At 33.3% G+C, this 69,497-nt stretch overlaps 6 protein-coding genes, 3 long non-coding RNA genes and 1 pseudogene across 15 annotated transcripts; 5 read left to right on the top strand and 5 right to left on the bottom strand.

The window, feature by feature from the left end:
* Positions 1 to 8,600: 8,600 nt before the first annotated feature.
* On the top strand, positions 8,601 to 10,075 carry LOC148936057 (uncharacterized). The gene has a single exon (XM_089079437.1). It carries the CDS (start codon positions 8,713 to 8,715, stop codon positions 9,931 to 9,933), a length of 1,221 nt encoding a protein of 406 aa, XP_088935563.1. The 5' UTR covers positions 8,601 to 8,712; the 3' UTR covers positions 9,934 to 10,075.
* A 7,691-nt stretch (positions 10,076 to 17,766) lies between these two features.
* Positions 17,767 to 33,998, bottom strand: colt (carnitine/acylcarnitine carrier protein colt, mitochondrial). 2 transcript variants are annotated; one of them, XM_011642369.2, is made up of 5 exons: positions 33,859 to 33,998; positions 33,551 to 33,665; positions 33,045 to 33,359; positions 29,413 to 29,586; positions 17,767 to 18,193 (listed from the first exon to the last, which is right to left on the bottom strand). In XM_011642369.2, the coding sequence occupies exons 1-5, from the start codon at positions 33,952 to 33,954 to the stop codon at positions 18,141 to 18,143; spliced, it is 753 nt and encodes a 250-aa protein (XP_011640671.2). In that variant the 5' UTR covers positions 33,955 to 33,998; the 3' UTR covers positions 17,767 to 18,140. The 2 variants fall into 2 exon arrangements, with proteins under 2 accessions (XP_011640671.2, XP_011640669.1); XM_011642367.2 differs by lacking the exon at positions 17,767 to 18,193 and adding an exon at positions 28,821 to 29,290.
* LOC148936058 (uncharacterized) lies at positions 18,772 to 20,232 on the bottom strand. Its single transcript, XR_016139731.1, has 3 exons — positions 20,091 to 20,232; positions 19,892 to 20,005; positions 18,772 to 18,833 (listed from the first exon to the last, which is right to left on the bottom strand). It is a non-coding gene; the product is annotated as an uncharacterized LOC148936058 (long non-coding RNA).
* LOC105429413 (WASH complex subunit 1) lies at positions 20,154 to 24,673 on the top strand. 2 transcript variants are annotated; one of them, XM_011642371.3, is made up of 5 exons: positions 20,154 to 20,271; positions 20,603 to 20,810; positions 21,357 to 21,486; positions 21,561 to 22,119; positions 23,194 to 24,673. In XM_011642371.3, the coding sequence occupies exons 2-5, from the start codon at positions 20,789 to 20,791 to the stop codon at positions 23,968 to 23,970; spliced, it is 1,488 nt and encodes a 495-aa protein (XP_011640673.2). In that variant the 5' UTR covers positions 20,154 to 20,271; positions 20,603 to 20,788; the 3' UTR covers positions 23,971 to 24,673. The 2 variants fall into 2 exon arrangements, with proteins under 2 accessions (XP_011640673.2, XP_088934990.1); XM_089078864.1 differs by having other exon boundaries at positions 20,174 to 20,810.
* Positions 29,596 to 32,419, top strand: LOC105429411 (uncharacterized). The gene is made up of 6 exons (XM_011642366.3): positions 29,596 to 29,891; positions 30,145 to 30,276; positions 30,343 to 30,477; positions 30,553 to 31,376; positions 31,446 to 31,995; positions 32,164 to 32,419. The coding sequence occupies exons 1-6, from the start codon at positions 29,853 to 29,855 to the stop codon at positions 32,335 to 32,337; spliced, it is 1,854 nt and encodes a 617-aa protein (XP_011640668.2). The 5' UTR covers positions 29,596 to 29,852; the 3' UTR covers positions 32,338 to 32,419.
* Positions 33,999 to 34,073: 75 nt separating the features above from the next.
* LOC148936059 (uncharacterized) lies at positions 34,074 to 34,860 on the top strand. The gene is made up of 2 exons (XR_016139732.1): positions 34,074 to 34,213; positions 34,329 to 34,860. It is a non-coding gene; the product is annotated as an uncharacterized LOC148936059 (long non-coding RNA).
* A 3,746-nt stretch (positions 34,861 to 38,606) lies between these two features.
* LOC148936060 (uncharacterized) lies at positions 38,607 to 39,858 on the bottom strand. The gene is made up of 2 exons (XR_016139733.1): positions 39,745 to 39,858; positions 38,607 to 39,582 (listed from the first exon to the last, which is right to left on the bottom strand). It is a non-coding gene; the product is annotated as an uncharacterized LOC148936060 (long non-coding RNA).
* Positions 39,859 to 41,739: 1,881 nt separating this feature from the next.
* Pgant7 (N-acetylgalactosaminyltransferase 7) lies at positions 41,740 to 46,813 on the top strand. 4 transcript variants are annotated; one of them, XM_089080393.1, is made up of 11 exons: positions 41,740 to 41,974; positions 42,134 to 42,377; positions 42,497 to 42,702; positions 42,793 to 42,959; positions 43,037 to 43,244; positions 43,412 to 43,588; positions 43,675 to 43,918; positions 43,986 to 44,207; positions 44,292 to 44,390; positions 44,687 to 44,812; positions 44,883 to 46,813. In XM_089080393.1, exons 2-11 carry the CDS (start codon positions 42,222 to 42,224, stop codon positions 45,021 to 45,023), a joined length of 1,746 nt encoding a protein of 581 aa, XP_088936519.1. In that variant the 5' UTR covers positions 41,740 to 41,974; positions 42,134 to 42,221; the 3' UTR covers positions 45,024 to 46,813. The 4 variants fall into 4 exon arrangements, with proteins under 4 accessions (XP_088936519.1, XP_088936521.1, XP_088936520.1 ...); XM_089080395.1 differs by having other exon boundaries at positions 42,160 to 42,377; XM_089080394.1 differs by having other exon boundaries at positions 42,197 to 42,377.
* CCT4 (chaperonin containing TCP1 subunit 4) lies at positions 46,794 to 51,721 on the bottom strand. Its single transcript, XM_089080397.1, has 10 exons — positions 51,422 to 51,721; positions 50,722 to 50,774; positions 49,536 to 49,625; positions 49,214 to 49,465; positions 49,013 to 49,108; positions 48,764 to 48,925; positions 48,341 to 48,685; positions 47,951 to 48,202; positions 47,020 to 47,303; positions 46,794 to 46,947 (listed from the first exon to the last, which is right to left on the bottom strand). The coding sequence occupies exons 1-9, from the start codon at positions 51,543 to 51,545 to the stop codon at positions 47,058 to 47,060; spliced, it is 1,620 nt and encodes a 539-aa protein (XP_088936523.1). The 5' UTR covers positions 51,546 to 51,721; the 3' UTR covers positions 46,794 to 46,947; positions 47,020 to 47,057.
* A 350-nt stretch (positions 51,722 to 52,071) lies between these two features.
* On the bottom strand, positions 52,072 to 56,527 carry LOC148936061 (uncharacterized; annotated as a pseudogene). Its single transcript, XR_016139713.1, has 4 exons — positions 56,521 to 56,527; positions 54,853 to 55,934; positions 54,116 to 54,657; positions 52,072 to 53,061 (listed from the first exon to the last, which is right to left on the bottom strand). The product of XR_016139713.1 is annotated as an uncharacterized LOC148936061 (transcript).
* Positions 56,528 to 69,497: the final 12,970 nt, after the last annotated feature.

Below are 69,497 nucleotides of genomic sequence, written 5' to 3' on the forward strand. Positions count from 1 at the left end.
TATGCGAAATCTTGAAATGAGTTACCAATTATCAGAGCAATTCTTGGGGAATATGCGAGATCTTGAAATGAGTTACCAGTTATTAAATTAGTAGGATAGTTGTACTCAGTCTCATTCGAGAAGAAATTGCTTTCCTCATTACAGTATCTTTGTTTTCAATATATGAATTAATGAAAAATAATAATTCATCCATAACCTCTTGCTGCATTCGAGTATAATTTTTAAAAGAACTTGGATCTGCAAAGGACAAACAAAAAATATAAGTAAAACATATACAATAAAAACAAATGTCACAAAAAATTTTAATTTATACTGGAAGGTTTATACTTATCCAAATTCTGTAAATAACATTGTAAGAACACTGTCATGTATATCTCGGCGTTGCACCCACTGTCGACTCCACAAACGTCGGCGATGTTGATTCCGTAAATTTTCAATAACTAAAAATAATATAATTATATTTTTATGACGATGTGCAATAATTTGCTCCATGGCTGCATTCAACCACACTCAACAATTGAATGAGCGTTCAGTAATTAGCAGCATGAAAACACATCATGTGAAGCCAAACCAGTAGGATAGCCAACATCACTGCCAGTACCACTGCTAACACAGCAGCAAGCACACGAATTCAATGCGTCACCGCCGCCGCATCGCCGCAAATCAACACATGAGCGAGCACTAACCTAATATCAAAGTAAAATCGTACATAAACATAATCTCTCTCTCTCTATATATATATATATATATATATATATATATATATATATCTGTATATATATATATATAATAATAATATATATAATAATATATATATAATATATTTGTATATGTATATGTAAATGTATATATATATATACATATATATGTATATATATATATATGTATGTGTATATATATATATATATATATATGTATACATTTACATATACATATACAAATATATTATTTTAATTCAAGTTATTTCTTTAATTTGTGCTTATAGAATTATAAACGTGCGCGATTTGGAATCCATTTTCTCCTTCTTGTTGGGAATCCTTTTGTCTCTAGAATGTCGAGCAATCTAACCGATGCATCTAACCGATGCAAGGAGTCGCGCGGCAAATAATACAATAAAATGGGATGTTTTGATTGGTCAATTCGTGACGCGACGGATGATGCGACGCGTAATGCGCTCAGTGAGAATTCACCCATGTGTCTGTATCTAGCTTTAAGTTTCGATTTCGGATTAGTAACTTGAATTCCTCCAAGTGTCTCTATCTAGCTTTAAGTTCAATCTCGAGTAAATAAATTAGACTAATAGAAAGTCACTAGTGTTAGTTAGTTTTCGTTAAGCCTTGTGTAACGACAATTAAATCTCGAACATTAAACATTATTAGAATGTAATAGATTCTTGATTCTTTGACTATATCTCCCCTAAATATTCGAAAATTCTGTGTTCGCGAATGCGCGCTAAGATTTAGACTGCGTTCCACGCCGCGTTTCGTAGCAACGGAGTCACAACCCGCAGGCCAATCGCAGAACCCTGTCTTCTCACGCCGAGTTCAACCAACCCAGGTGGAGGATCTCGACAGGAAGCTGGGAAAAAACCAAAGTAAGGAATTCTCCTAAATTCTAAAGCCACGTTCTGATGTCGCCGCGATCCGCGATGTGACATAATTGGTTACAGTGGGATACGAATATATGTTTCGCACACCGATAAGATCCACGGATGACATGAATACGTGTCAGAGGAAAAAGCTCTCCGAAGAGGAGCTAGAGTTAGACAAAAACAGGACGATCGCGAGGCGCAGTTGAGAGAACAAGATTCCGTCTTACAACGCAAATGTTCAGAGCATGAGGCGCAAATACAGATGATTGCGCCGCGATTCGAAAGGCACGCGAAGAATTCAATAAGCAAAAGGAACAGCCGTCCGCTCTATTATTTCGGAACTCGACAAAATGTTCACCGCGATGAGAAACGAAATGATAAACGATTTCACCCGCGAGATTAACAAGTTGCGTCGCGAGTTCGATACCGGGAGGGGAGTAGCCCCAGTCTTCCTGCTGGACAGTCTCTTTTCTCTGAAACCTAAGCACAATCTCCTCTCCTTTTCGACTCCCCTGGCAACGCAGTGCCGGCCCCGCGTATCCTGCTCTACGAAGCCACAGATTGCGTTCCCAACTTCAATGGGTATAATATTTCCCTCTCCCAATTTGTGCGCCTGCCACTAGGCTTTTGACATCATACTCCCGCACTACGAAAAGTCACTAATAAAAATGCTAATTGCGAAATTGTGTGGGCATGCCTATACTGTCGTTCAGCATGAGTCATGTGAAACAATCACGCAACTAGGAGATCTTTTGAACTGCGTTTTCGGCTTACCTAGAACCAATGCCCAATATTGTGATTTAACTTCTGTATATCTTAAATATAATGAGAACATATCAGATTATATAAGTCGAGTTAAAGATCTACGAGTCGTTATATTGGACGATGAGCGACGGGCTCGAGGGACCACGCTATCACTTGCGAGATCGATGAACTAACGGCACGTTCATTTTGCGAGGATTTGTCATTAAAATTCTGCCTCCAACTTAAGTCCGAATACTATTATAATCCTTTCGAGGCGTTTACGGTCGTCATGACCTTGGCCAAACGCGACGAAGTAGACCGCACGAGAGGCAATCCGACTGGAAAAATAGATTTAGACATTAACAGACGACCACTCTCCGGTATAGCAGGACATAATAATAATAATACGAAGACTGAACGAGACGCACGAATGTACGATAGATACATGCCTCTGCGGCAGCAACATATCTTCCCGCAAGATTCTGCTTATAAATACGAACCACGCGCGGACCGCAGATATGACTATGGCGGAAAACCGCCCCAGAATCGCAACGACTGCAAATTCAAAGAAATGGTGCTGATACTGCAAGAATATAGGAAATGCCATGAAATAGAGGAATGTTGCAAGAGACAATACAACAATAATAGGAACAGGGAAGCAGAAAACATGCGAGATCCGCTACGCACCGTGGACGCAGCGCGCGCGGATCTTTCCCGACACACGCATCCGGTAAACCCGAAATAACGAGCCACGACAAGAAATCCGAATCGCAATCCTTGCAACCACCCCCACGCGCCGACGATAAGCATACGTGCTGACGGGCTTACACGCGAAACCGAATTTATTATCGAAACGGGCGCCGCAGCCAATTTAATTAAGGAACGTAATTTGCGCCCCGAGACCCCAGTCGATAGAAATAACGTAATTTACCTTAGCGACATTATGGAGGGACAAGTAAAAACTCTCGGGTTATCTACTATTTCGTACTATTTCTTATAGGACATCCTATATATGGACATCCTAATAATTTTTATGTAGAGCCTAATGGCTTTCTTGGAAAGAAGGGATCTTAGGTTCCAATTTCCTCAGGCATGCGACGATAATAAATCTTACAGCAATATCTCAAGTGACGAGGAATCCACATCCCATTCGCGCAGCGCGAATCGCTAATAATACCCGCGCGATTTCGCGCGACATTTTATGTCAAAATTTCAAATACGGAAGCCTCCGTTTGATATATCCCGCGAATCCATATTGGCGACGGTTTATATCTCGGTGAAGCGATCGTAACAAATCATAACGGTAAGGCTTACATATGCGTCGTAAACTCAGACACCGATAAAGAAATTCCAATACCTGTAATTGAATTTCTAGAAATCGAACAGATCTCCCGCGCTTGTCCTGGAAACGAAGCAAATTCGAATACCGAAAACGATCGCGATCGAATAGGTGCGGTGCAGATAGGCAGCAATGAGCGCGCACATGCTATTCAAAGGCTCCTCCTGAAGCATTTGAACGCCGCTAAAGCGGAACACGTTTCGAGCCTGATAAATAAATATGATGACCTTTTTCATCTACCCGGCGATAAGCTGGCTGTATGAACTGCGCATAGAATAGTAGATAACGTGTCAATCCATACTAAGCAATATCGATTCCCGCCGATCCATAGAGAGGAAATAACTAAACAGATCAACGAATTGCTAGCTAATGACGTCATTAGCCCTTCGGAATCTCCATACAATTCTCCTCTATGGATCGTGCCCAAGATGCTTGACTCCAAGGGCAATAAACGATGGAGGATAGATTACCGCTAAACAAGAAAACCATTGGAGACACGTAGCCCCTACCCAATATTACGGAAATATGGACCAGTTAGGGAGCGCTAAATACTTCAATGTGTTCGATTTAGCGTCCGGATTTCACTAGATTCCCATGCACGAAACGGACACACCGAAAACAACCTAACCTTCACCACACCATATGGCTATTACTAATTTAATCGCATGCCGTTCAGGCTCAAGAACATCCCTGCCACATTCCAGCGCCTTATGGAGTTTTATCTGTCCTACAAGGAGAAATAGAAGTCTTCGTTTACTTAGATATTGTCCTTTACTTTGAGAACATGCGATTAAGTTCGATAAATTAGCTGAGAGATTACGCAATGCGAACTTGCACTTACAACACGATAAGTGCGAATTCCTTCGTAAAGAAGTGAATTTGGGCCACGTCATCGGTGAGCCCGAAGTAAAACCTGATCCTGGAAAGATTGCGGCGGTAGAAAACTTTCCGAAGCACGGCGCAAAAGCTATAAAAGTTTTTAGGCCTAGCAGGCTATTATCGCAGGTTCATACCTAATTTTTCGAAAACGGCCCCTTAACAGCCTTATTAAAAAAAAAATACTCCTTTCGAATAGTCAAAAATACAAGAGCAGGCATTCGGCCAACTCAAACCACTTCTATGTTCGGAACCGATTCTCCAACATCCCAACTTCACTAAACCCTTTATAATAACTACAGATGCGTCAAAGTATGCAATCGGAGGCATACTTAGCCAAGATACAATCGATAAAGATCTTCCGGTTGCGTATACGTCACGATTATTGAATTCGGCAGAACAGAATTATTCGACCAATAAGAAGGAACTATTGGCAATTGTTCAATCATTTCAGGCCTTACTTATATGGTCAAAAATTCTAATTAATAACAGATCACAGACCTCTCGTATGGTTACACTCAGTTAAAAATCCAACGTCGCGCCTTGTAAGATAGCATCTTAAATTGGCCGAATATGAATATGAAATTACATATAAAGCTGGCGCAAGCAACGTCAACGCTGACGCATTGTCGAGAAATCCAGTGCCGTTAGAAACTTTCCCTATCACAAAAACGCAGGTAGATCCCGAACCCCAGTCCGAAAAGAAAGAAGGAAATTCCTCAATGTCCCGAGCATATCCCGCTCGCCTGAACTTTTGACGGATCCCCACATTTCACGAACGATAACACCCTGTAGAACTGAAGCCAGCAGCACATGATGCTTTTTTTCTTACTGGTTTGCTAGCTGAATTTGCTTGCTTGTGAACTCTTGTTTTTAATTGGTATATTCTTTTAGATCTAGAAAAATATACCAATCGAAGACAAGAGCTCAGCAAGCACACGAATCCAGCTGGCAAACTAGCAGAAAAAGAAGCATCGTGTGCCGCTGGCTTAAGAGAGGAATTCACATGAAAACGATCAAGATACTCACAACGACGACGATAATGGTAACGACGACAACGACAACAATAATGGTAATGACGACGATAGCAACTTAGAATCATTCGACCCGACTTACGTCGTACGACCTTACCAATGTCGTTAGAGAACCAGATAAATCGTCTTCAGACAAATTAGCGACAATTTTTTAACATGAAAAAATATTTTAGTAATATTTATGATGGAGAGAAACACTCTCTGCGATCAAGGGGATGTTAAGAGACGCAGAATTGTTATCCCAATTCGAATGTGCTCCTTTGGGCCGTGCTAGAGTAATTTATAGAACCCGAATCATTGCTCTGACTATCAAAGAGCGCGCATCAGAAAGCATCGAAAAGGTGGCCATGAAGGAAGCTCTCAGTTCACTAGTCAAAACATTCTCCAGAATCTATATAATGTATAGAATGCTTAGTAACTACTCCATAGAAATTTTGTCTGCCATAATGTAATTTCTATTCTTTCGGAGAGCGAAAAAACGAGAATACTCATAGAAAGTCATGCATCAGCGATAGGCGGACACAAAGGCGTAACAAAAACTTGCAACCGCATTAAATAGCGTTACGTCTGGTCAAACATGAAATCCGATGTTCAAACATTTATCTGAAACTGCCGCAACTGAAAAAACTAGTTAGGATTAAAACTAAGCAGCCTATGGTACTCACGGACATTCCAGATGCGACATTCGATAAAATATCAATGGGTCCGCTACCCGTCACGCGTATGCAAAACATGTATATATTAACAATTCAAGATCTTTTAACCAAATTTTCCTTAGCGATACCGCTCAAACAAACGACTGCTGCCGATATCGCCGAAGCGTTTACAAAATTTATGTGTACTTTTATGTGTATATTTATTTGGCGCACCGAAAGCGTTGCTCACCGACCAGGGCACGAATTTTGTAAACAACCTTATGCAAGTGGTAGCGCGAAAATTCCGAATTTCTCAATGTAAAACGACAGCATCATCTACAGTCGAACGGTTCCGTGGAGAGATTGCATCACGTACTCTGGGTACCTCGAACAGTTTGTCGACAAAAATCACGATTGGGATCACTACCTGAAACTCGCATGCTTCTCATACAATACGAGCGTCCACAAGGGCACTCAATACACTCCGTACGAACTAGTATTCGGGAAAATTGCGCGATTACCTTCAAGCGACCCTGATATCGAAACGAGTCAAAACGAGAGCTATGCAAATTACCTGGTCGACCTTTTTAACAGAATAAGAGATTCGCAAGAAATTGCCCGCGAAAATTTAATCAAGGCAAAGGAAAGATCGAAACGCTATTATGATAAGACTTAACCCGCAGAATTTTAAGATAAGCGATAAGGTACTTGTTGAAAGAACCGCGTAAGAATAAATTAGATCAATATGTTAGGCCGTATGAAATTTTAGAGTTAGTAGGTAAAAGCAATGTAAGATTAACGATAAGTACCGGTAAAACTAAGTTAGTACATAAGGATAAAATTAAGCAAGGGGGAGGAGGAACCCCCACTAGCGCCACCGTAGAAGTATAACACTAGCCTAAATTTTGAAAGACTGTTCAGTCCAACAAAGGACGCATTAGAGACAATATGTTTTCCGAGTGCTCGCGATGCTAGCAATGCCGATGATAGCGTACGAACTCATAGGATACGACTACAACGGCGAAAAGTTAAACATTACTACACTTTCGTTCTTAGATATCGGCACCTGTGATGTAGACATTGAACCCCGCCAAGAGGAAGTGTGCAGTTATTACAGTTATCTGACTACAATAAAATTAGTGTAGTGCAGTGTAAAGTGACAATCGATCGGACGATTTATTATTGTGGCACATTCGCATGTCTCCATAATCCACAACGGTTGGAAGAAGTACATACAGGAGTTGGGCGCTGACGTGTGCCGAAGGGTACACGAAACTGGCGATAACCATTTCTTCTACTATCATCGATCGGATCTCCCAAAATACCACTAACTGATGAAGCGTTACGCTCTCTGGACGCACTATCGCGGACGATCCATAGATATATAACAGACTCAGCATTAGCTATATATATCAGTTCTTGGCAGAACGATGCGAGAGACAAAATTGAAAGATATCTATTAGATTCGGAAAAAATTAACGGAGACCGACTGGATTTGAACTCGGGATCCCTCGTCTACCAATCCGACACTTAGTCTGCACGACCACGACGGCTCCTCTCTGTTAGTGTTTATATTCTCTTTCATGACCGCTTACGGTCGTCTAATTCTTACAAAATATAGGAGAAGTTCTCTCTTTCTCTTTGCACAAATAAGATGCGCGATGAACTATTGACAGATTATATGACAGTCGTGATGGACAGTTGTTCTTTATAGCTTTACTTTATTAAAATTTTCTTTCTTGTATTCAATAAACTTAAAAATATATTATTTCATTTTAAATACAAGTATATTGCTACGGATATCAGATAATTCTCGAGTAGGCCATTTTTATTTGTCAATAATGCGCGCGCAGTAAAGAACAGATATTCCCTGATATTTTGCTTCTCTCATCATTCTGCCAAACTCAATTGAGTATAGAAGAGTATATGGTATGCGGGGTCTATATTATATGTCTATAGGACGGTCGATGCAGCGGCGCCCCGTATACCGACGGGTACAGCTCTTGGGATAACGTCGTCGTTTAAACATCTATCAAGCTTACTCTTGGAACCTTTGAGGCATCGGTAAAGCGATCTACGAAAGAGATTATCCTGCCCTCTGGCACCCATTGCGCTACATCTGCCACTATGTGCTACAATACCGACGGATCGGAAACATAGTGGTCGGTAACTACGGTAGATAACTGCCATTTCGATCACTATGATATTCTTTACGAAGGTGCAGCTAATAAACTTTCGCCGAAGAATAACCAAAATTAACTCGTAATATACATAGCAACTACACGAGAAACGACGTTCGCACTAATTAAAACAGATGAAGTTAATCTCTGCGGCTACAAACTGCTCCGAACAAAATATCCCCAGTTGTTCATCTTAAAAACACAGCGAGGACGCATCTTCGCAACGCAGTCTTGTATTTCAGTTAACAATTTAGATGTCTTTTCTTACGTCAACTCTAAATTCATTTATATCGAGAAGCATGTCAAAACACAAATGAATTGTCTCTACCGTGATATAATAGAGCAGAAATGCGCACTAGAAAAACAGATCCTCCAAAATGCTCTCTCTCTCTCTCTCTCTCTCTCTCTCTCTCTCTCTCTCTCTCTCTCAACTGATAGTGAGAAAGCTCCGGTACCGGCAGGGAGAGATAGGACATCATCTATAGGATCTACAAGATCTACAGGAGTGTTCACAACACCGAGCAGTAGAAATAAAGGGTCAAGCATTGATATAAAAATAGACTGGATTATAAGAACTGTGAAAGAAATAAAAGATGAAGCGGTGCGTAAAAATGAAATTAAAATAATGATTAAAGAAGTAGTTCAAGAAGAATTAGGAAGTGTTAAACAAGAGATGGAAAACTTGAAGAAAATAATACAGGGAATAGAGTATGGATCGAAGGGAGGAACGCAAAGAAGCTACAGTGAAGCGGTTAAAGAAAAGAAGAAAGAGAGTCTTATAATTGTTAAACCGAAATTGCAACAGGAGAGTGAAGACACAAAAAAAGTGATAAAAGAGAAGGTAGATATAAAGAATATGACAATGGGAGTAACAAAATTAAAAAAAGGAAGCAAAGGAATAGTAATCATGGGATGTGAAACTGGAGAGGAGGTAAAAAAGTTGAAAGAGACAGTTCAAGCTAAACTGGGAGAGAATTACAAAGTGACGGAGTCTAAAGCGAAACCAAAGATAAAAATTATTAATATAAATTTAAAAGAGATGAACCTAGATGATAATGAGCTTATAAATACGATAAAGAAGCAGAATAAAATAGATAGAGTAAATATGCGAATTGTGAAGAGAATGATCAAAGTAAAGAATAACGATCAAAGAAGAGGAAATGAAGAAGGATCAATAATAATGGAAGTAGATGAAGAGACACACGAGATGATATTGCAGAAAACAAAACTAAATGTAGGATGGAAGAAGTGTCCTGCATTTAATCACATCAGTGTCAAAAGATGTTTTAAGTGCTGGGGATATTTTCATATTGCGGAAAATTGTAAGAGAGAAGAAACATGCTGCAAATGCGCGAGAAATCATAGCTCGCGTGTCTGTACAGCGACAGAGAAGAAATGTGTGAACTGTATGTTCAAAAATCGAACATACAATTTGAAGATAAATGATGACCATGAAGCTATCAGCCAAGAATGTCCGACTTTTAAGAGGGCGTTACAGGAAGAGAAGAGGAGAGCAGACTGGGAGGAGAAGTAGCAACTACAGAAGAAAGAAGAAATTATACTGTATACAAATGCGCAGAGTTTGATAGCGCATAAGGATGAAATTCAACATCAGATTATGAAGAAAATAAATCCTGCTAAATTCTTAGCATTATCGGAGACCAGATTGACCGAGGATATTAAAGACAGTGAAGTGAACGTTTCTGGTTATAATATGACTAGATGTAATGCTGAGAATAGAAATACAGGAGGCGTTGTTCTATATGTAAGGAATGATATTATTTACGAGACGGTGTTAGTACAAAAATTAGAATCGAATTGTTGGTGTGTCGCGGTAGAAGTGAAAGATAAATTATATAAAGGAGTGATAATGGTAATATATCACTCACCAAGCGCATCGCACGGGGATTTCATGAGATTTTTCGAGGATATAGTAGAGGAGTTAGTAATAAAGAATGAATGCATAGTAATAGGAGATTTTAATATAGATCTTATGACGGATTCGTTTTATGCGAAGAAATTGCAAACGGCAATGTTAAGCTTGGGTATGAAACAGTATTAACGAACCGACGAGAATCACGAAAGATAGTCAAACAATTATAGATCTAATCTTCGCTAATAGTAATAAAAGAGTGCAAGTAATTCATGAACTCAAAATTACAGACCACGCGTGGCTGGAAGTTGAGTTGAATGTGAATAAAATTGAAAGTAAATATAGAGAATTTAGCGCTAGGAATTACAAAGAGTTTGATGAAGGTGAATTGTTATGTTAGTAAAAAATAAATTACAGGAAAGTCAGGGATGGCAGTATGTATGTATGGGTGTGAGTGAGAGAGCAGAAAAATTTGTCAATAGTATAGTAAATGCGTTAGATGTAATGGCACCGAAGAGGAAATTTAGAATTCCGAAAGTATGGGAAGGGAAAAAATGGTTCTCAGATGTAATAAGAGAGGCTGCGGATAAAAGGGATGAGGCATTTAGGCAAGCAATGTACGCCGATACAGAACAAAGCTGGTTGCAATTTAAAGTTAATAGGAATGCAGTAGTAAAACTAATCAGGACGAAAAAGAAAGAATATTATGAAAATATGATAGATTTTAATAAGGAAAATCCTGCGACTATGTGGAAAACTTTAAAAGAAATTATTAGAGGCGAGCCAGTATGTGCAAAAGAAATAAAAGATATAGATTTTGAAATATTAGATAACATAGATTATAGTACAATAGGGTGCAATATAGCGGATAAATTTAACTTATATTATATACAGAGTATTAATAGTATAATAAAATCTATAATAGAGGATCAGTCTACAAGCGCAGGTAAAAGAATTATCTATGCTATAGAAAATATGGAAACTATGGAAAATTTTGAGGAAATCACGGTAGAACATCTAGAGAAAATTATTAAAGGACTGCCAAATAAGAAAGGCACGGAAGAGGGAATAACTAGTGATATATTAAAAGCAACGTTTTGCGTAATAAAAGAGGAATTTGTTGATATAATAAATAACTTCCTGAGAGATGGTTGCTGTCCAGAAAGTTGGAAAACGTCTACAATAATACCGATTCCAAAAGTAGATAAAGCCAAGAAGGCAAGTGAATTTAGGCCTATTAATGTGTTACCTATATTTGAGAAAGTGTTAGAATTGGTAGTAAAAGAGCAAATTGAAAGGTATTTGGAAAATAATAGTATTATAACTGAACATCAATCGGACTTTAGAAAACACTATTCATGTGAAACAGCGATTCAAACTATTGTTGACGAATGGAAACTGATAGTCAGTGAAAGGAGAATGGTGGGGGTAATTTTCATGGATCTGAAGCGAGCGTTTGAAACGATAGATAGGGAAAGATTATTAGGGAAATTATATCAATATGGAATCAGAGGAAAGGTCCTTGAATGGTTAAACTCATATCTAAAGAATAGAACACAGCAGGTGCGATTTAATAATAAATGGTCAAAATTAATGGCAACGGAATATGAAGTTCCACAGGGATCTGTATTGGGACCTTTATTATTTATACTTTATATAAACGATATAATCAAAGTCTGTCCAGAAGAATGTAAGATAAAAATGTTTGCGGATGACACTTTAATATATATGGAGGGAGAAAGTAGAGCAGAATTAGAAAGAAAAATGAATACGGTGTTTGTTATAATAGAAAAGTGGATGAATATAAATAAATTAAAAATGAATGCAGGGAAAACGAAATACATGATAGTTAGAAGTATAAGAAAAGAGCTAAGAGGTAATATTACGTTGAAATGCTTGGATGGAACTGAGATAGAGCGTGTGGAAACGATGAAGTATCTAGGTATAATTATTGACGATAGACTTCGATTCAACGACCACTGTGATTATATGCTAAAGAAAATAGGGAAAAAAACGAGTTTTCTCAATAGAATAGGTAGTTCCATATCGGCTTATACCAGATGCACGGTATATAAGACAATCATAGTTCCTCATTTTGAGTATTGTGCGACGTTGTTGATTGACATGGATGAAACGCAGTTAAGCAAATTGCAAAAAGCGCAAAACCGAGCTATGAGAGTCATACTGCAGTGTAATAAATATACCAAGGTAGAACATATGCTGCAAACGCTGCAGTTTATGTCCATAAGACAGAGGCTATATTATAATGTGTGTACGTTTATCTTTAAGGTTGTGAATAACATGCTACCAGAACAATTAAAAGATCAATTAGAGCTAGTGGGGAGTAAAAATGATAGACAAACGCGACAAACCGGAGATATTATAATAAGATTTCGTAGAACAAGGAGTGCACAAAAAAGTATGTTCTATGAAGGAGTAAAAATGTACAACGCGTTGCCAGCCACAATGAAAAGATGTGATAAACTAGAAATGTTTAAGCGAATGTTAAAAGAGCATATATTAAGTATAATTTAAGTGTGTATCATGTATTTGCAAAATAGCTGAAAAAGCTAAATAAAGTCTAATCAATCAATCAAAATCTCTCTCTCTCTCTCTCTCTCTCTCTCTCTCTCTAGCATTGCTCCCGACGACATGGTTTTTAGAATCATGAAGACACCTGAGGCCCTATTTTTGAAACATATCGCATACGGAAATCCTATAAGATATGTCACATAAATTATAGGATTTTATACGATATGTTTCAAGAATAGAGTTCCTAGATACACGGCAATCACCTCCGGAGAAATGATACATCTCATCAAATGCGTATCAACAGATTACAAGATTCACCAAAGACCGAGAAGTGCTACAAACTACCAAAGTGCTACGAACTACCGATAACTTAACCTGTTGCAACGCTTCGTACTTCCTTTTGCCACGTTCCCACATCCTATCGAGAAAAGGCACCGAGAGGAACTGCAATGAATTGTTTCCCACTATGTACAAAATACAAAATATGTGGTTCCAAGTTACGAATAGACCCATCGAAGCTCTAGTCCTTCCGACAACCGCTCACTCAGCCAAAGTGGAAATATATAAGTCCAGACTCACTAGCAACAAGCGGAATGTATACAACAGAAGATTTAAATCGCCTGAAGAACCACATCATGTTCCCTGTAAAGAAACCATCCACACTTAACCCTCGCCAGGGGAGCGATGAGCCAAGCAATTCCATGCGGAAGCGTACCAATGACAACCTTGCTAGACGAAGAAGCCCTCGAACGAATTGCAGAAAGCACAGGCCAACGGCTGTGGCAGGGATTTGTAACGTTCAGCTCTGCAAGTGCCGGAGTCCTTCCCATTTTCATAATAGGCTGACTAATCAAGCTAATCATTGATACAATTATCCATGGGTACGCCCTACACTCTATGTATGGTTGGAGCATCCATTTGTTCGCGATCATTTGAACGTCAGTAACGAACTTATTACTATACCTGGATCAGCACGAATAGAGAACGTGCCGAGCAGCGAGCATATCAAACCCAACAACGACGACCCAACTGCATCAGAGGATAAAACATGAGTCATCTCCCGATAAAATACGAGTCATCTCCAATGTTGAACCCTTCGACGGACAGGAAAATCAACAAAGAGTATACTTATAGAAACTTAAGATATTACTTAGATGAAAATACCGTTTAGATGAACCTTTCTTTTCTTTCACATAACATAGACTTAAGGTAATGATACATAGGTTAGTAATAATACATAGGTTAGCTACTAAAGGAAGATCCTATTCGTGAATTCAACATAATAATAATAATATAATTCAACATAATAAGTTTATTCTGTAAATAGCAAGTCCAACATTTTCTTTTGGGGGGGAGGTGTCCGCAGTTGGTACGGAAGAAATTTTTCCTTTTGATTTCTACTTATGTCAAGCAGCGCGCTCTACAATGTCACCAGGCGTCGAATCGAGGGTAGGCCACTTCGAGCCCCCATCAACGTCTCTTCGTGTGGGAACACCATCCCTCCCAGTTAATCTTAGAACTCGCGTCGAATCGAACGGACCTAAAACTCGATCCCCAGCCGTAATTCAAATTCTTTTCCTAAGTGTCTCTATCTAGTTTTAAGTTCAATCTCGAGTAAATAAATTAGATTAATAGAAAGTTCACTAGTGTTAGTTAGTTTTAATTAAACCCCGTGTAACGACAATTAAATCTCGAACATTAAACATTATTAGATTGTAATAGATTGTTGATTCTTTGACTATACCTCCCCTAAATATTCGAAAATTCCGCGTACGCGAATGCGCGCTAAGATTTAAACTGCGTTCCACGCCGCGCTTTGTAGCAACAGAGTCACAACCCGCGGGCCAATCACAGAACCTGTCTTCTCACGCCTAGCTCAACCAATCTGGGTAGAGGATCTCGACAGAAAGCTGAGAAAAAACCAAGGTAAAGAATTCTCCTAAATTCTAAAGCCACGTTCTAATATCGCTGCGATCCGCGACGTGACATCAGGTTAAAGAACACACACTATTTTCTAAGTATTGAATTACACTCTTGCGGATTAACCGGATTAATTTAATCGAAGATTGGTGGAAGAGGCTCTTAATGTTTAAGGCGCAATCTACTGGCAACATTGAGAATCAAATTATTCCAGCAAACAGTTTTAGGCTGATATTACATTTGTCGTACGACAAATTTTTCAAGCGTCTTGATTAATTGCAGGATAAAAAATTTTTAGAAACTCGAAAATTTCTCTATTCTGCAACCAATTAATATGTCTGAAAAATTTGTCATACGACGCATGTAATAGTACCTTTAGGGTGCTGTTTTATTTATATTTCAAAGCATATATTTATATAATACTTACTTTATTATACTTTAATTCACACTCTATGTACTTTTTCTTTGTCATGAATAGGTTACGAGACCGATTTTGGACTTTCTGCTATTGGCAATTTTGCTGGCCAAATTAACTGACCGGGTGACACCATTTGATCACGTTCCGATTGATCACTAACCACTCATAGCGCTTGAACAGTGGAAAAATTCTAGGCAGCGGCTCCTGTGAGTGGCTATCAGGACGTGGTCAAACGAGTGTCACCCTAACTAGAGATACTACAATCAGAAAGACTGGTCACGGAAAAGCCACTTTTGATTGATCCGTCATCTTTTAGCTATTTCCACTTATTTTCAAATACATTAACTACAAAATACATTAATCTTAAATTGTAATATTATAATTTAAAAACATAAGCATTTTAAAAGTAATAAAATGTGTATTTATTTTACATAATTATATTACCAATTTATTAATATATTTCTTTTAATTTTAAAAATTTAAGTTTATTACTACTTATTTATTTATTTAGCTTTTATTTTTTATTTATCTTTTTATTTATTTTTTTATTTATCTTTTTTTTGCTATTTATCTTTTTCACAACACAAGAACAAAAATTAATATAATACTATCATGTTACTATCCCTAATAGCACATGATATCACTCGAATATTCTACATTTGTACTAAAAGTACTATGGTCATACATACTATTGCCTAATATACCAGAAAACATTCATATGACATCTTGATGATATATCATTTCTCGTATATTCTTAAGCTCATCTTCAAAATATACCGAATATACCCGGGAACGTCCCAGATGCGCACAGTTTCATCGGACACACCACTCACAGCCGATGCTTAGGAATTTTCTAGTGAGCTACCTATCAAAAATTTTTTTATTTAATCGACCAATCGGCAATGTCCGATTGGACCTCACCCATATATCCTATCAGTACATAATCTCATGCGAATATTCTGTATTTATATTGAATGTACTGATCATACCGAAGATAAATACTAAAGTACCCTTACACAATGCGAGGGAATAGCGATAACGATAGAAATAACACAGGCAATAAGCATAGCGATAGGAACAGAAAATCCAACATACAGAAATGCATATGGCAATGCAGATTGGAACATGGAATAAGCAATAGCGATAAAATTTCCGACGAGTTGGAATTCTATGTCTATCGCCTTATAGCCTACCAATCACAGCATTCGGATTTTTCTGTTTAGATTATTGACTGCGTCCTGGGGGGAAGGGCGAGGGATCGATCATGTAACTTTTCCCCTAGGGCGGAAACGTGAAAAATGAAAAGTTTCATTCAACGTGAACTTACGATCATATACGATTTTGCGGGATCATGTAACTCTCTCAAACGTGAAAATGTGAAATTTTTCACGTGAACTTTTTCGCCATGTATCTGGGTTGTACATGGGTTGGAGTAAAAAGAAAATAAAAGATATTGTCAATTAGATTCTATTTTTTAACTTTATATGTCATTTGAGTCCATATCACTTTAGTAGAATAACGCAATTTGTATAGGATTATAACTTGGCGCCAATTATTGATATCAAATTTTTTTATACAAATGATATCATTTGAGTTAAGTTGGGAATGTAAAAACAAATTTTTTTTGTTTTTTAATTAAAGCTAGTATCACTTAGGTTAGAATAGGAAGACTTCAATGAAAATACAAAGATACTAGCACTTAGATTTTATTTTTTAGTTTAATTACAACTAGAATTGAGTTAGGTATGCCAATTTCGTAACATAATTTTTTTTAAAGAATTAAAACTACTACCACATTGGTTAGAGTAAAGAAATTCTTCAATGAAGAGATATGTACTACTTAGGCTGTATTTCCTTAAAGTAAAAGATAATATATCGTTGGTTAGACTCCATTTTTTAACTTGGTACAACAGTTTCTTCTTTTTTTTCAAGCACATCTCTATACTTGACATCCTTTTTTTACCTTTTTTTAAAAAGGTCATTTTTAAAATAATATCATTGCATTTTGTCGTGTTATATATCACTTGAGTTTAATAGAATAACGCAATTTTTATAGTAGGATATAGTAGGATTATATAACTTGATGTCACTTATTGATATCAAATCTTTTCTACAAATGATATCATTTGAGTTGAATTAGTAATGTGGAAACAAATTATTTTGTTTTTTAATTAAAGCTATATATCACTTGAGTTTAATAGAATAACGCAATTTTTATAGTAGGATATAGGATTGTGGCAGTCACCGCCACTCTGGCCCAGCGACGTGCGCGCCGGCGCGCGCCGCCGCGCTGCCACGCGCCGACACCGTGGGCCCGCGCACGGGAGTGACTCACACGCTCGCCACGAGATGGCCAGCCGTTCGATCATCTACTCGTGCGCGGAAAGCAACATCACCACTATATAAGAGCGGCCAGCACCATCGATCGACACTACCCCTCAAGATTATATAACTTGATGTCACTTATTGATGTCATTTATCAAATCTTTTCTACAAATGATATCATTTGAGTTGAATTAGCAATGTGGAAACAAATTATTTTGTTTTTTAATTAAAGCTAATACTATTCCAGTTAAAATAGGAAGACTTCAACAAAATGAAGACAAAGAGTATAAAAATACTAGTTCTTAGATTTTATTTTTTAATTTTATATTTTATCACAATTAACTATACAACTACAGAAATAGTTACAAAGAATCGAAAGCCAAGTTGAATTTATATAAAATGATAATGTTAATATTAATAGACAAAGTTAACTATTTTACATTATATAGATATATATATAGGAATATGAATCTAGATAACATCAAATTAAAATGTTCATATAATAAAATAGTAACATTTATATTTTTATACTCATCTAAAACCATGTTTTAATGTCGCCCTTAATTTAAAAGATTTTATTCACCATACTTTATTCACCATGTCAAGTCCTTTTTAGAGTATCATTTATGTCTCTTTTAAACATCATTTTCTTGTACACACATACTAGATCCTTTTAAGGTATTATTTGACATCTCTTGATATTTTTTATATAACTTTCATTTAAACCTGCAACAGGAAGAAACATTACAATAAATAAATATCTTTTTCATAAAAATTATAAAATTTATCAATTCATTACACAATTATATAAAATGATAATGTTAATATAACATTTCAACTTGGCTTCTATTCTTTTGAACTTTATTCTTTGTCGTTCAATTAATAATTAATTAATTTTAGGATTTTTTCCCAACCACAGTTAGACAAAGCTAGTTATTTTATATTATATAGATATATATATGAATATTATATGAATATGAAAAATCCAAATTGAAACATTTATATAAAATAATTTTTCTGAACTTTATTCTTTGTCGTTCAATTAATAATTAAATAATTTTAGCATTTTTTCCCAACTGCTTAGATAAAATTAATTATTTTATATTATATAAATAAGTATATGAATAAATGTATAGATAACAATGTATAATAGATAACATCAACTTGAAATGTTCATATAATAAAATTTGAAATGTTCATATAATAATATTTATATATATTTTTATACTTATCTAAAGCCATATTTTAATTTCATGGTTAATTTAGAAGATTTCATTCAGCCATACATATACATACATATCAAGTCCTTTTAGAATATCGTTTATTAAACATTAATAACAATAATGTAACTTTTATATATTTTAACCTGTAAGAAGAACAAAGAGTAACATTTATATTTTTATACTCATCTAAAATCATATTTTAATGTCGCCCTTAATTTAAAAGATTTTATTCATTATATATGTCAGGCCCTTTTTAGAGTTGAAATAAAGAATTGAAATAAATAAATATCTTTTTTTCATAAAAAGAAATAAAAGAATTGTAAAATTTTTTCAACTTGGATTCCTATTCTTCTAAACATTAATCTTTGCCATTCAATTAATGTTAAATTTTTATAAAAATCGTGATTAATTAAAAAAAATCTGAAGTTGACACAAACATGAGTTACTCCGAAACAAATTATCACAAACTGTCAAACTCGCCGCGAACGTCAATATCGTTGGCCACCACTTGGACGTGCAGAAAAAGAATAAGCATACTATGCAATAGTAGTAAGCAATTTTATTAATTACAATTTATTAATACTACAAATGTTTCCTTTTCAATGCACGCATATTTATTACACACGCGTATTTATTATTATATTGATACCTGAGAGATCTACAACCAAAAACACTACCATATTTATATCAATCAGTCAATCTTATCGACCCAGCGGATAAATTAGACCGAAGTCAAGGTCACTGCAGGACTCAGCGAACATTGATTCACTAGATCTTACAGTAACCTTGACTTATCAGTCTGATAATCCGCTGGTTTGATAAGTTTAATAATGACATCTCAGACGTTGCAGCCGTACAAAGGCGGCGATAATAATGATGATGACGTTTCTTAAAGTAAAAATTTCCAAATCGGACTTTGCGTAGCAATATCTCTGCTTGCAATGCCTCTGCAATGTCTCTGCTACTGCTTGTAGGGCACGTAGCAGAAAAATAAAAATATTTTTATTATGCAAGTCGGACTCAAGCTATCGATCAAGCCTACTTAGAACTTGATCAGTTTAGCCATTATTGAGATTCGATAATTTCGGATGCTCGCATCTCGCCGACTCGCGTAAAGTCACACGGTAGTTCTCGGTTGACTTGACACCCGAGACACTACCGTGTCTCCTGATAACATTATCCGAAGGAAAAATTAAATTACCTTTGTTTTTGACAGTAATCAAAATCGACTGATTCAATTTTGATTATTAATAATTTTCTTACAACAAATCCACTGATATATTTAAGTTAACATCGTCGACATATGGATTGAGTACTGTTAACGTTGATAAATAATTATGGTCAAATATGTCAGCAGATAATTGTTTCTCATCAATTTTAGTGAATAAACTATTGCTCACGATTTTGACGCATGCGCAGAGACGACGAGTATCACTCATATACTTTTCTCTCTCACACATACTTTGGACACACTTTCGGCTTATCGGAAATATAGGCAATTCCTCCTCCATGTCTATATACTCAAAGGATGGCATCTATTCCTAACTACACCAAAAAAAGGACCTCATTTTGCTTATCATTGTATATATGTTGGCTGGGTTCAAAAATACTGCATGTATCATTTTAGCTTTGCTTTTCATCGAATGTTAAACGCGAACGCGTGTCTCATTGGGCGGTCCTATCTAACCTAATCTCACCGCACTTGCAATTTGATTATTTTCACAAATTAATAACTCGTTAACTATTGCGAAAATCGCTAAATACAAGACTTTTCGACTCAGTTTAATCTGCTTTACCTGCATGTGACCGCTTGGCCTTTTTTTGGGGGACACCTTGTATATAATTTTCGACTCTGATAAACGATTTGAATACTAGCGATATCATCGTATGACATTTTATCGTCGATTTTCAGGAATATTTGAGATAATGTCTTGCAGCATACGGCCAAAATAATCACTGGGATTGACATAATCCGCGTACATGCGCGTCCTCGTAATTCGAATTGCGCGTCGACATTTCGCACGTGAAACTTCCAAATATGTACATCGTCGCATTGTGAAGTGATTTGTTCTCATGGTTCTTTGACGTTGGAAGCAAGATGCCAGAACGAATAGAGATTAGTACGTAAAACTCGGCTCATGAATATATGTTCTGCATTCATTATTTACGCAATGCAATAATCTAATATCAATGGATTGAGATGTGACAGTAATCAATATTAAGAATTCTATATAAGTGTTAGTGATTTAATAAATTTTTTCAAACTCAGAAAGTTTTCCATAATTGACTAGAACAAGTTTAACTATGTACTACATAACTGATATTGAAAATTAAAGATGTCACTTAGCAAGAAAAATATAAACAAAACTTGATGACAAATTATTGTTATTGTTTATAGTGATTGTCTGGGATCCTACATTTACATTAAATTGTATTTATTTATTTCATATTGTATAGGTATTGATTCATATGATAATATAAAATAAATAATAGATTCATAGTATTATAACATTTATGTTACATTTATCTTATTATATATTATATATTATTATATTATATTTTAGAGAGAAAGAGAGAGAGAGTATGTGTATGGTATGTGTGTATGTGTGTGTGTTTTAAATCATTCAGATAAGATTTAAGTTATATATTTCTTATATATATTTCAGGTATTATTCCAAACAATTTGAGACATGAGGAAACTATAGTTCAAATAACGGAAGCTTTGGATAATTTGAATGATGCTGTTTCTTATATATTTGATTGTGTCGACAAGAGACTTTTAGAGAATACACAAAGGTAAAAAAGGACTTACCTCTCTGCTTTCAATCAACTGTTGTATTTATTACAGATTTATTAATTTGTTATTACAGATTAATCAACATTAAAGAAAGAGCTAAAAAACTAGAGGGTAGATTACATTATTTGCAGACTAATTTAAATTTGAAAGCTGTAAAAATATATTCTGCTGCTAAATATCCAGCTAATCATATTTATAAAGAGTACAAAATGACCATACCATTACAGCACAAGCATAGTGCTGCTATACCAAGTGTTTACAAATGTTCAGTGCCTATAAAGAATATCCCTGAAGCTTATTCATCTTCTAATTGCAAGACCGAGAATGGCCAATATGCTGCAAATATCAATCTTCAAGAGAAGCTCCAATTTTATCACGTACGATCGAAAGCTAGCAAAAAAAATGATCTTGAGGATGACGCAGAACTATTCCCACCGCAATTATCCTCAGTTAGTGCCCTCCTACTATTCGATAGTATGGATAGCCCATATGAAAAAACATCTATGCGATCGTCACGTCAATCCACCGACAAGCAACAAATTGAGGACGCTCCAGATTCGATTGTGCAGCCATGGCTTTCGTCAGAAATGGACGCATCTTCCAGCTATTTGTATACTCCAACTCTCGGAGAGGTCAGATCCTTTAATTTATTTAACAATACAATTTATATCAAATAGTCATAGCCAATTCTTCGGCAAGCAGGATCTTGGTTGCAAAATGTCTATATATGAAATAAGTTTAAATGATTTTTTACTACCAACCACATGCCATTATTTTTTGCAGACGTACAACCTAGCGATTCTGTTCAATTCAATAATCAAATATCTTGATATCGATTAAGTGATGAATTCGGACGAATTATAAATTTACTTTATTTTAATTATAAATTTATTTCTTATTCGTTTATTCGTTACGTTTGTTTATAGCATCAATTATTTTGGAATAAATATACACAATACGCGGTATTATAATGACGTTACGTACACAATTATTTGTCTAATATCAGTGAGCACGTGAAATGCGCGCTCACTAAACTGTCGATGCACGGAAATTTCCGTTTAACTGCAATCTATAATTGGTTAGTTTTAACTTTACTTATATTTCAAAAATTACTGTTTGGAACGAAAAATGGCAAATACATTAATAACTTATTTTTTCGAGAACTTTCTTGCTATGATATTTTGATTCGCGAATCTCTATATATATATATATATATATATACTATAGGAAAATAATAAAAGGGATTTTAATCGATATCAAGATATTTGATTGTCAGATGGCGCTCATGCCCATGTTGCAGATTGGCCAATTTAAAATAAAATTATTTAATTGGTTGATCCAGTGAAAAATCTAGGTATTGGTCGCTGTAAGTGGTTGTATCTCATTGCAACGTAATCAAATGGAACGCTCCCTGATTATTAAATTGCTACAAAATCGCTACGTTGAAAATCTACTAAAAGTAGTAGCACGTAGTTGGTAATAAAAAATTATTTGAATTTATTTCATATATAGAAATTTTGCAACCAAGATCCTGCTTATCGAGGAATTGATTATGACTCTATTTGTTTATTAACACATACTCAACTTATATTAATGTATTACAATTTATATTAATTAAAAATATTTATATTCATGTTTTTGATTTTATAATTTGAATTTACGATTCTCTATGATTTATTCTTACAAAAAATGCATGTTTATTTTAGGTTCCTCAAATAAATGTGCCGCTAACACTCCCAGATCTACCAGGCATTGTCGATGATGAGAAATTTGTACTCGATCTTAATTTCCAAAGTCCCATCGCACCATCATCAGCAGTCACGACGCCTACAGTTCGTTTAGATCTACCAACACCAATTAGTGATAATAAAGAATCTCAGTCAAAGATCGAGGATAACGTTCTACACCTGCCCGTTCCGAATAGAATCACATCTACCACAACTGCATCGCAAGAGGCTGCGCCACCACTTCCTCCACCTCCTACGTTCACCGTAAATAACATTGCAAACAATGAAAAAATTGGTTTTCAACAAGTACCTCCTCCACCGCCACCACTGCCGCCACCGCCTCCACCACCGCCTCCACCACCAATCGTAGAACCGACTGTGTCCAATGATGATTCGGAAAAAAAGGATAAGACAGCAAATCTCCCGTCTGCAACAACAGATGATCGTTCCAATTTGATGGCAGCGATCCGGGACGCTGGCGGAATAGGCAGGGCAAAATTGAGGCCTACCGTACCGGACGAGAAGAAGCGCGATCGATGGTCTTCGGCTTCAGTTGGAGGAGATCTTATGGCAGACCTACACGCAAAATTAGCGTTAAGACGCAAAGGTATCGCCGGTTCCACAGTGGGTGCTTTGGAAAGAATGTCGAGTTTGATACCACCACCTCCGAAACCGAATGAAGCGGCCACGTCAGACAGAAATTCTGCCACCAGCGAATACGATTCTCAACCCGATACGGATGATTGGGAAGAGTAATTATTGTTGTTGCGCTAATCGCTCATGAAAATTGAAGAATTTATAACAAAATATAATAAACAAAAATTTATGACAAATGGCTTAAATTAATTAGCATTTGCGTATGAAAACTCAGGGGAATTAGATAAATCCAATAAAGGGATAAGAGAATAAAATCATAACAAGCAGATATAATTACATATTTTTTTATTCAAATCTGAAAATCATTTAATTTTAAATTCCGCTTTTATTCCGTGACTGCTGTTATCTCTTTTTATGAGAAAATAATTTACAGGTATAAAAATCTATAAAAATATAATTTTGGTAATATTACAATAATTTGATTAAAATAACGTTACATGACTATATTTATATTAACCAAATTATAACAATTCTCGCAGGAATAAAGTAGATTTGTTATAAAAAAGTAACAGAATAGAAAATTTTATTTTATATGTCAATATGAGATTTTCCCCAAAAATTAATTCATTTACACTTTACACACATACACACACATATATATATATATATATATATATATATATATATATATGTTTACGATCTTCAGAGGTCTTGTATACAAAAATATTACAAAGCCATTAAAATTCTGATTGTACATTTTTTTCTTAATATGTACAATACAGTGTACAATATATGAATGTAACTATAATATATACTGTTAATATATACTGTTATGTTAATAAAATTTTATATTTGAACTGTATTATATACAATATACTTGTGATATTAAAATTTGCATATATGTCGCGGTTATTGAGCAATCTTTTAATATATTCTTAAAAATTATTAGTAATATAATTGATTCATGATATGTGACATGTTTAAAACATTGTATATATATTTAAAACTTCTTAACAAAGTCTACACACACACATATATATATTATACCCTGACGTATTATACTTTCATCTGTATATTTTTATGTATGTTACAACTTTAAAAAAATCTATATTTGAATTTAATACTTTTTATATAGAATATTTTTATATATAGAGTGTCATTTCGAATGACAACCTCAAATATTTCTTTAATGCAATTATAGAGAAAAATGTTTCAGACAAAAGTTTTATGACTTCGAGAGCATAAAATAGCACTATTGACTTGGATAGTCCTTTGACCTTAGATAGTCGTTTGACGGTCACTTTCAATTTCTTAAATGGAAACTTTCATTTTTTATTACATATTCCTGTAGCTAATCTCGAGAGCTTTTCAAAGCAATGTAATAAAATATTTTTTCATTAAGACTCGACTCTCTCGCTGCAGCTATATTTGCTTTGTGACGTTAGATGAGATATGCATCAAAAGTGCGTCATAGAGATTTAATTTTTAGTTTTTCTTTAAAAATATTACATTTTCGTATTTTTAAAACTTGTAAAATATACCAGAAACTAAAATATTTATTTAATATATTACCCAAAATAAAAAATAATTCTTGAAACACTTCTAACACTTATTTTTCAGCTTTCACGGCAGTTTCTGACAGTTGAGTTTTCACATTTATCAATTTTCACATAATATATCATAGCTCAAATGTTTGACAAATTGACATTGTCAAATATTAAATATGAAATTGATTCATGTAATTCTTTTCTAACAAGGATTCTTCTCAGATCAAAAATAGTCCTCTCGGATTTAGCCTTGAAATATGTGTAATACTATACTCCAATTACCAGATAATATCACTTGATGCAATTTTCAAGCGTTTACAAGAAGATCAAGTTTAAAGTTTCTCATACAACTAAAATATCTCGATTTTATAATTCTTCCGAATAATTATAATTCTTTTTTATAAGTCTTCCGAAGCGGTTTAACGTAGGGATTCTTTCAGATTTCATTAGGCTTTAAATATTTTGTAATGTTATACTCCAATTAATAGTAGTATGTAATAAAGTCATTCAAAACAATTCTTAAATATTCATCAATATTTCTAGTGTACTATATATACAATTTTTTAATATCATTGAAACAAATTAGCATGCGTAAGCATGCCAGACTAGAAATATTTTCCTATTCTCTCACGCTCGGCATGCTGTGATAGAGAAGAAAATAAAAATATTATATTCTTTCACGCTCTACTGTGCGATAACTAAGCATCGCCGACGTTTCTTTATTAATGCTCACTTGTTGACATGTAGTGCACAAATTGAAAAGAATAAACAGGTATTAACAATATATGAAGAAAAACGAAAATTGTTACATATTTATAAAATTGATTATATATAATTTGTTATATAATTTTACGTATAAAAATTATAATTATGTAATAAATAAAAATATAAAACTATTTCTTCAGTATAATTATATATATTCCGAAATTTTCTTAGAAATTCAAAGTTAACTATATTTTGAATAATTAATTATAAATTCAAATATAGCACAGTAAATGAAATAATCAATATTATTTCTTCTTCCCTTTTTTTTATTTGATATAAGAGAAAATATAATTTCAAAAATGTAACTTGTCGAATTTGTAATTCATTATACAAAATATAGTAAACTTTAAATTTCTAAGAAAATTTCGGAATATATATCAATTATATTAAAAAAATAATTTCACAAATTTATATTATTATTCATTATATTATTATAATTTCTAATTAAAATTATATATTATTATAATCTTAATTATTATGAAATTATATAATAGCATATTAAGTATAATAAATATTATGTAAAGTACATATAATTATTAACAATTTTCATTTTCTTTCATACATTGTATCTGCTTATTCTTTTAATTCGTATGCTATATGTCAACAATAATAAGCAATAAAAAACTTCGAATACGCTAGATCATTGCATAACGCGTAGAACGCGAAAGAGTACAATAGTATTTCTCTTCTCACAGCACGTCGAGCGCAAGAAAATATAATATTTCTATTCTCTTTTACCATCCAAGCCGAGCCGCCAAGTGCACATGTATGTGCGCGTCCCCAGCATCAATTTTTTTATGTGTGGCGGCTGACTTCTGAAAGCACTGTACATGAAGAACTTGATTAGTATGGTGAGAATGTATTGCATGTACAAATTTCTATGACTGCACATTTTTTTTAATTCCAAAAATTGCATAGATTAATGTTACATTATAAACAAATAAATAAGCTTTTGTATGTATGTGTGTGTATATATATATATATATATATATAATATATATTTTATTTTTTCTATTAAATATTTTTCTAATATAAAAAGTAAAATAATTTAGTAATAAGTTATAAAAAAGAGAAAAGAAAATCGAAGAGAAATACAAACAAATATAAGAAAAATGTTATTTAACAGATCTATATTAATTTTCATATATTACGAAATATTTCTACATTAATCTTATATCATGTATCCTCAAATTGAGATAATATACACATAATACAAATTATCGCAATAAATAATGAAAAATGTGTATTTTTAAATATTCATGAAATATTTATCGATAATAGTACTAAAAATATTATGTAATTGTAAAAATATCGATTTTATTAAATATTTTTGTTATAGAGAAGTTATATGTTTAATATATTTTTATGAATATTATTTATAAATGTGAAATCCATCAAATGATTTTAAAGAGTCGATGAATAATTCGAAATTAATATATTTTAAAATATTCATAACATGTATGACATTTAATTTACATTTGTTATAATTTCTTATTTTTTTATTCTTCCTATTTTCTTTCATAATAAAAAATATTTAATACCAAATATATATATATAAAAAAACAGGCAAAGCTTATTTATTTATTCACAGTATTTTGCACAATATATATAATCTGTACTTCGATTAAAAAGAAAATTCGAACCTACGAATGCAATATTTTCACCGTACTAAACAAGCGTCTTATACACATAGCTAGCACAGCAGCTAGACCAGCTACGCTGGTCGCTTCAAAAGACAAAAAATTCCATTATATAAGTAACATGAGAAGCTTCAAATTTTATTTTCTCGCGAATGCTTTAGGATTGCATCGAATGTCTTTATAATGTCTCAGTTGAAGTATAACATGGTATCATATACATAATGATATACTTTTTTAAACTCGGCAAAATCTGTAAGAATTTGATATCCTCCATATCAAGAAAGAATTATTTACCAATCCAATCTTGCATCTAACATTTGACTATTTGTCAAACATGGCATCGAGTTATACGAAATATGATGCATATTACCATGTACATTGTTCTGAAAGTGATGTTCCGTTTTAAATTTGTCATCCTAAATGATTTGTTATCCTCAGAGTTACATTGTTTTATAATCTCGCCATTCTCAGACGCCACCATCAATTCTGACGTTTTGTGGCGAGATAACCGAGCTTTGAATACTTTCTGAGTTATGAAGTTTGGCATATAATTTGACATAAAATATAAAATATCTCGTAACTATTCATTTTTTGGCAACTATATCTTAATATTTTCACGCATAGAATAATGAGGTAAATCAATTGATGTGAAGAAAATACATAGATGCAAAAAAAAAATAAAGACTTGCAATATGCAATAAAATATTCTTTTTGAAAACAACTACGTCTTTTCTTCACATCAATTGATTCATCTTGTTATCTTGTGCATAAAAGTATTAAAATATAGTTGCCAAAAAATGAATATGAGATATTTTATGCTTTATATCAAATTGTATCTAAAATTCAAACTTTCTGACTTGGAAAGTACTTAATGAAAAACAAACGTTTATTATAACGTTTTGGACAGCTCTCAAGATAAGCTACAAGAATATATAATGAAAAATGAGGGTTTCCATTTAAGAAATTGAAGGTAATCTTTATATGAACTTAAAACAACTATCCAAGATCAAACCATCCTTTTATGTTCCTCTCAAAATCACAAAACTTTTATCTGAAACATTTTTCTCTAAAATGAATTGTTCAAGAGATATTTGAGATCGTCATTTAAAATGGAATACTCTGTATATTCTTGTATTCTTTTATATTCTTATTCCATTTTAAATAATTTTAGCATTTTATATATATCATCAGTTTAAGATTCATTCTCGAGACTCTCCTGAAGCAACAATAAATTCATTCTTAATCTACTTCTTTCACAATAAAATTAATCGTTTTGCATCTATCGAGTATGAATCAAAATGTTTTCCAAAAATTCCATAATTATATCGCGTAACTACAGTTATAAATTTGGTGCAATCCAATTCAAGAATTTCATGCAAATTTCAAAGCCCATAAAACAAGCTGCATTTGCAGGAAAAGCTCGTAGCATTACAGGTACAACACCCTTATAAAGTGCCATTGGTCCCTCGTTTTTCATCAATTCCACAAATACCTCGCGTATTCCGTTTTTGTACGTACCCTCCGGTGCTATGTAATGACAATAAATTTTACGTTGCGAATTTATATTCATTAATCAATAGCAACTTTCTTAATTAAAATCTCAATTAAAATCTTGAAAAAAAGAGAGAAAAGTAGAGGTATATACGTACCAGTTTGTAGGCGGCTTTTCAAGATATCAGGTGGCATCCCCACTAGCCAGTTTGCGATGCCCGCAAAACCACCAGCCGTTATAGTAGCCAATAAACTAAGTTTTCCTCTTTCTGGAGTAAATTGTTCTTTTAAATATTCATACGTCATGAAATACATTCCGCTAGCTGGAATATCTGAAAAATGACATAAAGGCACAGTAAATTAATAATTGCATGAGTATCTTTATGTGCAGAAGATGGCATATAAACATTATATAAAATTAATAATAGCGAGTAAAGCGTGTGGGTTGGCAGATAGAAGGCATCCTGTTTGATAGGAAACACATCAAAGTATGTAGATAACAGTTAACAAAATCCAGTTTCCTTCGGACCAGTATGCTGTTGTTGGTCTCAAGTATCGTGCTCTATTTCAAAATCGTCATTTGACGAAGCGAAGCAACATGACATTTGTTTTTTTATTTCTCGTCGTCTTATCTTTGGTACATATGAATTTTAATACCTTATCGCGTCCTTCGTTAATAATTCAACTTCGCTTTCTGTGTAATTATTTTGTATGTGTGGTGTATCGATTGTTTAATATATAATGTTAATATACATTATTTTATTCAACAGTTATTCTATTTAACTAAATCGAATTATAAAAGAGATAAAAAAAATTACCAAGTAATTTACATAAGTTTTAAAATGTATCCTATTGTAATAATGTCATTGATTCAATTACATTGCATTTAGAATCAGTGTACGGGGCAAATTATCGATATCGGTGATGTGTGGGAGACCAAATGTCCACAGGGATGTACTTGCGAGATTCAAAAATTTTCCGATCTGCCCCTGCACCAATGGGCTGATACAAACAAAGATCAGGTATAAGCAAATCAAATGAGTATCAATGTACTCACTTCAGTAATTTAATGAGTCTTCGATCAACAGAGTATACCTTCCGATGATATTGATTTCAATATAAACGATGATCCGATGATTCACGAATTATTGAAAATTGCAACATGTGTAATTGCTGACAATTCTGAGAAAGAAATTTTAACTAAACTTCCTTCAAATATACAGGTCATATGAAAAGTACATATTAACATCATACGCGTTCATATATACATCTTGTATTAATTCATCTTGACACTTCAGGTTTTGACATTACTCGAATCGGGTAGTGGGGACATTGATATTCTTTTGCAAGCCACTACATTCCAACGTTTCACCGAATTGATATCGCTGGACATTCAAGGGATAGATTATAATGATCCCTCGGTGAAAGAGACGAATAATCATACAAAAAGAGGAGGTGTTGTTCTCGCATCTGATGCGATGTATCCTTTAGGATCTACTTTACTGTATCTCAATCTAGAACGGGTTAAATTGACGAATTTGAATCTACCAAATAAGAACAAAGCAAACCTGGTGATCAAGCCGATGAATTCGCAGAACACGGAAACGATATTGATTGACGACAACCAAGCATCTGTAAGCAATACCAGTCAGTACAAAGGGCATAGGCTCATTTTTCTGAGCCAACAGAATAACGAAGATAAAGAAATATTGCCATATGATTTGTATAAGCAAGAATTAGAAGGCTATAGAGAAAATGTTGAGCTTTTTGCCGCACTCGGTGTGTTAACACATTTAAGAGTATATGATTGCGCTTTGAAAGATGTATCTTGGCACATGTTCGATGGCCTCAATAGCCTTCTTTATCTCTCGCTGGAAAAGAATAATTTGAAATTTATTCCTGAATTTTGTTTCTATGGCACACCAAACTTGAGATTACTCTCATTGGCAAGCAATGAATTATTGACACTGAAGAGCGTAGATCTGGCAGGATTGCTTATGCTGGAACATCTGAACTTAAGACAAAATAATTTAACATTTCTTTCAGAGTTATCATTTCCACCTTTCCCAGCACTCGTAAGTGCTGATTTTACAGACAATCCTCTGGATTCCATTTTTCCAAGGTAATAGATGATACTATACAAAATATGTTTCCATGATTAAATCTGAAGATTGTCATGTACTTATTTCAGTACCTTTGAGATAATGAATACGACGATAAAATTATATCTTGGAGGTATGACATCAAAACTGAAACTACAGAAGAATTCCTTATTAGGTCTACGTCGAGCTGAAATATTACACTTGTACAATCTAGACATACCTATATTAGAACGTTTTATCTTGCAAGGACTGCCATCGCTAACGCATCTGAAAATGCGAGGAAACATTTCAAATATCGATTTCGACGCATTTGTTGATCTTACTAATTTGTTGGATCTAGATCTAAGTCATTGCCATATTCAGAAAATTTCTATGGATGCTTTCTATGGTTTAGAGAAAGTTAGGAAAATTGATTTGTCAGATAATGATCTTGAATTTGTACCACCTGGTTTATTCACTGCACAACAACAAAAGGAATTGCGAGAAATTATACTTACAAAAAATAAATTAACTTCATTACCTTTAGATTTCTTCAAAAATTTGAGATTGCCAAATAAACAAACGCATGTACAAAATATAAGACTGGATAACAATCCTTGGGATTGTACATGTATCATGATTAGCTGGAATCCTAATCTGGTAATCTCATCTTCTTAGACTTTATTTGTATTTATTATTTAAGCTATTTATATAATAACTTTATTAAATAGAGAAAAAACAAAATTAAAAATTAAATTACTAATTAATGCCATCTATGATTTGTTTTAAAAATTAAATAAAAATTAGTAACAATTTTGTACAATGCAGGTAAATAGAAATAAAGAAACAGCTCCGCGCTGTTCAACACCTAAACGATTACAAAATTGGGGAATCTTCTATGCATTACGCAAAGGTGGTTTACAATGCAGAAATCCGAAAAAAATACATTTTCGAAAATTTCTGAAGACGAGAAGCTTTGAAGAAGATAATAATATCAGTTAGCCAATCGCTCCTTTCAAATTGTATGTATATATTAATATATACACAGGATTGTGAAAGAAATATATTAAAAAGTTTTATAACACGTTCTTTTCTAAAAACATAATCCTTATATATATATATAGATAAATGCTAACTTAATATATTTCCTAACCCTGATATATATCATATATATACTTAGTGTTGAGAAATAACTTACTTATAACACCGTAATCGTTACAATTACTTTTTTTAATAACGTAATATATTTATATTTATAATATATTTATATTTTTTTAGTAACGCTAACAAATTTACATACATATACGCATATACGCGCGCGCGCACACACACACACACACACGCACGCACGCACGCACGCACGCACGCACGCACGCACACACACACACACACACACACACACACACACACACACACACACACACACACAAAATACTTTGTAATGTATTAATTTTTTATAATTTTACCTTAAAACATTTTTATAATCAGGATAAAGTTATGTAAAAAAATGATATTTATAAAAAATATCAATGTTGGCAAATGAATCAATATCATAATCATGAATCATGCTCTCATGAAATCATATAATTTTGTTTCATAATATATTTTTTACTAAAGATGTCATTTTCAATATTCTTGTATTCTGTATGTAAATATTTCAAGTTTAAAATTTGTTTAAATTGTTTAAAATTTCAAAGTGTAAATCATACCTCTTAACAAAGTAGCACAAGTGCCTTTATAAATACTTCTGATGCCTCCTTCTTGATACAATTGCTTTACACAATCCAAAGGTCCACTATATTTTGGTTTTATGTCTGCATGCTGTATTTGTAACAGACACTTGATACGTTCACCAGGAGCCATTATAACTGTCGTGAATATGCCGCTAAATGCACCAGCGTAAAATAATTGCAATGTTGAGAGTTTTTCATCTGGAAAACTCTGTTGCAGTTTTTTTCCAACACTGTATCCAAAAAAACTTATCGCAAATATTGGAGCAACACCAGATAAGGGTGCACCCATACCTAGAGAAATATATTTATTTTAATAATTTTTCAAAAACATATAAAATTCTAAGATATAAATAATTTATAGAAATATCATCTTTATTAAAGTACAATTAACATATTTAATTTTATAATATATAAAATATTCTTATAATCTTGAAATTAGAAAAAATTGATTTTTATATGATATTCAGTGTGAATATAAATACCCTTATATAAACCACGTATTCCCTCTTTGGTAATTGTTTTTTTAGCACAGTCCCAGGTACCAGAATACAGAGGCAATTGGTTGGGACCTGGCACTGGCATCGTCTGGAGCCGTACCTGTATAATAATATTTCTTTCATGTTTCATGTTTCATAAATTGCATTTGAAAATTCTGTATTTTTATTTGTAATTCTTAAGAAAAATTGTCATATTTAGGCAGATCATAAATGAGGAAGAAGAGAATAGGAACATTCAAATCCCAAGTTTAATCTGACTTAACAAGCTGTTGAATTAAAATGTATAACCTCACCTTTATGGTATCCAGAGGGTGGCCAGCTATCACGGTACACACCCCTCCGAACCCACCACTTAAGAAATATTTAATAGGGCTAACGGTATCCGACATGATTATTAAATGACTGGAAGTCTCTTAATAGAAGTGCCGATGAAATAACAAATCCAAAGCTCGTTCAGACAAGCCAGGGGTCAAAGTACAAGTAGTCCTCGACGTATCAAGATCATAAACTCTATTAATCAGTCATGATATTTTTCGCATTGTTTTACGTAACTTAAAATATATTCATAGTCAAATGACAGTAACATTTTAATATCAAAGATAAATCAGAGAAAAATCAACAAATACATCGTAAATGCAGAAATAATTGGTCTGTACTTTGTACTCTACTGTACTTTACATTTTGTTACATTTATTGCACTTGGGCACCTATTATGGAAATGTTCGGAATCGATTCCGATCAGAATTATTTCGTTTTTTCCCAGATATTCTTAGATAAGTTATGGACACTCGGATCATTTCTGAATCGATCGGAAAGTTTTCGTCATCTCTCGAGTTGTCGAAATGTTAATTCCGATGAATGAAATAGCGAGACCCAATCAGTGATAAAATGCGTAAGCCAACTTAGCCAAGTGCGTCTACGATTAGAGAGTCGTGATAATGATAAGTATTAAAAATATTTTTAACATATTACGTACATTTTAATATTATATATATATATAATTTCTATCTATATTCTATAAGCTAATTTAGCCAAATGTGTTTATGATTAAAGAATCGTGATAATGGTAAGTATTAAAAATATTTTTAATATTATATATATTATTGCATCCTTTCCTTTTTTATATTATAGTTAGCAGTAATGCCGTGAGAGAGAAAGGCAGCATCTCGCTGAAATTCATGCAAATAAAATGAGAAGATTAAGGGATATGCTCGATCCATTTGCTCTGCCCGAAAATCAATTTATAGGCATATATCGATTAACTAATAAAGGATACACATGCCAGTGCAAACGGATATTAATTATATTTAAGTCTAGCTAACTTTTCTTGCACTGTAATTGATCGTAACAGTTCATTTCGTCCGTTCCTCTCGTTCCGCTTACATTCATTCCGCATCTAGAGAAATGAACGGAAAGCCGATTCTGCTCGGCATCCATAATAGCAAAAACATATGAACAATGCAAAAACATATGATATGGGGAGCGTCCCAGATGCGCACATTTTCGACACATCATTCATATCAACCAATGCCTAGGAATTTTCTAGTGAGCCATCTATCAAAAATTTTTTTATTTAATCGACCAATCGACAATGTGCTCCCTCTCACAATTCCGATCGAAATCGTTAAAATTCCATAAGGTACCCTGAAACGAACATAAGTATCTATACATGTAAGAAAAAAAGAAGAAAAGATACAGAATGAATAAAACAATAATTATTTCTTTTTTAAAAGTAAAAGCGAATAATATACGTTTCTTCGAGCTCCAACTACTCAATAAGCACATAAACAATTACTTATACAAAAATTAGAAACGAATTCCTCCAAGATAATACAAAAATTATTCATATTTCGTGAAAATATAGTAAAAAATATTAGTAAAAAATACATAGCAACAAATATTTTGATTCAATGTTTTAATTATACTATGTATACATTAATGAAGATAATCAAGATAAAAATAGTTAAATTAGTCAAATATTTGATGAAATATTTTAATAATCTTTATTTTATACTATATATTTTTTAACCTAACTAAATATTTTCGTATCTTAATATGTTATTAATATATTATATATAAAAAATTGAAAATTTTTAATATAATTAATGTATCCAATTGGATTAACTGTGAATATTGCTGGATGTTACATATATTAACCTAATAGAGATATTCTCTAATGATTTTTGTCTTTTACTTCAAGATATTTTAAAATTTGTAAAACTTCAAGATATTTTAAAATTTGTAAAAGTTCCGGAAATACATATTCAAACTTTTTGCACTATTATTAAATTAAATTTACCTGATGTCCACAGCATAGATTTCACAGCTATACTGCAGAAATATTGCTGCAATATTACAGTTTCAATTAACATTGAAACAATATTATTGCAATATAGTTGTAAAGCTCTCGTGAGCCAAAATAACATTGGTGCAATCGGGCCTTAAACAATTATATCAAAATATATTTTCGGACTGTGGGCTGAGTAAAAAGACACATTTTACATAATTGTAAAGAACGCGACTGGGTGCAGTCCATTCAGTGCTATAAATGCTTCACGCTTTTGCTTTCATTTGCTTCTGTAAAACAGTCCATTAGCATTATTAATGTTGCCAACACTACGCAAGTGGACCGGTTTGAAGCGTTAAAATAGTCGGAATTATGTTTACAAACATATATTCTGCGATCATGAATTCTGATGAGGTAAAAATTACATTAGCTTATATTGTTAAGACTTTTTTAGAATCACTATCTTATATTTATGAAGATAACGAAAACATTTCAGAACAAATAATTGCACATATCTCAAAAAATAAAAAACATTTATTTTTTTTAACTTATTTAAAATAAAATTATATATAAATCATTATAGCTCATTATAGATCATTATAACATTACTTTGGTCAACTTTAACAGCATCCTCTTCAAAAACTTTTATATTATAAATTATTCCTTTATTATATCCTTCCTAATTTTATGATTGGCATTTTATCTCTAAATATTTCATAAACAATAAAAATAATTTTGAAAAATTAGTACAATAACAGAAACGAAACATGCATTACACGCAAAAATAAATCAGATCGCCACACACTACTTACCATGATATACGTTTTCATTAGTTAAGCTTTCCCGTGTTTTGTATATTTAAACTATACAATGAGGAGTATAAATGAGGTCTTTTTCGGTGTAGCTAGGAGTAGATGAGTACATATAATATAATAATTATATTTTAATTATATATCTGTATTATTATTCTCATATTATTCCAGTACACACAAACTATAAAAGTAATATTTCAAACATTTACCAAATAATTGACATAACAAAATTTTAGTGATTATATGTTAATGTTCGAAATATTACTTTTATAGTTTGTGTTTACTGGAATAATAATAGGAGAATAATAATACAAATGTATAGTATAACAATTATAATTAAAATATAATTATTATATTTTAATTAAAATATAATTCTTATATTGTATGTAAATAATAAGTGCATGAATAATTGCATTAAAATTTTTTATGTGCGGGCAATGTATATGCAGAAACTGAGATGCATTCAGTCTTTGACGCTAGTCTTCGGAAAGTGCAACGACAATCCACAAATGGCGCACTCATCTACTTCTAGCTACAGCGAAAAAGGACCTTATTTATGCTCCTCGTTGTACACTTCAGAGGATCAATCATATAACTTTACGTGAAATTTTTTACTTTTCATTTTTCACTTTTTATTTTTCATTTTTCACACCTTGACATTTCACGTGAAACTTTTCACGTACAGCAATTATGTATGTAGCTTGAATGCGTGGAAAGTAAAATCATGAAACATAGTTTCATAGGTTTTATAGCTAATGAAAATTATTTTATTGGTACAATATTATATACATTTTTTAATAATTGTATATGTACTACGTACATTTAATCCTAACGCAGCCCTAATCTTCTCTAATTCCGAAGCATATTTATTAATTCCCTAGATTTCCGCCTTTTCGCCACCAAGATACATGGTGAAAAAGTTCACGTGAAAAATTTCACATTTTCACGTTTGAGAGAATTACATGATCCCGCAAAATCGTACATGATCGTAAATTCACGTGAACCTTTTCACTTTTCACATTTCTGCTTTAGGGGAAAAGTTAGATGATTGATCCCCAGGATTAGTTTATGGAGGCCGTAATCTGTTAACTTATGCCTTAACCGTAAAAAATTGACGAATCATAGTCGATTATTTTTCTAGAATTCGATTATGATTGGTCAATTTTTTACGGTTACGGCATAAATTAATAGATTACGGCCTCCATAAACCAACCCTCAATCATACCTCTCCAAGCAGTAGCATGAGTGTCAGTCCACAATAGGTGATTTAAGCTTGAAGAAGTAAGAAATTGACCAATTATAATCGAATATGAAAAGAATAATCGACTATGATTGGTCAATTTCTTACGGCTTAAAGATTAAATACTTATTGTGGACCGACACTGAGAACGAGTTAGGGTGCGTTCCTTTATTCACTTCGAGTACTATCAGTACTACGGGTATATTCCGAATGGTGATAGTTTAGCTTGTTTTTTTTCTAGATGTTGGCTGCCATGTAACTAAACCGAGAAGTGTTTCGAACCATAGATACCTTATAGATATGGACTGGCAATTGCTATAGTTTCTGCATAAGAAACAGTGTCCGCGGGAGATTAGACAGAAAGACATACTTTTTGATACTTCTTTCTCTTAAAATGTCCGAAAATCTGTATTGCACATGAGTTCGAAACATATGGCGGATTAATATAATAATATGATCGAAAAATATAAATATTGAAGAGTAAAGAATGAAAGACTTCATAATCAAACATATAAAATGCAATAAAATAAAAAAAATATATATAGAAAAATAAAAAAACATCAGATAAAACTTTTAGATTAATTTGTGGAAACAGTTTTAAAATAAAAAATGTAATTCTATGTCGTTCTATATATATGTGATTCTATATCGAAGTTTTTATTTTTTATGGTAATTTTGTAAAATAATAAAAAAAGAGTAAAATAAGAATTACAATATTTAATGAATCATGCATGGCATATTTGCTGCATACTTAAATTTTAGTTTTATATATAATTTCTAATGTTGTTTTATTTTATATACATGATACACAATACACTCGTTTTTTAAATAATGAAATTATAGAAGAATAATTTTCTTTTTAAAAATGCGAGTTTTTGGAAAAATATGATAGTTATAATTATTTTGAACAATAAATGTTTTGAGACTAATAATAAATGATTTTCTATAAATAGGCGGTTTGTGTTGTTTATACTTATTGCACTTAAGCTTCTTGTTCTTTTTTTTCCATTGTTCACAAATATATCTATTCTGCTTTAAATATTGAAAATTCTAAGCAACGCGATGTTCTAATGTAATAAAATCTGTTAAAAAAATGAGTAATAGAATGTAAATTTTTTTTTTTAATTTCAAATGAAACAATTAAATAACTTTTTTTCTAAGAATTATTATATATTAAGAATATGATAATTGAATTGAATTTATAATTTAAAGCTCTCAAAATTTATAAAATTTGTTTATTTATTTGTAAAATAAAAAATTGCACAAATGCTTTTACAATTATTAAAGTATGCTTAATATATATTACTTTACAATAAGTCCTGTTTCATTATTACTTACGAATGAAAAGAACCACTATTTTCTGCAGAATAACTCTCTCTGCAAATAACACACTTTCGAACTATTATTTCTTTTTAGAAATATAATGTGATATTCCTATCGATATTCCGCAAATACGATACTCTGCAAATAACATATAAATAACTTCAAACTTTTCTTTAACTTGCATAAGTATACACTAATAAGAATGCATTAATGTATATGTTAAGCATGTGCAAAACGTATTTCCGGACACTTTTAAAAATAGAAAGACGTTTCTCTCTCCAATCTCCCGCAGACATAATCATATCTGTATTACCAGTCCATACATATAAGGTCTATGTTCCGAATCCATTATAACCTGCAAAGATGTCGAAGATATTTCATTTGGAAATTCAAGACCGTAATAATTCAAGATATTTCTGTTTCTGCTTAATCAAAAACTTTTCTGCGTATAAAAATTTTAAAAATATTAATTATAAAAAAAATTTTGTTACTAAAATAATATTATTATAATACTTACCATTATGAGCTCAATTGTAAATATCTTTTGTTATTACAAAATTATATATTTTATTATTACGGTCTTGAATTTCCAAATGAAACATCTGTGCAGGTTATGATGGATTCGAAATACTTCTCAGTTTAATTACACGGCAGCCAACATCTAGAAAAAAAAATAAGCCAAACCATCACCATTCGAAATATACTCTACGAATAGCGTTCCGATATAGGGTGCGTTCTTTTATTCACTCCGAGTGCTCATGACGTTATGGAAGTTATGGAACTGCGGCTATCGTTCCGTTTTAATTTCGTGTACTTTCTAACTGCTTCAAGATTATAAAGCGGAATGCAGTTGCAGTATATTTTCTGAAGTTCCAACTGAAATAATGGCTACATATCTAATATTAAAAAAAATATAATTTTATTATATATATTAAATATAATATATATATATATATATATATATATATATATGTATATATATATAATAATAATAATAAAATTAATAATATTAATATTAATAATAATAAAAATAAAAATAATTAATAATAATAAATAATTTTATAATATTATATAATATAATAATTTCATTATATTATATTATTTCATATTATACGCTTTATTTTCTTTAGCATCAATCAAGGTTATTTTAGTCTCCATGGAAGTAGCCATCTTTGTACAATTTGCATTCATCGAGAGAATGGGACCATCATCTCTTTGGAGTACCGGTCGTGGGGATTTGAAAGAATATACATGTATATATGTATATTCTGATATATGTATATATATGTGTGTATCATATTGTGACGTGTTATTCTAAAACACGTTATTTGCGATAAATATCACTACATGCCTCTGTAGTCGAAAGTAGAGACACTATAATCAGATTGGCCACGACTCTGATCCGCTAATCAGAGACTCTGATCCGTCATGTTTTAGTTAAATCCTACGAAAAAGAAAAAATATACACCATCTTACTCTAACCAATAGCGATATTTTTTACTTTGCATGTGCATTAATTTAAGTGTATTGTGCATGTGTATTAAACACGTGGATAATATATTATTAAACACGTGTGATAATATATTATTAAATAATAGAGATACTAAAATTGCAAAATATAGTCATAAATTAATTAATTGTGATAAATCAATATAAAAAATGGATGGATGTTCATTTTTTTACTTAAATTTTATTTTATATTGTAATAAAGTTTGTTTATAATAAATATGTATAATAATCCTTTCTAAAAAAAGGCATGACATCTGATACTTGCATTTCTCTCGCTGCGCTAACTTTGTGAATAGCTGTCATTGTATTGATTTCACAGAGGATCGTTTTGACAATTGTATATCAAAAAGTTAAAAATATTATAGTGTAACAGTAGTATAATAGTATTATATTAATTTTTGCTCTTGTGTTGAGAAAGATAAATAACTATTAAATAACTAAAGATAAATAACTATTAAAAGAAAAAAAATAAATAAATAAATTTAAAATCGTTAAAATTAAAAGATATATATTAATAAATTGGTAATATAATTATGTAAAATAAAGTTTTATAAATATACACATTTTATTATCTTTAAAACGCTTATGTTTTTAAATTATAATATTACAATTTAAGATTAATGTAGATAATGTATTTGAAACTAAGTGGGAATAGCCAAAAGATGGCGGACTAATCAAAAGTTGTCTTTTCGTGACCAGTTTCTGATTATAATGTCTCACAGGGCCATTGTACGTGAAAAAATTTTAGTGATAATCGTAAGATCGTAAGCGAATTGACCAATCGAACTACAATCGATTATTTTTAGACTGTAAGTAGAATAATTTATTCTAATTGGTCAATTTGCTTATAATCTTACGATTATGATTAAAATTTTTTCACGTGCAATGGCCTTAATTGTACAGTATTTTTAACGCCATCTAGACGTTGACAACAATCCTTTCTGTTTCTCTCTCCTTTCTTTCTGATAGAGTATATTTATGTATGGCGCAAACATGGCGTAAATGCAATTAGTATGCCGTGCTCTTCAAATGCAGCGTCTCTATTTCCATATTTCTAATACGCGACAATTGGCGACACGTTGACTACTTTTATGCAGATGTAGTTGTTACAGTTTTGATACAATGAATATGTAGGCTGCGAATTGCGAACATGTATAATTATTGACGTTTGACACGTTGACGAATACATGCTGTCGAGCCGGTTGTGGATTATTCCAATTTCTTTCTTTTGACGAAAGGTACCGCGCATTTCATTTATTTATTTATCGAAATTATTAGCCGAAAATAGGACGAGTTAGTTCCGCGTAACAAAAATCACGTATTTAGTGGCAAAATTATTAATTATAATTTACTTATGTAATGATTACTTATAATATAATAATATGTGTCGTTGACAGGATTTTTGAGAGATCGTATGTTACAGTTCTGAAAATCAACAAAGAGTATTAAATGAGCTTAAGTTTGTAGATATTCAATTTGGGGAAGATGAGGATTGTACAGCTTAGAAGAAACCGCTTGTTTCACATATTGATCGGCAGCACATTAGTGTTGTTAGTTTTGTATATTCTTCTTAATTTTTCTTCAGACAATCATATGAACAATATAAAAGAGTACTGGGCACAGGGTCTTGGCAGGAAACAGGTAAATTGTTTACATTTAATTAATCTGGCTTGTAAAAATCTATAAATTTAATACTGACGATCTTTTGGAACTTCTCTTACATTTATATGTTAAATGTAACATTTTTTTATATTACATAGATACCGGTGCTTATAGAAGGTTTAGGAAATTATGAATCACGTGATATATCAGTTAGATCAGGTCCTGGAGAAGGTGGTAAACCACATATTTTAAGAGATGACCAGTTAAATGATGTCCAACAATCAGAATCCGATTATGGTATGAACATGGTGTGTTCCGATGAAATTTCATTATCAAGATCAATACCAGATACCAGACCTGCAGAGTAAGTGTTATCCTTTATAGCTACATAGGAAATTAATAATATTAATTTCTAATTTCTTTAATATTTTCATACTTCTTTTTTCTTATGCAGATGTAAGCATTGGAATTATCCAGAAGAATTACCACGCACCAGTGTTATTATAGTATTTCACAATGAAGGTTGGTCTGTTTTATTGCGAACTATCCAAAGTGTTATAGATCGTACTCCATCAAAATTTCTTGAAGAGGTTCTTCTTGTTGATGATTTTTCCAACAAAGGTATGTATTTATAATGAAATGCAATAATTGCCATTTCTATTTTTGAGATATTTGCTAAACAATTTAATTTTTTCCAGAAAATTTGAAAGGAGACTTGGATTCCTACATTGAACAATGGGATGGAAAAGTTAGATTACTTAGAAATTATGAAAGACAAGGTTTAATACGAACACGATCTCGAGGAGCGCGTGAGGCCAAGGGAGAGGTAATAGTATTTCTAGATGCTCATTGCGAAGTCAATGTGAATTGGCTGCCTCCACTTTTAGCGCCAATTGCTGAAAATAGGTAAGATAATTCAACTTGTACTGAAAATTAAAAAAAATTTTATATTTTTCTATTAAATTAACTTGAGAAATTGAAATGTAAAATAAGAGCATTATGATACATTCTTTAACATTTTTATCATAAATAAGAGTAGAACTTGAGAGTTTTCTTATAAAAACATCTTTCAGAAATGTAATGACAGTTCCTGTGATAGATGGCATTGATCATAAAACTTTTGAATACCGTCCTGTATACCAAGAAGGACACTTGTATAGAGGAATCTTTGAGTGGGGCATGTTGTATAAAGAGAATGAATTGCCCAGACGTGAAGCCAAAACACGTGCACATGATAGTATGCCATACAGGTGCAATTTCTAATCTTTACATGTAGTTTTGTTGTTTAGTCCAATATTTTTCATTCAATATTACCTCATTTGTGTATAACTTATAGATCGCCTACGCACGCGGGTGGCTTATTTGCGATAAATCGACAATACTTTTTATCACTGGGTGGATACGACGAGGGCTTACTTGTCTGGGGAGGAGAAAATTTCGAATTATCTTTTAAAATATGGCAATGCGGCGGAAGTATTTTATGGGTTCCGTGTTCGCATGTTGGACATGTTTACCGAGGGTTTATGCCTTACACATTCGGTAAACTCGCTCAAAAGAAGAAAGGACCATTGATAACTATTGTGAGTCTATACAAATATGTATTTGACTGCGAGAGATAACTAATTGCAAAGTGAATTGCTTTTACAGAATTACAAACGAGTTATAGAGACATGGTTCGATGAGAAGCACAAGGAATTTTTTTATACTAGAGAACCCCTAGCCCGATTGCTTGATCACGGTGATATATCCGAACAATTAGCCTTTAAGGAACGCAAGAAATGTAAGAGCTTCCAGTGGTATATGGATAATGTGGCATATGATGTACTAGATAAATTTCCAGAATTACCACCAAATATTCACTGGGGAGAGGTAAGTTTGATTGAAAACACAAAACAGTTGTATAAGTTTTCTCAACAAATTTCATATATTGTATTAAGCAATTATTTTTTTTAGTTGCGAAATGTAGCAATTGGATCATGTTTGGACACCATGGGTCATGCTCCACCAAGTCTCATGGCTACTTCCCATTGCCATGGATTTGGAAACAATCAAGTAATTTACTTAGATATTTAATTTTTTATACATCTCAATAGTTTTCAATAGTAATCAAATAATTGATTCTTTATATATACATATATATATATATATATATATATATATATAAGAATTTAAAAATAAAGAATCTGTATATACATACATACATACATACACACATACGCACGCGCGCGCGCACACACACACACACACACACACACATATATATATATATATATATATATAATATGTACACACATATATATATGTATACCTATACCTATACCTATACCTAATGCTTTATTTCTCGTTAGCTTATCAGACTGAATGCAAAGGGTCAATTGGGTGTTGGTGAAAGATGTATTGAAGCGGACGGCCAAGGAATAAAGTATGCATTTTGTCGTCTCGGAACTGCAGATGGACCATGGCAATATGATGATGTAAGTTTTTTTTTTTTTAATAACGGAAATTTCAATAACGAAATCTCATAATTTTAATTTATATTTATAGAAAACAAAGACTCTATTACATAGAGTACATAAGAAGTGTGTGGCACTTCATCCCCAAACTCAGCAACTTTCCCTAATGCCATGCGACATAAATAATACTTACCAGCAATGGAGTTTTCATCAGGTCCACCCACGATGGTAATATCGACGATGGAAAGATATGATTTAAACTAATTCATTTATCAAAATTTGAAAAATTCGACAGATTGTACGCAAATTTCTACGAAAAATGCATAATTTAATATTTAATTTTTTAGTGCATAATTTATTTTTATTTTTAATGTATAATGCAGGATAGTTTAGCATTTATTTGCAACTAATTCATTATACATTAGTGAGTGATATAAATAAATAACGATCTAAAAATTGAATATCAACATACACATCGAACAAATATCCAAGAGTAATCTCGGATTTTACAGTTAAGATGTGAAAGTCAAAAGAGGTAAGCATTTATATTACAAATTGCAAAAAAATAAATGTTAGATTTTATTTACAAACTTCTTGAAGTGTCTTTTAGATATTAATTAAAATATTTGAATATAAGTAATTAAAAATTAAAAATTAAGTAATTTTAAAATTATATGTCTATTAATACGTGCTGTTTTTTACTCCGACTCATAAACTGTATTGAGAAGTTAATTTAACAGCATTTATTCATATACATGAAAAATATTTTGATGAAATCTTCCCAGTACTACTGCCAAGGATTTCTTCCTATGATATCTTTAAGATGAATTGATTTGTTAAAACTTCGATTAAAACATCCTTAATTTTTTAATTTCGGAGAAGTTACAATAATATTACTTCATATATTTAAGAGATAAAGGTTGATATCTATACGATATATAGAGATTTATACTCATTTCTAAATGAAAATTGTAATTATATATGAATATATACATCTGCGTGAATCTTAAGTGAGAATGTGTGTAAAAATTTATACATAAAAGAGATATGTACATTCCAAAAGGTTGAAGTACTTATTACATAATATATTTATAAGACATTTTTATTTTTATACTGATAGGTTCAGTTCTTCATTACTATCGATCGCATAAGACATTTTACATATTTAATAATCGGTAACATAGAACTGAAAACATTATTAATATAAAACAATTATCGAGAATTAGTAATGTAAAGAAATATATTTCTTGTTTTATATAATGAAGTCTATTTATGTAAGCATTTGATAAAAATTGGCAGAATTATATTCATTAATATAAAATTGCGATTTTGTATAAAATTTTATATTTGTTAATATTTGTCTCAGATTTATATTTCGTGTATATCAAAGAATTTTTCATTTTATTTTTTGATTATTTTAATGATGTAAAAAACTATCATTATTATGAAAAAATAATTAACGATATTATACATACTTGAAATACATGAAATAGAATTTAAGTTTTTCTTCATCAAATATCGCAATCTGGACATGTAAAATTTTAGATTTTTAATTTTGAGATTTTTAATGCAGCTACTATTATATAAATGTACTTAATCACATTTATGACTAATTAGATTATTATGATTTAATTTGAAGTTTTAAAAGCAATGATTATACAATTAATTTAATAAAATAGCACAAAATAATTGCGATATAAATAAATACTCCATTATTATTATAATATTATTATTATTACGTGCAAGATATACTTAACATTTAGTTATATATTTGGCCGAAAAGAATTTTGTAAGAAATTATACTTCAATTAAATTGTTAAGAGGATCATATGTGTATTATGTATATATCTTTCTTAGGAATATCAATATTTACATCTATTAGATTTACTTCTTCTTTATTTCAATAACAAATTGTGAACGAAAATGTGCAGATTTTTCTACTATAAGATAAATTTTAATCATTTTATACCCTCCAATATTCATATTATGAAATAAAAACAAGTTATTGTTTCATGTTGTCAATATCATACATTTTTTTATTACTCAGTGTTAATGTGTTTAAAAAATATTACATTATGTAAAAAGCATATACGATTTTCATTTTCATTGTTAATGTATAGGCTTTTGTAACAAATGTAATAAACGTGTATATAAATCTGTAATCAAAATTACGTTATGAAGATTATTTAAACATTAAATTAATAAGTATTATTAATTATTATACTTACTGCAAATATGAAATCAATTTTAAATCGCATCTGATGATTTAATGATTTGTATTGACAATATCATCGATCTTCAGTATACTGCGTACAGTTTCGGAAGCGAGAGTTATTGAACTGATAGAAACTAGTAACGGTTGAATCACGTTCTCCTCCAATATATTAGTGATAGCGCCTTTTCGGACGTTAATCCCTGCTGTTACTTCACCTTTTGCATGTCGATTGCGAAGTTCGGTTACTGTAGCTATCGGATTCAAACCAGCGTTTTCGGCCAATGTCGATGGAATTACCTACAATTTATAAATTACAAAATTTAAATATCTATATTGACTATTATATGTTAATATAATTTCATGATTTTAGAATGGAAATTATATTGGATGCTTTCCATTTAGTGACACAAGTATCATTTTATCCTTGTTAATCATTGAAAGCCAAGAAAGATAGAACGATATTTGTGTCGACTTGTGTCAACTTGTGTCACTAAATGGAAAACATCCATTATTGGATTAGTTTGATGATAAAACAAACATCCAGATTCAGAATTGTTAATTTTGTTATTCAGTATATGATATAGAAATATTCGAGTGGGGAAATACTTCATTATAGAAATAAAAATCGAAAGTAACAAAATATCAAAAGAGACGACGTATCGCTCTACATCAATCTCAACTCTTATCCTTTTATCCTTGCATGCCTTTTTGATTAATAATCTTCCTAATTGGAAATTGAAGAATTGAGTTTAAATTTGTAAGTGAATAACGAATCTATCTCGAGAATCTATATTCTCTATTTATAACGATGGAAATATTAAGGTAATTAGAAAAATGAGTTATGTCTTTTCTTCGAGGATAAAAATTGAAGTAATGTGTAAATAATAGAATCTTCTTAAAACAAATTCATCTACAAAAAATTATAAAATATATTTAATACTAACTTCAAGAGCATTTGCAAAGGCCTTGATGCAGTATGCATCAACTCCACCCAAGGTTACAGCGTATTCTCCCAATTTTAAAGCCAATTCAATCTCTGGTGCTCCACCACCAGCAATCAGTGCTCTTTGCTTCACTAAACACCGAATAACACACAGGGCATCATGCAGCGATCTCTCAGCTTCTTCCAAAACCAACTTGTTACTGCCACGTACAAGAACCGTAACTGTTTTTCCGTGATTCTGAATCCCTGTTATCTATATGTATATATAAAAAAGTTTAAATTATATAATTATATATAAAATGTGAATTACAACAAAAAAAACTCTTAAAAGATCATATATTATAATAATCTTTGCTTTTTTAAAGTAAAAATTATATCTATTTTTGTGTACCTTAACAAATTTAGAATTTCCGGTTTGAACTTCTTCGCAGAGCTCTGCGTTGACAAGATTTTCAGGAACGAAATGATCTAACGACGCGATTGGCCTGCAACCTAATGTTTTACACACAAAAGGAATATCCTCGCGCTCCACATCTTTTATTACCATAACTTTAATTTTGTCTAAGAAATGTATCGCAAGATCGTTAACAGCGTCACGCAAAACCGATTTTTGCACGAGAAGTACATTGCAACCGGCTTTCTTGATTTGTTTTATAATATTCAATATGTAAGCACGTTCTTCCTTTAAGACACGATCCATTGCTGCATAATCAGATACAACAACATTATGATCCATCTATAAATTATGAAAAAATTTAATATTTAGACCTGAAAGTAAGTATATCTGTATATCATATTATGTCTTAATATTTACATCGGTTTTCGGTGGTGAAATACAGAATTGAATTAACCCAATTTTAGCTTTTTCAATACGTTTCGGACCATTAACATTACAAGATTTCTGGGTAAATATTAATCCATCTACTAATTCAGTATCTTCGACAGTGCCTCCTAATTTCTTTATTACTTTAATATCCTAATGGTAATAATAAAAATGCATATAAATATTATTAGTCTATTAAACATTAGAGTAGTAGTAGTAGTAAAAAAAATCCGTTCTCACATTTAAGTCGACTGATGCTTCCTTTCCTTCTTCTGTAACCTTTAATACTGCGTCCACGGCAAGTGGTGCAAGAAGACTAGATTGTTGATGCACAACCTGAAGTATATTAATAATAAATATTAAAAATAATTTTAAATTATATGAAAAAATTACAATACATATTATTATAAAAATTACTCATCGAGGTTAATTAAAACATACCTTGGAATTAAGAGATGTTGCTGCAACTTTTACAAGAGATTCTTTATCTGTTAGGTCAACAGGTATGGACATATGCGTCAAAATTGATACTGAATTAGATGCTGCTTTTTGAAAAGCATCGCTGATCAAAGTGGGATGAATACCCTTTTGCAGCAAACGTTCAGCTGCTTCTAACAATGATCCAGCTATCACAACAACACTTGTGGTACCATCACCAGCCTCTATATCTTGTGCCTTTGATAACTCAACAAGCTAAAAGCAAGATATATATATTGTAATACAAAAAAATTTTTTTTTAAATTTGGAACAAGAATTTTACTACCATTTTTGCTGCAGGGTGGATCACATTCATCTCTTTCAAGATAGTGGCACCATCATTAGTGATAGTAACTTCTCCATTACTTGCTTGAATCTTTTATATTTGCATACATAAAAAAATAGATTAATATTATATTAATATATTATTATATTAAGAATATTATTCAATATAATTAATGAATTAATTTTATAATAATAAACTCCTGAATCTGTGATATTCAAATTCATTTTCCATTTTTAATTTTCACAAAAATAATCAATTTTATTCGCTAAAAAAAATTTATGCCAAATGAAATCAAGAAGATCAATTTATTGTTCCACCAGCAAATATAAATCAAAGAAAAAATTATTTGTTAAAAAATACTAATTACTTTTGATTTTTTCTTATAAAAAGAATTATACATTAATAATTAATTACTATTATTTTATTAAATCTTCTTATAATTCATAAATTTTTATTTAATGTATCATTTTACAATATTGTTATTCATATTTCGTTCTACTATATTCTTAGATATATTACTATTTTAAATTTTAATTAATAATTTCTTTTATTAAATGTATTTAGAATGTTAAAAATATTTTTTCTATTTTTTTTTAAATCAATGCCATATCACTTAAAAAGTACTTACTAACAATATCTTTGCAAAATTTTACTTTTTTAATAATTTTTAAACTATAAACCACAAATCTGTAAAGAAATCTTTATTAAAAATGACTCCTTACAAAATTTTAACTTTTCATGTCAGAAGACAATTTTTATAGATTTCTCTTTAAAAATTATTAAAAGATTTTAAATTAACTGCAATAATACATTAGATAATAGAAATTATATATAAAATACTTGAATTTTTTCAAATTTCTAATATTTTAAAACTAAATATATTGTACTCATGGTTTCAGATCAAAAACTTATTCTGTAATTTAACTCTTAATGATAATGTTTTTATCATAATGTTATAATATGCATTTTTTCTATCATATATTATTACTTGCATAATGATAAGGTATTATTATCATTAAACATAGGCTTAAATTATACATGTATGTGTGTGTGTGTGTGTGTGTGTGTGTGTGTGTGTGTGTGTATGTATGTGTGTGTGTGTGTGTGTGTACTTTAAGTAAAAAGTTATAAATAAAGAATATAAATAAAGAAGAAATTTGGAAAGATTATAAATATAAAAATTTACCATTTTGTCCATTCCCCTAGGTCCAAGACTTGTGCGAATCGCATCACTGACAGCTATAGAAAAATAATTTATACAGAATATATTCAAATCACATAAAATAAATGTTACGATTTGTTTTGTGGCTAAAATAATAGAACTCCAAAAGAATGCTCTTTAAAGGTTTTTTTTTTCTTTTTTTTTGTTAAAGTGTGACATCTCATGGAGAAATATTATTTGTTTATATATTTTATTTCTACCTTTATTAAGGAGTCTTATATATTTTGGAACAAGGTGAAAATTACAAAAGTATGAAGAAATTCACTATTTGCAACATAAGATGCTTTCTGTTTGGTAACACAAGTTAACACAAGCATCGTTTTACCCTTGTTACTCTTTGAATGACAAGAAAGATAAAATATTTATCAATTAGTCATTAAATAGAAAGCATCCTTTACATGTCGATAGCTAGTAAATTTGTTTACTTTTGTAATTTTCATTTTATTTCAAGATACACAATTGATTCCCAGATCCGATTTGAGGCATCAAAATATAGATATCAAACGCGCACGTGAAGAGTAACCGGCTCTCACGACATTGCTATATAAGGTAACATTTTCCCAAGCATAACACGTGTTCTCCACAGTCGATCGAACACATTCAAGAATACGTATTGACACAATTTCAGGAACCATCGATCGCAGATTGCGAATTGCGACTCTACCTTTGGCAGCGTTGATGTTGCTACTACGAATATCCATAGGTTTACTCTTGTCCTTATAGGCCTGGCCATGAGACCCGCGGCTGTCGCCATTCTCCATCGGTTTTCTCGTTACGTTCTTGGTCATGTTGCGTGGATACTAAAGTTTCAAGTAGAATTGAGAGGAGATATGGTTCTGCTTCCCTCGAAGAGTTGTAGTGATCGGTTAATGCGACGTCCTACAATTCACGGATATTCCACACTAAACAATCGAACACCGAACACACACCGTTTGCTATCCACCATGGGATAAGACACTTCGATAGTAGCCTGGAGGTGCGTTCCTTTATTCACTCCGAGTACTATCAGTACTACGAATAACGTTCCGATATAGAGAGCAGTGCACTACGAAAGTACTGCCTTGAATTCTATGACGTCATTGACTTAGTTTACACCCAGCCGTTCAATCCCGATTCACTTCGGAAAGTGAAGTAATATTTCTTAAGTATAAACGGATTAATTTCGATCCACTTTAAGGGTCGGAGGGCAGGAATGGGCTAACTACGACTTGATCTAAAATGATTATTTACTCCTTATTTACAGTGCAGATATGTATCTGTACTCAATTATATTTTGTCTTATAGAAATGATGTTTCGTCATGAAACTTTGCTACGATAATTTCTTTTACAATTACGAAGGTACCTACAGAGTCAATTTTGCAATTTAGCTCTTAAATAATTAAAATAAATGTAACTATCTACTTCTTATTTACAGTGCAGATATATATTTGAGTACACCCATATATCATCTCGTAGAAACAATATTCTGCCATAAGCCTTTTTCTACGTATTTTTTATAAAATTATGACTTAAGCCAACAGCATACAATACTTTTTTTTCTTGCTAGTTTGTTAGCTGGATTCGCGTGCTTGTTGAACTCTTGTCTTCGATTGGTATATTTTTTTAGATCCAAAAAAATATACCAATCAGAGACAAGAGCTCAACGAGCACGCAAATCCAGCTAGCAAATCAGCAGGAAAAAAAGCATCGTGTGCCGCTGGTTTTACTACAGAGCGGAATTTTGCAATTTGGCTCGTAAAAAAAAATTTATATAGATGAAAATATTTGCACCTTATTCTATAGTACATAAAATGACATTCGTCAGGCAAATATTCTGATTATAAATATCATAATTATATAGTTTTTCTCGCAGTATTTTGGCCGTAATATGGGTGAAAAGGAATTCATCTCCGATAGTCTCTCCTGCCGACCCTTAATTTTCTTTTCTTAAGCCAGCAGCACACGATGCTTTTTTTCCTGCTGGTTTGCTAACTGAATTTGCGTGCTCGCTGAGCTTTTGTCTTTGATTGGTATATTCTTTTCGATCTAAAAAAATATATCAATCGAAGACAAGAGCTCAGCAAACACGCGAATCCAGCTAGCAAATCAGCAGAAAAAAAAGCATTGTGTGCCGCTGGCTTTAGTAAGATCAACGGTGTAAACGCTCCCTAAATCCACTTCATTTTGAAGTGAACCGGGACGGCTAAGTGTAAATTAAGTCATTGATTTTGATATACTTCCTGTTGCAGCTATTGCAACCAGCGAGATAAAGCAGTCAGAGCACAAAGATGGCTGCTTCCATGGAGACTGAAATAATCTTGATGCTGAAAAAAATAAAGCGTATAATGAAATAATATAATATAATGAAATTATTATGATATTATATAATATTATGAAATTTATTATTAATAACTTTTTTTATTATTTATAATTTATTTTTTATTATTATTAATTATTTATATATATATATGTTATATTTAATATTATATATATAATTATATAATTAAATTATATTTTTTTTAATATTAAATATGCCAGCCATTATTTCAGTTGGAACTTCAGAAAACATATTGCAACTGCGTTCTGTTTTATAATCTTGAAGCAGTTAGAAAACGCACGAAACTAAAGCCTAGTCTCCAATGACATAACATAAGGCTATAAGGCTGTAAGGAATGGTTGTAAGAATCTATTTAAATGAATTATTTTCATTTCTTATGCTTAACAACCTTACATCACAATATAACTGTGCTGTATACTGTGACGTAAGGTTGTTAAGCATAAGAAATGAAAATAATTCATTTAAGTAAGTTCTTACAACCACGCCTTAATTGACGAATCATAGTCGATTATTCTTCTATAATTCGATTGTGATTGATTAATTTTTTATGGTTACAGTATAAGTTAACAGATTACAGTCTCCATAAAGATTATATCAGACTAGCGATTGTCCGGCCGGTTGACGATTTTATTATTACCAATCACATTGACCATAACCAGGACCTGCTACATTATGATTGGCTAAAATAAAATCGCCAACCGGCAACCGTAGCCACGCAACCGTTAGTCTGATATAGCCTTAAACCAACCCTAAAACGGAACGATAACCACTTCCATTACATCACAGCATAAGCACTCGGAGTAAATAAAGGAACGCGCCTTGGATCTTACTACACTTATTGTAGATGGGACTTAAGATCGTCTATAATAGAAGTAGTAAGGTTAAGAGTTGATTTATCGAGGCCATAATCTGTTAACTTATGTCATAACCGTAAAAAATTAACCAATCACAATCGAATTATAGAAGAATAATCGACTATGATTGGTCAATTTTTTACGATTACAGCATAAGTTAACAGATTGCGGCTTCCATAAACCAACCTTAAACAGAGAAAAACGTATAAAAACGTACAGATCCTCTTTCTTCCCTGATGATTCATGTTTCTAAATTATCATGTATCTAAATCTTATGTTCCCTATATTCTTGAAAAAACTGTATATTTGCTTGATTAACTTCCACTTTTTTCGCTTGATAGCCTCTATTATATTCAGTTCTTCCGTTATTTTCCCTCTTCTCTCAATATTTCGTCCATCTTTACCCTCTTCTCGTCGTACCGCACACATTGTCCAATCATGTGATCCAAGTCTTCTGTGTCATGCCCGCATTCACACCTGGCGTCCTCTGCATACTCCTTCCTTGCAAGTGACTCTCCCAAATTGAAATGGTTTGCTCTTATCCTATTTATCCATACCGTATAATATCTTTTTTTATTGATCTTTTGAAACCATGGTTTTCTTCTTTCTCTTTTATAAAAATTCTCAAAGTAAAACTTTCCTTTATACCTTGCTTGCAAAATAATTGTCTCTTGTGTCCTATTCCACATTTCTTTTTTAAATATTTTTTTCAAATTATATATATGGTACTAATACATATGGTACTATGGTACTAATACATATGGTACTACATATGGTACTAAGATGTTATCCTTAGGATCCTCTTCTGTAGCCTCCTTTGCCAATTCATCCGCTCACTCGTTGCCTGTTATACCTGAATGTACTGATATCTATCCAAGTACTATTCTAATTTGATTATCTGATAGCAGTCTATAATACGTTTATCTAGCCTTAATGGCGTATGGATTTTTGTACACGCTCAATAGATTATTCTCAAGCGCTTGTAAAGATAACAATGAATCCGTAAGGATTAAAAAGTTCTTACACTCTTCAATATGATGGATTTCTATAATATCTATTACCGATCTTATTGCTAGTATTTCCGCCGTATATGATGAGCACTCATTTGTAAACTCACTTTATAAGCCTCTTCTTGTTCTTCGAATATAATACCAACTCCTGTAGATCTGCTATTCTTTTTATATGATCCATCCGTGTAAATGATGTATATTGGTCCTCTTCTTCATATCATTTTTTGTAATAAATTCCTCCATAAGCTGACTTTCATTTTTAATTCTCCTGCCCCATCCTCTGCTTGTGAGTGTGTTCGTATCTATTATGCCTTCTTTAAATTCGATATCAAAGATCTCATATTTTCTTTTTTCACCTGCTTTCTTTCTCAGCCATTTAACTCTCTCCCATGTTTCTACTATGCAACTCTTTTGAATCTTTCTGTATCTTGAATAGTTCTCTTTTCAAGTTAGCTCTATAATTTTATCTTTCATTTCCTGACTGCCATACATCATGTTTCTCAAAACAAAGTTCCTGACCAACATGCCTGCTCTATCTCGTAGCAACATGACCTTTGACTCTATTATACACATTATTCGGTACTGTTTCTATATCCCATGGCAGTTCTTAATTCTGCATATTGCGCTCTTTCTATCCTAATAGCTTGACTCTCTTCTCTTAGAAAATACGTAAAGATTCCGTAATCTATTATATCTCACCAAGCTTTTGTATAGTAGAAGAGCTATATTGACCTCCATTCCTCTCCTGGTTTTGTTAATATATTTCAATAAATTGTTAGCCTTAAACACTTTGCTCCTCATTGAATTAACTTGCGCGTGGAACGACAACTTGTTATCTAGCCTGATCCCTAGAAATTTTGCTTCTTTATTATTTTTGATTTTTGTTCCTTTTATTTCGACATTCATACTCTTATCACAAAATCCTGATTTATTAAATTCCACAAGAACTGTCTTCCTGGGTTTCAGCTCCAAGCCCAGGAATATCCAGTTTGATACTTATGTAAGATATTGTGCTAAAACTAAGCGAATCGATAGACTGATCGATGGCGCCAGCTCCCGGCTGCCGTACCTATCGAGTGTCAGCACACTTCGCGAGGTGGTAATTGATTAATTAGCGGGATTCAGCGCTCGTGAATCGGAAACGAAGCCGGTTCTAATAGTTTCGGGATCATTCACGGATCCTTCGATCCGTGCTCCGATCCCCGACAAATTGGAGCAACGTGGTACTCTCCTTCGGAAAGGCACACGCATCGGGAGTCGTCTTGGAAATCGGTCGAACAGTTAAGTTCAGTAACAGTGATAAATAGTAATAATCGGCGCTAATTAGCTCGAGCTAATTAATTTAAAAGAAAAGACTTGGTAAAACCGCGCGCCTCAGTTCTCGTCCATTTAACGGTCTTATATTCGAATATGGCCGGTACACGTGGCACAGTATGCGCGCTAGAATCGGAGTAACTCTATTTCAGAAATATTGTAAAGCAGACTCGAACTGAATAAACGCTCTTATTTGTGTGTGTATTAATTAAAAACAATTGAATTGATTTATTTAATCCCACCGCTGATTCCTATGAGCTATCTTACAGCTCATATTAATTCAGAAGTGGGATTCGTAGCTCGCTATTCGTTCGAGGGAATACTGAAACGGTCGAGATTCTGTGCACACTCCATAGTTTTGAGCGAACAGTAATAAAATTTGTATCGGCGATGCCGAAGATCCGTTCTGGTGGAAGCGCGCGGCGCTAGAAGAGGCTTCGCTGGAGTAGTTACAGAGGGAAGCGCGCCGTTATAATTTGCCGATTTCAGCGAATAGAGCCGCATTAATGGAGGCGATTCTGTCTCATTTGAACCGGCACGGCCCATCCGACTTAGCGGCAGAGATGCAGCCCAGTCAGGTAGAATAGACCGCTCCGGAAATTCCGATCAGGCTCAGGAAAGAACCGCTGACTGCCGCACTACTCAACAAAACGATGACGAAGATGTCAGAATTTTTCCTTCGCCAGCAACACATTTCAGCAGCAGCAGTAGCAGCAATTTATGGAGTAGATGCTAAGACACCTGTCCAGCAAGGAAGACGGTGCCAAGCGAGCCCGTCAGGAAGGAATCGATACGCAATCGATGACGGACTCAAACGAGGGAGTGACACGGCCAAGTGAGATCGTCTCCTGGACAGGGTGCACCCTCGATCAGAAATTTTCAAGAAGATCCGCTGGCGGGTAACGCGGTTGGCTGGTTAGCCACACACAGATCCCGGAATTCGAAGGCTCCGAGGAAGAGAATGTAATGGCGTGGGTGAGGAGAGTGGAGAAGATGGCACAAATTCACAACACCTCGGATGGAGTGATTTTATTGGCAGCCTCCAGTAAGTTGACTAAATTTGCCCGACAATGGTATGAGAGCCAAAACGGGCCCGGAAATTGAAACGTAGAGCTTGCTCCGCCTGGAAATACAGAAGATATTTGAGCGCAAAGTTCCTTTTTATAAAACTATACAAAAAGCGGAAACACGTAAGTGGAACGTAAGTAAGGAAAGTTTCGATCAGTACGCGATATCAAAACTCGCGTTGATAAATCCGTTAGACCAGTAAAAGGTTCGATTCACCTGTTGATAAACGGGATTCCGCACAGTGCATTGAGAGTCACTGCGCTGTTGGTGGCGGATGGCTCGCTGGACGACTTCATGAAAAAGATGCGGTGCATTACCGAGAGCGTGTCAGAGGTGAAGAAGAGACCGGCAATGAGTGATAAAACAAGAGATATTACGTGCAAAAACTGGCAGGAAGAGGCACCACTATAAAGAGTGTCGTGGTGATCTCACCTGTTTCTTTTGCAAAGCGTGACTGAAAGTGTGACTGTCCAAAACTGAAGGATCGGACGATGCAGACCCTGCCTCCGGCACAACCTGCGATGGCGGCTCCAGTTTCTAGCGGCGAAACTTCTAGTGAGGTGGTGACAATCGCAGTTCCGGAGGGAAAAACCTTGAAGCTCTTGCAATTTTTGTTACAGATAGAAGTTACGGTGTGTCACCGTACGGTGACACACCGTAACTTCTATCTGTAACAAAAATTGTAAATTGTTAACACTCGTTGACACAAGTAATCCGGTCTCTTTTGTTAAACACGATGTTTATAACGATAAGATTCGTTCATGTAAAAGATTTATGGTTTACATCTAAAAAACTTGTCAATTTAAATAGCGAACCGTTAAATATTCTGGGTGTACCGGTGGAGTTATCTTTGCATTTATTAGAAAATCGAAAATTGTCGTCTGATTTGCATATTATTAAAAATAGTTCCTTTGAAGGAGACCTTATTCTCGGCAGAGATTTCATAAAAGAGGAAAAACTTATTTTGATTTACAAGCCCCATGAATCGGAGAATAGCGACCCGGATGGGTGCGCTAAATTATTTTCCCATCTTCCACTTTGCGTAGTCGAGGAGTCTAGAACAGATAATTCAAGAAACAAGAGTAGATTTTGGTCTAGATTGCAAACATAAATTATTATATTTGATTTTAGAGTTCTAACTCTTCTTCTAAGACAGAGATATCGCTCTGATTGAGGACGGCTATTTCTTATAAGTACATCTCAAGGACGATTCGGTATACGCGTACGCCTCGCGGCGCTTCGGATACGCAGAATGCGTAAAGATTAGAGCAATTACCGACGATTTGCTAAACAGAGGAATAATAAAAAGAAGTGTCTCACTATACTGTGCGCGGGTCATTCCGATGCGAAAACGTAGCGATCAACTCAGGCTATGCGTGGACCTGAGACCATTAAACAGTCGCATGCTGAAGCAAAAATATCCATTTCCGGTTATAGAGGATTGTTTGTCGCGATTAAATGATAAATCTGTATTTACGTTTCTTGATCTAAAGGATAGCTTTCATCAAATAAAGGTCGACGAAGACAGTACAAAATATTTTTCGTTTGCGACGCCCGACGGGCAATTCGAGTACACGCGGTTACTGTTTGGATTTTCGGAAGCTCCGGCTGAGTTTCAAAAATGACTTATTCAAATACTGGACCCGCTGTTACGTAATGATAAGATCATCGTATATATGGATGATGTTCTGATACCAGTGGATTCGATAGAACAAAATTTAGAAATCTTGACGGAACTCTGACTATACTCAAAAAGTACCGTTTCGAATTGAATTACTCAAAGTGTTTATTTCTGAGGAAGGAAATTGAATTTTTGGGATATGTTGCTTCAGCAAGCGGTCACATTGAGCCCCAAGCATACTGAGGCAGTTAGAAATTTTCGGCAACCGAGAAACGTGCATGAGACTCAAAAATTTTTAAGATTAGTAAGTTACTTTCGCAAATTCATAAAAGATTTCGCTTTGAAAGCTCGACCGCTACAAAATCTATTAAAGAAAGACACCGAATTTTGTTTTGACGAACATTGTCAGCAAGCTTTTGAACAATTTAAATCGGAACTCACCTCTTCACTTCTCGCATTATATAATCCGTCGGCAAAGACCGACTCCACATTGACGCTTGTAGTCAAGGGATAGGCGCGATTCTGCTACAGAAACAGCAGAATCTTAAGTGATCAGCCGTGGCATACTTCAGTCAGTCAACTAATCAATCGGAAAAAAAATATCACAGTTTTGAATTAGAGATGCTGGCAATAGTTCGAGTCGTAGAAAGATTTCATTTGTATTTGAGCGGTTTGACCTTTACACTAGTCACTGATTGTAACACGTTAGTATATGCGACGAACAAAACGAATCTTAATTCTCGTATAGCCAGATGGATCATTTTGCAAAATTATAGTTTTAAACTTGTATCATCCGGGAACCCGGATGCAACATGTCAACGCATTAAGTCGCTGCATCGGGTTTATGAACGAGCTTCCCCTTGAAAGGGAACTGAAATTCCGTCAGCTCACTGATCCTAAAATAAAGAATATATGTGAAGAATTAGAGTTTAAGAATAGTGTTAAGTTTGGTAGATGGCTTAGTTTATCGGAGGATCGGAGAGGAATTAAAATTCATAGTATCTGACATGGTTCCAAGTTTGCTAAAGGCCCATCACAATGAAATGGCTCACTGTGGACTGGAAAAAACGTTTCGTGGTATTAATTAAAATTTTTGGTTTCCCAATATGCGGAAAAGAATAAACGATTACTTGGAAAATTGTCTTACTTGTATAATGTCAAACGACACGGTGAATCGGTTCGAGGGAGAGACGAGTATCTTCCTGTCCAACAAATGTCAGATCAGTTTAAACACGTGTTAGTGGTCGTAGATGCATTTTCGTGTTTTACGTGATTGTGCTCGGTAAAGTCTACCACGATGTGGGAAGTAACGTTTTATTTGAGAAATATAATTAACACGTTCAGAAAACCAAAAGAACTCGTATCAAATCGAGGAATGGCGTTTACATCGACAGAATTCTCGGATTTTCTCAGTAGTTTCAGAATAAAGCACAGAAAAGTGGCGGTAGCTTCTCCGTGGACAAACGGAACGGTAGAACGCGTCAATAGATTTATAAAAAGCTCCCTGACAAAATTGCTGAAACACGCATCGGAATAGAAAGAGAAATTGTCGGAATTTCAATACATAATCAATAATACTTATCACGCGATCATAAAATCCTCGCCGTCAAAAATAGTTTTCAGGTATGAACAATTAAATCACTCTGATAATTCATTGGCTCAATTTATACAAGATTTGGTAAAAATTGACGATGATTTCGGCGCGACGAGGAAAAGGGCGCACGAGACAGCCAAAACCGCTACTGATCTAATCCGACAATATAATAAAATATATAGAGATTCAAAACTACGCAAATCAACCGTTTATAACGCCGGTGATTATGTATTAGGTGTACAAAAAAGTTCTGAGCTTTTTTTTGTAAAATTCAATCTTTATTCAAAAACAAACAAAAAAATATCAGCGAAATATTCCTCGTTTGCATCAACGACCTTTTGCCATCTTTCGGGTAATTTACGAATTCCTTGTTGATAGAAGCTCACCGGTTTCGAAGCGATAAAGTCATCAATGCATTTTCATATCTCTTCAAATTTCACGAAATGTGTATCAGCCAAATGATGCTGCAGCGACCGGAATAGGTAGTAAGGCGCCATGTCTGGGCTATACGCCGCGTGCGGGAGAAGTTCCCAGCCTAACGCAAAGATATGGTCCTGAGTCGCTTTCGCAACATGTGGTCGAGCATTGTCATGAAGCAAGATCACTTTACGACGTCTTTGACCAGTAAATGGCCTCTTTTTTTCTAATGCATCGCTCAAATTGGTCAATTGTTGTTGGTAGCAGTCTGCCGTGATTGTTTCACCCGGTTGTAACAATTCGTAATACAACACACCTTTCCAATCCCATCAGATACAGAGCAAAACTTTCTTGGCGTGGATATTGGGTTTTGGCGTCGATATCGAAGGTTGACCAGGGTCAACCCATGATTTTCTACGTTTAGGGTTATCATAAAGAATCCACTTTTCATCGCCTGTAATGATTTTGTGCAGAAAATCTTTTTTCCGAAACTTTGAAAGCAAAGTGAATGCAATGTCACGCCGACGATTTTTGTTGTCTTCGGACAATTCATGCGGAACCCATCTGCCTTCCTTCTGAACCTTTCCCATCGTATGTAAACGTACGGAAATGGTTTGCTGCGTAAGCTGTTCTGCAAGCTCCTTTTCAGTTTGCGCCCCGGATGGGCTACAACGATAATATTAGGGATAGTCGGGTTCGTTAAGCCTAAGGAGTTGGGACTCCGAACAGGATCAAAAGAATGTAAGGACCTTCTTGAATTCACTAACACACTTTCTTTATTTTAATTGGTTTATTTAATAAATGCACAAATGCTTGAGATTAGTATTTCTTATTTTATTACTTTACACACGGTTAAATGTCGGCGGGCGGCTCGGCGCGTATCGCGTTACTCTGGCGGCCGATGACCGAGTATGTCATTTGAGACGCTGATAGTACGGCTCGCGTGAACTTCGCCGCGCTTTTGTAATATCTTGCACGATGTTTATAATAATGATTCCGAACGACACATTATTCTTGATTCTCTCGACTCCGCCTCGTATAACCGGTTATATAGTCTGATCGATACCCGATCAGCATTCTGATCGGTTGCATCGATCGGTTGAGTGATATTGATTAATCAATATTACGCTCGGTTTGATCATCAAATTTAGGAATTTGCTGATAGGCTTTTCGCAATGTTCTCGCGTGATGCATTTCTGCGATCTTTCGAAAGACTGGTCGCAATTTTGGCGGTCACACATTTGTGTCGTCTTTCGAAAGACTTTTCGAGATTCATGTGATCTAATTTTGTTGCCATGCGGACTACTTTTATTTTGGTTGTAGATCTGGCTACAACAAGAGTTTATATCCAGCAGTGCTTGCAATTCGTCCGTTTCAATCTTTTGAGGGCGTCCAGCACGCGGTTCATCTTCAAGACTAAAATCTCCTTGGCGAAATATAGTATGACTTACAGCGTTCTCTCCATATGCAGCACAAATCATTGCAGTGGCTTCAGCAGCATTTTTCTTCAGATGAAACGCGAAGTAGATGGAAAATCGAATATGCTCTTTTGTTATTGCCATCGTGAACACTACTGATTTTTGAGGTTATGTGCATCAAACCGTACGGCATTTTAGAAGGCCAAATGTCAACGCTTTAAAACCGCAAAAGGGCGGGAAGAAATATAAAATTTAAATTGTTATTTCGATTGTATGAAATCTAAAGCTCAAAACTTTTTTGTACACCTAATATTATAGTAGGCTCATTATTAAGATGAATATTAAGATGTATATGTAATTATGAAATAAACTAATATAAACTAAAATTCATCTTTTTTATTTTAAACGTGTTAAAGTTATTATCAATAAAACGTCTAGAGAATGTCATAAAGAATGTCTAAAAGTTGTCTTATAAGACGTTCAAAAGACATCTAATAGGACGTCTAAAAAATGTCTTGTAAGACGTCCAAAAGTTGTTTTATAAGACGTCCAAAAATTGTCTTATCACACGTCCAAAAGTTGTCTTATCAAACATCCAAAAATTGTCTTATTAGACAAAGTTGTCTTATAAGATGTCTAAAATCGGGACACAAGATATCTTTTAGACGTCTTTCTGTATACCTTTTCGGACGTCTTTTAATCGTCTTTAAGACGTCTTAATGTTTACTGGGGATTCCTTTACTATTTCTGTTCTCTTCTGTCCTAAGCATTTTATATCTGGAAAACTATACTTTGCTATATTTTGTCGATTTCAATTCCGTAATTATTACAATGTCATATTCGTATATTCTTTTTTTCAGTTCCTCCTTTTTATTTTGAAAACCTCTACAGTTCCACAGCAGCATTTTAAAATTAAATTTTAATTCTTAAGAATTTCTACTACTACTCTTTTTAAAATTTAATTAATTATCCTATATGTTTATTCTACAGGAACTACTTATAATTTTTATCGATGTATCGTTTTCCTTATACTTAAACTACTATTTGTACTTCTTGTAATCACAGCTTGTATTCAGCCTTATTTAAGTTTACCTAACTAACGACTAGAGTAACTAAAAACTAAAAAAAATTTCTTCCTATCAAATCAAATTACCAAGTCTGTTAAAACACATTATAACTTACGTCAGACTTGAACTAAATAAACTTTTCTTGTATAATCAGTAAAACTTAATCTTTGGAGATATCTATAAGTGAAATTAGCCCGTTAGTTAATTAACTTCCAATAAAATAATAAAATAGTAAAATAAAATTGAACCAAAAATAACAACAAAAATAAAAATAAAGCTATAAACTAAAGATAGTCTATTACTATGTCTTTTTGTTTGACTTTGATTATCAATTTGTTCAATACAAATATACGTGTGTAGATATAGATTAGTGTATCTGTAATATCTAATCTCTATTGTCTTTCTTCGCATTGTCCCAGTAGTCTTGTCTGCTCCTTGCAGCAATTCTTCTCTCCTTGTATCTCTTTTCTTCTTCTTGTAATGTCTTGGTTTTCTCCTTGATATCCTTTTTGTGTGTAATTCTCTCAATCTCATCCATCCTTTGAGGTGTCTCCTCCATCGAGTCCCTTTCTTTATTTTTGGAGGACCTCCTCCATCAGTGATCTTAGTTTCCAATCATTGTCCATGGCAACTAAGAGAGCTATCAATTCCTTCTGCTTTTCTAAATCCTGATGAAGCTCTTTCCCTATTGAGATGCCTTCCCCTTTTTCTTTGTTATTCTCTTTTTCCAAGTTTTCTCGCTGTATTGCTATATTTCTCCTCTCTTTGTTGATGTCTTCTTCCCTCAAATTAAATTGACTATAATAGTCTATATTGCTGTTCCTGTGTTTATTTATTTCTTTATTTTTTACTCTATTTTCAACCTACAAGAAGCCCGAGTTATTGGGCGAATGGTAGGCGGAGCTCGCACTGCTTCCACCATCTTGTTCCCTTTCTCTTATTTTTGTCCTCTTTGAGCCAAAGTTTCCTTGTTTTTGTTCTCTTCTTATAGCCGAGTTATCCTTTTTCCTTTTTCTTTATTGTTGTTAATAGATGGTCAGTTTTCGGGTCTCGCACCTATCGTACACTTGCTCAGGTTTATCTTCCTCCCCTTCTAGGATTTGTATTGCCTCTCTAAATGATACGTTGTGATGGTTTATATTGTTACATCCTGATTGTCCGTTTTTAGGTCAATACATTTAAGTACTTTACCCTGGGATTGGACCGATTTGTGAATTAATCAACCCCGAATAGGAAACGAATTTTATAAATTTTGTATCGGGGATCCTTCTTATTAATTTGATTATAATTTGGATAATTTACCTCGAAATCAATTTTTCTTAATTTATATTTAGGAATTTGCTTAATTATTTTAGTTTTAGTTTGTCTTTCCAAATTTTTAAGTTTTAGGAACAATGAGAGGGGATTTTTATTTAAAATTATCATTTGATTTAACTGAAATCTTAATTTTTTAATTTTAACTTTGCGCCCTTCTCTTTTGGGAGGATGAATACGTTTGAAAATAATTATTTATTATTAAGATTCTAAATTCAAATTATTCAGTCGTAACATTGGCTGCGACTAAATGATACGCTACGCTATTGTTAGCGACCGGTTTTGGATTTAGAATTATGATCTTGATTTTAATTAAGAAGAATTTAAGATTTCAGTTTTCCCAATTATTTTAGTTTAAAATTACCTTTATTTAATCGAGGAGGCTTTTAAATTCTCCTAAGAGAAATATTACAGAAATTGATTATAAATTTAAGAATTTAACCCTAAGGTTGATCACGCGCCACTGATTAATGTCACCGCCTAGTTAGTACTGAAGAAAGGCCGCCGTCGCTTTTTCCGTGCGCATATTTATAGGTGGAAATGGTCAGAATTCCCGCGCGAGCTTCTCACCACTTCCTTCGTTCAAACCCATAATTAAGAGCGGGAAGGTTCTTTCTCAGAGGTGTCATCTGAATTTTCGTTGGTAACAATCGAAGCCTGGTATTGACAAGAATTCAATCAATAAATCAATATTTTATCATATTACGCGCATTCCTTCATTTAAAATTATAAGATGTAGATTGCCATGACAATATAGAGATGATTATATACAGATTCTGATTTCTTTCATATGCATAGCATTTTTATTAGTTGATCTATGTTCTCCATTGCAGTTTCTGCATCTATCTTGCCTGTCGCACCTTCCATGGGCCTTTTCTCCACACACGATGCAACGCTCTTTGCTCTTGCAGTTATTTTTTCTGTAACCGAACCTTAAGCATTTAAAACATTGCACGATGGGTATAACGTACGGTCTCACCTTCACTGAGAACTGATCCCCAAAGAGATCCAATGAGGTTCTTGGTTGATTTCCTTTGAACATAATCACCACTTGGCCCACTAGTATCTCTATCTTCCTTTTATTGACGTCATCCCACTTTTTCCTTGTGAGTCTTTCCATTCTCAAAATGTCCTCTAGGTGAATAATGCTATCGAAGAATTCCATCATATTTCCAGGATGCATCCTGGGAACAACTCCTTTATAAAATGTATTTCTTTCTTCTATTGAAGCCGCCATAAGACGCCTGTAATCGCCGAATCCTCGTTTATCCTGCTCATTGCTGAGTTAATCTTTGTAGCATTTAAAAATTGTATTAATGCAGATCTAAAATTAAGCATCATATTTTTATAAGACTTGATTCTCTTCTTTTTTAAGTTACTTAAAATCTTGAAAAAATTTATATCTTTCTTTATATAGTATTATGGTCATCCGCAATCCTTATTGTAACCTTAAAATTACTGACCCAGTCCTCATCGAACCAAACTTTTTTTGTACTTTGTGTTAGATCTATCTCATTGACATGTTTTAATATGCCATTTTCGTTCACATAAACTTCTCTCAACCTTCTATAATTAGCTTCATCACTTCTAACATTGTTTTTCGACATGTTTAATTCTTTACCCTGTACCGCTTGTCCCGCGCTTTCTTTTTATCTTATCTGCGTGTCTGTAACTGAATCTTCTGCTACGTCCATCTGTGCTGTGATTGGCTTACTGACTTACTTGCGTAGTAGTTCTCCAATTAGGTTGTAGTGTTCTTGCGCGCGTTTTTCCCCTTCTCCTTCCTTTTCTTTCTTGTTATTTCCTAACTTCTTTTTCTTTCCGCTCATCGTCATCCATTCTTCCTGTTCTTGTTGGTCCTCTGCTATGCTCATGTATTTCTTTAAGAAATTTTTCAGTAGCCGCTCTCTTCGGTGCTAAAAGCTCCTTTTCACAATCCATTCTGTCACTCATTCTAATTCTCAACTTTTTATCAGGCTCAATAGCCTTCTATCCTTCCTATAACTTCTTCCTGTCTTGAACACTGATATTAACTGCTCTCCGTCCGCAGAGAGTTTCTCCCCCTTGTTTCTTTTGCTTATATTAGTCGAAGAACTAAACTCCTAAAGTCTCAACACTTTTCTAGCTCTAAAAAGAATTGATATTACATTACTATTTTCTTTCGAAAACCCTCTCAACACCAAAAAAGCTTCCGCCCTTCACGCCTACCAATAAGTCACTTTTTACAATATATTTTATATTTACGGTTAGAAAATACTTATTATTTTATATAGATTTCATATATGCACATGTCATATGACATATGCATATACACATGTCAAAAAAGTTTCCGCAACAGATTACTATGTTTGCAAATTAGCTAAATTGTCACAAAAATGCTGGGACTGCGAGCGAAAAAAGGTTCCTATAGTCTATGTCGCGATTCACTTAGTTTATGTCACAGATTTCACTATAACCGTGAGTGTCTCCACACTATTAAAGTTTTTCACGCGTCAACGAAAATCGCGGAACGAAAATCGAGCTGACACAATGACAAGTCTGAGCTGAACACTGTATTAAAACCTTGGAGAAATTGAGAGAATGTTCTCCAAATGAGTTGACCAAAAGGAGAGGCGCGAGATTACGGTTGCACTTGCCGACCACGTGAACACCACGTGATGAGCATGAATGCAGCGTGATGCTGTATCCTTTCAATATTCGGCAGCATAGTGATCTCGACACTTCAATCCTGATGAGGGCTGATAATAGAGCAGTCTCGGTTGTTCACTCAATGAGATCAAAATGATGCATGACAGAAAAAAATCAAGAGAGCCGAAACGAGCACAATCTCGAGCGATGAGCGTTACACAAGATAGCCGTAACGAGAGTGATGTAATGGGCGCGCACGGCAAGAGAAGTGCCGGAAGCCATCTTCCGCGCTCATGCATAATGCATGTATTTGCGAAGTGATAATGAGACCCCCGTGTGCAACTTTCTTCGAGAATCTAAACTCATTCTCGAACATTACTACTTACACAGTATTACCAATCCACAGAAATTAAATTGTGTTGTTTAGGGATTTTTGTTATTACCAACATTATCCTCTCTCTTTTTTTATGGAAATTGTCATTTAATCAGGCATACGCTTTTAACATGAGAAAAGTGAGGGCTAGTGGTTCATACTTATATAGTCAAAGCCTTACACGGTGGAACACAGTATAACATCAGTGTGTCCTAGTTGGAAAATAGCCATAATCGATTATTCCTCTCAAATTCAACTGTGATTGGTCAATTTCTTACGGTCTTTAAGTCTTAGATCCGGTTGCACCAACATTATTTTGCCTTTAAGCGAGATTTAAATAAGTACCTGTCTTTATCTTCCTTTTTAAATAAATAAAGACATACATATATTTAAGTCTCGCTGAAAGTGAAGATAACGTTGATGTAACCGGATCTAAATCATTTATTGTAGGCACTAAAGGTCATATCAGACTAGTGGCTGCGGTTGCCAATTAACGATTCTACTCATTGAGCTCTACAGTATATTGGAATGAGTCTTTCCTATACTAAACTATAGAAAACCGCGGCCCAGCGGAAAAAGGGACGGCATACTAAGGTTGGACTTTATTTCTTTTCTACTGTGTATTGGTTAACCTTATGGGAGAAGAATAACATTAACCAATCCTAGAATCTCTTGACAAAGAACTTTGTAGAGAACGATACCAATTCGCATGTTACCTTTTTTAGTGGGTGCATTCGTTTATGCAGTCACTATCGCAGCTGTCGTTCGTTTACTCCGTCTGCGAAAGTGACTGCAGCGCAGTTCGTTTGCAGGGATGTATCTCATTTGTCTCAGCTATCTATAAGCTATATATATTCCTTCGACTACCGAGACATGTGATGATATTTATCGCAAATAACGTGTTTAGAATAACACGTCACAATACAATGATACACATATATACATATATTACAATATACATATATACATATATTCTCTCGAATTCCCACACCGGTACTCCAGAGAGAGATGATAGTTCTATTCTCTCGATGGATGCAGGTCGGACTGCAGCGGCGACACCCTCCAACGCCATTGGCAAATATACAAATAATCCTCCTGGAGCACGACAGGAAAGATTGCATCAAGCATGGCTCAAGCCCCCGAATAAGAAGGGAGGGAGGGAAAGGAGGGTGTACGTCACGGCGGGACCCGATCACGAACCAGTCGTGAAAACTCGTAATTATTAATTATTATTTTGCGAAAAAATACCACCTCAGGAATCGTAACCGCGCAACCGCTAGTCTGATATGGCCTTTAAGTTTATGAACGATATACATCGTCCACAACAGAGAAGTTGAAATTGACCAATCATAGTTGATTTAGAGTCACTCACCAATTCTGGTTCATGTAATCAACCGGTTATTCCATTGGAGTTGACCAATCACAATTTGTTCACAAATTGTGATTTGTTTCACAAATTTAACAAATACAATTGGGTAATTTCAATGGAATAACCGATCGATTAATGCTGGATTTAGATCATCGCGATGACGCGACACGCAATGCGCGATATACAATGAGTGTACAACTTTTCCGAGAAAAGTTTATTGGATATCGCGCATCGCGTGTCACGTCATCACGTTGAATCTAGCATTACATCTTAAAATTTTATTGTAGACGCCGCTTAAGGGTTATTTTTACTATCTTTAATTAACTTAATTGACCGATTAAATTAACTGGATTATTCTATTGGAATTTATTAATC

The sequence above is a fragment of the Pogonomyrmex barbatus genome, unplaced genomic scaffold (genome assembly GCF_055798465.1).
Source record: "Pogonomyrmex barbatus isolate J1 unplaced genomic scaffold, ASM5579846v1 scaffold3, whole genome shotgun sequence".
NCBI classification, from domain to species: domain Eukaryota; kingdom Metazoa; phylum Arthropoda; class Insecta; order Hymenoptera; family Formicidae; genus Pogonomyrmex; species Pogonomyrmex barbatus.

What these genes read in the sequence shown, in the direction of transcription:
- LOC148936057 (XM_089079437.1), top strand. Translation starts at nt 8,713, where the DNA reads ATGAATTGTCTCTACCGTGATATAATAGAGCAGAAATGCGCACTAGAA.
- LOC105429413 (XM_011642371.3), top strand. Translation starts at nt 20,789, where the DNA reads ATGCCAGAACGAATAGAGATTA. An exon ending in GCCAGAACGAATAGAGATTA is followed by an intron (nt 20,811 to 21,356) that starts GTACGTAAAACT and finishes TATATATTTCAG; the next exon opens with GTATTATTCCAAACAATTTG. An exon ending in CTTTTAGAGAATACACAAAG is followed by an intron (nt 21,487 to 21,560) that starts GTAAAAAAGGAC and finishes TTGTTATTACAG; the next exon opens with ATTAATCAACATTAAAGAAA.
- LOC105429411 (XM_011642366.3), top strand. Translation starts at nt 29,853, where the DNA reads ATGACATTTGTTTTTTTATTTCTCGTCGTCTTATCTTTG. An exon ending in TTCTCGTCGTCTTATCTTTG is followed by an intron (nt 29,892 to 30,144) that starts GTACATATGAAT and finishes CATTGCATTTAG; the next exon opens with AATCAGTGTACGGGGCAAAT. An exon ending in TTAGCTGGAATCCTAATCTG is followed by an intron (nt 31,996 to 32,163) that starts GTAATCTCATCT and finishes TGTACAATGCAG; the next exon opens with GTAAATAGAAATAAAGAAAC.
- colt (XM_011642367.2), bottom strand. Translation starts at nt 33,954, where the DNA reads ATGTCGGATACCGTTAGCCCTATTAAATATTTCTTAAGTGGTGGGTTC. An exon ending in ACCCTCTGGATACCATAAAG is followed by an intron (nt 33,666 to 33,858) that starts GTGAGGTTATAC and finishes ATTATTATACAG; the next exon opens with GTACGGCTCCAGACGATGCC. An exon ending in TTGTGCTACTTTGTTAAGAG is followed by an intron (nt 29,587 to 33,044) that starts GTATGATTTACA and finishes GTCATTTTTCAG; the next exon opens with ATATTCCAGCTAGCGGAATG.
- Pgant7 (XM_089080393.1), top strand. Translation starts at nt 42,222, where the DNA reads ATGAGGATTGTACAGCTTAGAAGAAACCGCTTGTTTCACATATTGATC. An exon ending in AGGGTCTTGGCAGGAAACAG is followed by an intron (nt 42,378 to 42,496) that starts GTAAATTGTTTA and finishes TATATTACATAG; the next exon opens with ATACCGGTGCTTATAGAAGG. An exon ending in GCGCCAATTGCTGAAAATAG is followed by an intron (nt 43,245 to 43,411) that starts GTAAGATAATTC and finishes AACATCTTTCAG; the next exon opens with AAATGTAATGACAGTTCCTG.
- CCT4 (XM_089080397.1), bottom strand. Translation starts at nt 51,545, where the DNA reads ATGACCAAGAACGTAACGAGAAAACCGATGGAGAATGGCGACAGCCGC. An exon ending in CAACATCTCTTAATTCCAAG is followed by an intron (nt 49,109 to 49,213) that starts GTATGTTTTAAT and finishes AATATACTTCAG; the next exon opens with GTTGTGCATCAACAATCTAG. An exon ending in CCTTTGCAAATGCTCTTGAA is followed by an intron (nt 47,304 to 47,950) that starts GTTAGTATTAAA and finishes TATAAATTGTAG; the next exon opens with GTAATTCCATCGACATTGGC.